The sequence below is a fragment of the Hyalella azteca genome, unplaced genomic scaffold (genome assembly GCF_000764305.2).
Source record: "Hyalella azteca isolate HAZT.00-mixed unplaced genomic scaffold, Hazt_2.0.2 contig12764, whole genome shotgun sequence".
Taxonomy (NCBI): Eukaryota; Metazoa; Arthropoda; class Malacostraca; order Amphipoda; family Hyalellidae; genus Hyalella; species Hyalella azteca.
This window is the reverse complement of record NW_025942712.1, coordinates 344,200-416,288: the sequence shown is the minus strand read 5'-3', so window position 1 is coordinate 416,288 and position 72,089 is coordinate 344,200. Positions and strand designations below refer to the sequence as shown.

General features: G+C 38.3%; 2 protein-coding genes across 2 annotated transcripts; both read right to left on the bottom strand.

Moving 5' to 3' along the window:
* Positions 1-6,105: 6,105 nt before the first annotated feature.
* LOC108682749 (ELAV-like protein 1-B) lies at positions 6,106-10,947 on the bottom strand. The gene is made up of 3 exons (XM_018171985.1): positions 10,897-10,947; positions 9,817-10,086; positions 6,106-6,279 (listed from the first exon to the last, which is right to left on the bottom strand). The coding sequence occupies exons 1-3, from the start codon at positions 10,945-10,947 to the stop codon at positions 6,106-6,108; spliced, it is 495 nt and encodes a 164-aa protein (XP_018027474.1).
* A 4,285-nt stretch (positions 10,948-15,232) lies between these two features.
* LOC108682754 (tribbles homolog 2) lies at positions 15,233-70,771 on the bottom strand. Its single transcript, XM_018171990.2, has 5 exons — positions 70,542-70,771; positions 68,749-69,182; positions 68,136-68,431; positions 17,487-17,669; positions 15,233-16,449 (listed from the first exon to the last, which is right to left on the bottom strand). The coding sequence occupies exons 2-5, from the start codon at positions 69,166-69,168 to the stop codon at positions 16,113-16,115; spliced, it is 1,236 nt and encodes a 411-aa protein (XP_018027479.1). The 5' UTR covers positions 69,169-69,182; positions 70,542-70,771; the 3' UTR covers positions 15,233-16,112.
* Positions 70,772-72,089: the final 1,318 nt, after the last annotated feature.

Sequence of the window (72,089 nt, the reverse complement as noted above, 5' to 3'; positions counted from 1 at the left end):
AAATTTCTTCTGGTGTTTGCAAAAAGTTCACAAATTTGTGGTTGTCGTCACATTGCTGCGAGGCGGGAAGCCAAGTTTTATCTCCAGCTGGGACCGGTAACAAGCATAAATTGCTGCGACAGATGGAAGTGCTGTTCCGCCAAAACATTTACTTGAAATTCTATAAAAAGTTCATATGCTTCGCCACTCAGTGATGTGGTGAATTGAAAACAAATTAAAAAGTTCAAATGCTTCGGCACTCAGTGATGTGGTGAATTGAAAACAAATTAAAAAGTTCATATGCTTCGTCACTCAGTGATGTGGTGAATTGAAAACAAATTAAAAAGTTCATATGCTTCGTCACTCAGTGATGTGGTAAATTTAAATTTTAAAACAAATTTTCGGAAGTGCATGAACTCGTATAGAAACAGGTTTAGAGCAACCGACGGGGATTTGATCGATTAAGTGTTTATTTTATTTAGCATCGAATAGACCTACATAATTAATATGTTCGCATTTTGATTAGTATTATGGGCTTTATATCGTTTCCTTTTGAGACCAAAATAAACAGAACATACGAATAAAAATGATAGCCGTGGCTGCTCAGGGAGAGGGAGACTTTCAAGTTTAATTTAACTGCCTTAATTTAATGTCTAAGTTTAATCGACCAGTTGTTCTCGAACTTGTCTTTACCACGCAGCGTTTCCATAGAAAATCAGCGTTAAAACAGCATGCGTGAAATCGCGGAATATCTGAAAAAATTATCGCGTAGTCAGTAAATAAAAGTTTCCGCTTCTATTTTTGTTTTAACTAGCAGCTAGGTTAGAATCTTAACATAGATGGCGGCCTCAAATTCCTGTACCGGAGATTACATGGGAGCTTATCACAAACATTGACGTTAGGCAGCTCCCTCGTAGCATGATTGTGTCTATATTTCTCAAAGTTTTGCTTGCTTACGAAGAAACGCCTTGAAAAAAATTTAAAAATAATAATTTTCATTTAAATACGATATGAAATGCAATAATTAATTCTACACTAACCTTAAACGAAGAAAACAACGATTTCCCTACAATCGTGAACACAAAGTTGTAGTCCATCGATGCAGAGTAATTCATTTTAGTTTCTAAGCTAATCAATTTCGATACGATAGCTTCGTAGCGCTATGCTTAGTTATTTGGCGTCTTGAAAACGTGCATTTTTCCTTATCGGATGAAGTAACAGTTGGCTGAAGATGTTCATGTTTTTGTCAGACTTTTGCTACCAGCCTTGGGCTGTGTAAAGTTAACATAACATTCAATGTGATACGAGTGTAAAGACCAGCGTCGGCCTGCAAATAAAAACCTATTAACTATATTATTTCTATTAACGTTAGAAATAAATTTTCCTGCATCTGAGTATACTGGGACGTGAAAAGAACTGAACATTTCAGTAAAAGAAGCTCTAGTTCTTCATGCGTTCATTTGCTAAATCGTGTCGGCGAATTAAGTAAATTTTTCGCGGCGTCTGGTGGTTCACCAACTTCATGCCATCAATCATGGGTTCTTAGCAATATAGTTTGATATATCACGTTGAACGCTCGCAACTCATTGACGCAGATAAATTTTCGAGGTCAAAGCCGTAGCTTGGTAATGAAATGCTGCCGTGGCCGTTAAAAATGGCATGTATCGCCTCAAACTTGCTTGTGTTGCCTCAAACTTGCTTGTATTACCTTAAACTTGCTTGTATTACCTTAAACTTGCTTGTATTACCTTAAACTTGCTTGTATTGTCTCAAACTTGCTTGTATTACCTTAAACTTGCTTGTATTACCTTAAACTTGCTTGTATTACCTTAAACTTGCTTGTGTTGTCTCAAACTTGCTTGTATTACCTTAAACTTGCTTGTATTACCTTAAACTTGCTTGTATTACCTTAAACTTGCTTGTATTACCTTAAACTTGCTTGTATTGCCTCAAACTTGCTTGTATTACCTTAAACTTGCTTGTATTACCTTAAACTTGCTTGTATTACCTTAAACTTGCTTGTATTGCCTCAAACTTGCTTGTATTGCCTCAAACTTGCTTGTATTGCCTCAAACTTGCTTGTATTGCCTCAAACTTGCTTGTATTGCCTCAAACTTGCTTGTATTGCCTCAAACTTGCTTGTATTGCCTCAAACTTGCTTGTATTGCCTCAAACTTGCTTGTATTGCCTCAAACTTGCTTGTATTGCATCAAACTTGCTTGTATTGCCTCAAACTTGCTTGTATTGCTTCAAACTAATTTGAGGCAATACAATCTTGATATTGTTTGAATAACTCAAAATTGAATTGTTTTTGAGATCATTAAATTTCTCGAATCGCAGATTTTTTTGGTTATATTGCTTCAAAATATTGCGTTCATATACTGTATGATTCAATTCAACATGTAGTTTTTAAATCCCACTGAATGCATTCGAGGCATTGCATAAATTATGTCGTGTAGCCTTTACGGTGAGATTCTGGCAGCTGAATTAAATATTTACAGAAGCGAATCACTGCTAAAAATTAAGTAAATTCATATTGAATTCGAAAGGGATGGTGTTCAAACGTCGTTCAAATATAAATTATAAGAGGAAGGAATAGTTTCGATTTATCTCATTGTTCCACCGCGTCCTCTAATTTTTCTTTGCTGTTGAAGACAGCCTGGATAACGAAATCATCTCCAACTTTATCGTTATAATATGAATAATCTAATATCCACGTTTCACAACTGCAAAAGATTGTTTAGTTTGAACTAATTTCGCTCCTCTGTCCCTGATAAAAAATTCAATATTGCTCTCAAGAATCTTCTGAATTTTCTCAAAAATTCATATTATTTTTCTCTCTCAATAGAAGGCATTGAAATTCATGTCGATGTATCGATCTTATTTTCAATTAAGGGACGATGTAATTGCCTCTGTTCGCGAGGAGGCAAATTGATATTGCCAGTCGGACTGATTGAACCATAATTGACACGAGCGTTCAGGGATCATTGCCCCACAGACAGACTATAAACATAATTATTCATAATAAAAAAGCTGTAATCATTCATTCAAGCTATTGGTATGAAATTCTAACAAGAAAGTTGTAAAAGTTTTTAATTTATTCATCCTAACAAACCTAATAGAGGACTTTCATTTAAAAATTCACTTGTTCGAAACATGATACAGAACAACATGAACATAAAAGCTAGGAGAGGTTGACTTTGACTGCATCTGTGTAGCGGTCACTTTTTGCTATATTTCACGAGAAGTTCTCTCTCTTCGACATATTATAAAAATTTCACTATCAACTATCTATTAATTTACATGTTGGAATGATATTGCCCATGAAATCTTTATCACCATAAATTTCGAACAAATTAGATTTTGCAAGCAAAGAAAAAAAGCTCCAATGAAAGTTCCCAATGCCTAATTTCTTATTCATATTTGGTTTGAAATGTATCTCTGTTAGGTACAATATAGCATATAGTATTGTGTAATGTATTTTATTTAAAAATTATCTTTAAATGATCAAAGTAGCACTTTGATGCTTTTTGTAAAGAAGAATGCTGTAAAAATTCCAGCAATGCTTGTAGTGATCAATAAAATTAATTTTTTTATCCGTGTATAATAATTGTTTCTTCCCAAATTCTCATGCGCTGGTAGATATCAACCAGAACGAGAAAGCGTATCGTTAAAATGGATTATTATTATTCATTCCTTTTAAACCACTCTAATCTGAACTATGCATCGACTTACAATATTTTGCAAATGTTTGTCGTCAAATCAGGAGAACTGTTTTAATAACAAAATATCGAAAGGCCTACAAATTTGCTTCTACCTTACATTAAGAACTGCAAAATCCATTGGATCATATTTTATCCTCGGATTTCGGTGCAAATTTGATTGTACGTTAAGTTCCATTTAAGGGTTTTTTGCATAACTACGTGGGGAAGAAGCCGCGTTCTTTCTAAGGTTAAGCAACGTTTCATTTGAAGGTAAGACTCGTTTTATCCAAAGGTTTTTCTCTTACCTACGTGGAGAAGAGGCATGCGCCATCAGAGTAATTATACACCCACGTGAACTAAAATCTCAAAACTTAGAATATTATAAAAATATGATTCCCTAATAGCTAAGTGTTCCACTCTGTGTTCTAAATTTGTAAAAAGCAAGGAAAATTTTTTACATTCGTAATTTTGATGCGTAATCAAATGTTGGAACCAAATTCCGTGGAGTTACTAAAATAAATTTGTAATTCACGACTCCAACCGTCGTAATAAATTCTACGACAATTTCATTATTTGAACTTTTGAACTTTGAACATGAGAAAAGCAATTGCATGTTCATAAGGAATCGTGTGAGTGTTGATGGCTTCAAATAATTGTTTTCTCCAGTTTAGACTGAACGATGAAGTTATTCAAAATATCAGTTCGTGCACAGTCGGCAAAAATCAATAAGCCTAACATTAGCAAATTTTCTTTCAATTGTAACACAAGTACACGATACGGATACTGTATCAAACCATTCTCAAGCGAAGACATTGAGCATCATTCGAAAATTAAAATATTCACGAGCTGCAGAGTGCGTCGAACTTCAATAACTTTAACAGAAAGCCTCATGAGATACAAGGAAATGAAAGAAATCAAGAATTATTTTAACAAAATAAGAAAAATCACCGACTTTCTCCTATGAACTTAAATATTTCTTGGAATTGTTACTCCCTTTATTGAGTAAATGTTCTGCCTAGGTGCATGAGTCACCATATGGGCATATTGATTCAGTCAGCGACTGTCGGCGGCAGGAGCGGCAAACCAACCGTTACTCACGGCATCCAGCCACACACTGAGTCTCGTGGTCTGAATGAATGTAGTAGACCTGACGCTCACTACATCAGTTATAATACGCTGGACTCTCAGGGACCGGCTTAGTTTATTTTTATGAGGGTCAAAGGGAAAAATTGAGGGTCAAAGGGAAAAAAAAGAAGTTGATTTCTGGAAATTTTTTTATATAGCTTCAGATCCAAGACTCTGATTTGAAAAAAATGTAATTTCATTTCAAAGCGCTACAACAATATATTTTTGTTATGTTACTGAGAAGCCACAAATGATTGAAATATATATATCATGCGTTTATTTTGCTGAGCTTAATCTAACTAGGCTGCGCTCATTTACGTAGTTCCTCCACTCTTTGCCTTAATGAGACACTAATTTAGTGTTTGATACACATAAATGCGGATACATGACTTTATATTGGTTTGCAATAACATATATATCACTGTATCAGCAATAAAAACATTACAATAATATAAATATATTTACAAATCTCAAGGATGAGAGGTAGTACGCACAGAAAAAAAGTACGTTAGAAAAATGACGAGTGTGCTATCGTATTTACAAAATTATTTAGCCTCTAAAACATTCATTAGTAGGACAAAAGAAAACGACCCTATCACTTATTGCTAGTCAAAACGTACAGTAATAAATGTTCAATGTGGCGTTTTTCTGGCGGTAAAAAATTTCGCTTCAGCCGTTACCTCAATTTGGAATGCAATTTTTTTGATGATCATCGATGCAAGTTTTATTTTAATCCTTCGAGTGATTGATTAGCTCATCATTGATCATTCGACGAATCCTGGAATCCGTTAACATTTCCGCGCAATTGATGGAAGTAATCGAAGCCTGAGAAAATTCTAGCCAACATTCGTGATACAATTGATTTCAATATAAGTTGATTCAAGTGAGCTTCTTGGTCAAAGACGGATGAAATTTCTCCCCCCGATTGAACTTTGCTAACTTCACATGAATTCTGACGCTGAAGTTCTTCTTGTAAACTAGCGTGACACTCTCTATGGATCGACAGAGACATCACGGACGGCCTGCGCACCGGGAAGAAGGCGAACATTTTCTAAGGGTTTGGCGAGCCTTCAGGATACGTTTTTTCGACACCTAAAAGTTTCTTGTCATCTTCATCAAGCAGAAGCCATTTACCAAACACAGCAACTTCAGAAGTAGCGCAATGAAGGATGTCTTGTTGATGACGATGCTGTTCACAGGTGTGCGGATCCTGCAGCATATCCACTGCCTGCATGAAGTCCAAGTTGCGGACAAGTTCGTCGTACTTCGGACAACCCAAAGTTTCCATGTTGATCAACTACACATCGCTACCCACGAAGCGCCGTACGACCGCCACTTCGATGATACCTCCTTTGAAGAAAACTACGTCGTATCGCTGAAGAACTTCAACTAAGTCGTCTATCATAATGGACTCTGCAGGGCCGTCTACAACCTTCTCTTCGTTAATGTCGTAAATGGAGGCTCTAGTGCACTTCAGTAAAATGGTTTCCTAATTTTTAATCGATTGAAAATTTATATCTAAGACAGCTAGTTTCATTTCTGTGAGATTTTCCTCGTCAAGAAGAACATCTAAGTCTGGGTTTGATTCCGATTCATACTTGATTTCTCTTCCCGATGAACATTTTGCTTTTGTCGCAGACATGATGAACTTGAATGGCCTGGGTGGCTGTTCATTCATGGGCTCAGCACTTGGAACGCTTGACGAGCTTAAGTTCTCATGGAGATTAGTTATCGGAAGCAGTAATATCTAAGGTCGTTTATTGAACTCTAGAATTTTTTCCTCTTGGATTGTCTCAAGATTTATGAAAGTTTCCCCGCATGTCTCGCTGTGATTTACAGGCACCGAGCCAGATGCTGGTGGACACGAAGCCTTTGTATCTGCTGTCTAGCTCATGATATCTATCTCCATTTTTTACTCTAATTAGAGTTGATGCAACTGATCTTCAAGGTCATCGCTGAGTTGACCAGAATATTTCGCCGTCATTTCAGTGGAAGTGCAGTTTTTGTCGTCAGCCTCGTCATTCGGGACAAATTCAGGACCTTGTCCCGTCATTAAGCCTGCGTGGGCGCTTGCATGATATTTCGAGCCATCGTTCCTCGTGTCTTTAATATTCGAGGCGTCGTCCTACATTCCACAGAGCAAATATTCTCTCTCTCTGATTTTTAACTTCGGCTCTAACTCTCCGTCTTACCATTATAATACCACGGTATCACATCTACAGCTTGAGCGCTCAAAATAAATACCTATATAGCCTCGCTGTTAACACGAAAGTAATGAAAACAATTTTGTCTGTGAAAATTTAACTTCAGAGGCGATTCGGGTCAGATGTGAAAAAATTTAATTTATTTTAAGTCACAATATTGTTATTTAATGACTAGAAATATATAAGAATATTAAACAAAATTCCAGCAATTGTATATTTAATTTTCCTGTTCGACGTTGCAGAATTCCCTGACATATATTGACCAAATTCTCGTACTGTAATGAACATATTTTGGAAATATGTCAAGTATGAACTACCAACAAACAATTTTTCTTATCAGGGCAAACTAAATCAGAATAGAATGACTTCTATCTGGAACTACACGTGCCTGAGTAATGATCTTCTCCCGTTTGCGGTGGCAATCCTTCTGATCTAATAAGCGTTTTCGGTCTTCTATATAAAATATATATAAAAGATAAAAGAATTCAATGCTAATTTTTGCTGGGAATAAAATGTTGGCGTAAATCAGAATTGCTGGAACAGTACTTTGACGCTTGAGAATATTGCTTTTATCCCACTTTGTCGGCATCCGGCCATGGGCCTATTTCTTCAGTGCCGACACTTCTATTCTATTCTATGTGTCCGACAATGTAGCAAAAGTGTGCATTCACGGACCAGAGTAGACGTTGCTGGAAATAAGCAGGTGAGATTAGGGAAGTCAACATGGCTTGGGGGAGTCAACATGGCTCGGGGGAGTCAACATGGCTTGGGGGAGTCAACATGGCTTGGGGGAGTCAACATGGCTTGGGGAGCCAACATGGCTTGGGGACGTCAGCACAACTTGGGGAGTCAACATGTAGTGGGGGAGTCAACATGGCTTACGGGAGTCAGCATGGCTTGGTTGAAAAGTAGATGGATGAGTTGTAAATTTTGTGACCCAAAGATTTGTCACTAATTCCCGGAATTTGGAACCAAAAACTCAGGATGCTAAAATGTGACAGATTGATAACACACTCACTGGCACTGTGCTGAAGTACAGCTGAGGACAGATGTGGCTAGAACGAGGGCCTGTATTTGAATGCTAAATTCTATTAATATCGAAATTATTCCATAGAAAAGCCCCCGTTTTCAAAGAAATTCAAGGTACTAAGTATCGTCATCACACAAAAGCGTGCTCTGAGCTACGTACTAAGTGTCGTCATCACCAAAAAATTCCACTGAAGTTGGAGATACTTATCTGCATGTGGGGTTTGGGAGAAGTTGTAACGAAAAATAGAAGGGTTACTCAATGAAGTTTTTTCTTTCAAAGATTCATCTCACACGGACTGAAATATTTCAAGGGATGACTCTGCTTTAGGATTAATTTCATATAAGAATCACACTCTTCGTCCTGTGGAGTCTACGCTTCATTTCTCACGCTGTGGAGTCTACGCTTCATTTCTCACGCTGTGGAGTCTACGCTTCATTTCTCACGCTGTGAAGTCTACGCTTCATTTATCACGCTGTGGAGTCTACGCTTCATTTATAACGCTGTGAAATCTACGCTTCGTTTATCACGCTGTGGAGTCTACTTTTCATTTATCACGCTGTGGAGTCTACGCTTCATTTATAACGCTGTGAAATCTACGCTCCGTTTATCACGCTGTGGAGTCTACGCTTCATTTATAACGCTGTGAAATCTACGCTCCGTTTATCACGCTGTGGAGTCTACGCTTCATTTATAACGCTGTGAAATCTACGCTCCGTTTATCACGCTGTGGAGTCTACGCTTCATTTATAACGCTGTGAAATCTACGCTCCGTTTATCACGCTGTGGAGTCTACGCTTCATTTATAACGCTGTGAAATCTACGCTCCGTTTATCACGCTGTGGAGTCTACGCTTCATTTATAACGCTGTGAAATCTACGCTCCGTTTATCACGCTGTGGAGTCTACGCTTCATTTATAACGCTGTGAAATCTACGCTCCGTTTATCACGCTGTGGAGTCTACGCTTCATTTATAACGCTGTGAAATCTACGCTCCGTTTATCACGCTGTGGAGTCTACGCTTCATTTATAACGCTGTGAAATCTACGCTCCGTTTATCACGCTGTGGAGTCTACGCTTCATTTATAACGCTGTGAAATCTACGCTCCGTTTATCACGCTGTGGAGTCTACGCTTCATTTATAACGCTGTGAAATCTACGCTCCGTTTATCACGCTGTGGAGTCTACGCTTCATTTATAACGCTGTGAAATCTACGCTCCGTTTATCACGCTGTGAAATCTACGCTTCGTTTATCACGCTGTGGAGTCTACGCTTCATTTCTCACGCTGTGAAGTCTACGCTTCATTTATCACGCTGTGGAGTCTACGCTTCATTTATAACGCTGTGAAATCTACGCTCCGTTTATCACGCTGTGAAATCTACGCTTCGTTTATCACGCTGTGGAGTCTACGCTTCATTTCTCACGCTATGAAGTCTACGCTTCATTTCTCACGCTGTGAAGTCTACGCTTCGTTTATCACGCTGTGGAGTCTACGCTTCATTTCTCACGCTATGAAGTCTACGCTTCATTTCTCACGCTGTGGAGTCTACGCTTCATTTCTCACGCTGTGAAGTCTACGCTTCGTTTATCACGCTGTGGAGTCTACGCTTCATTTACAACGCTGTGAAATCTACGCTTCGTTTATCACGCTGTGGAGTCTACTTTTCATTTATCACGCTGTGGAGTCTACGCTTCATTTATAACACTGTGAAGTCTACGCTTCGTTTATCACGCTGTGGAGTTTGCGCTCCATTTATCACGCTGTGAAGTCTAACATAGTGATAATTTAGGAGGAGGTCGCGACCGTTAAGCGTGGAGCCGGCAAGTGAAATGAGAGCTTCTCTGGCGGATCTCTGCTTCAAGTATTGCACAAAACCGTAGCCCAGCGACTTGTCACCCTTGCGGGCAACCACCACCGACATCACTTCTCCCGTACTGCTGAAGTGTTTTTTGATGTCTTCCTCCGTGGCGTCCAGCGGTAGGTTCTGGACGTAGAGCGTCGTGTGGGGCTCCGGCTCCAGCGTTGGTGTTTCCGACTTCTTAGTCTTCGTTTATCACGAAGACTAAGAATATCTACGCTTCATTTATAACGCTGTGAAGTCTACGCTTCATTTCTCACGCTGTGAAGTCTACGCTTCGTTTATCACGCTGTGGAGTCTACGCTTCATTTCTCACGCTGTGAAGTCTACGCTCCATTTATCACGCTGTGGAGTCTACACTTCGTTTATCACGCAGTTTAGTAGACGTTCCGCTTATCATCTTGTTCAGTCTACCTTTTGTTAATACACAGTGCAACATTCTCAGACATATTTGTTCAATATGACCACCATTATTTTTTAAGACGGCCTCCAATCTACGCGGGAAAACTTCACAAGAGGCACGCAGCATTTCTTGAGGGATCAAGTCCCATTCTCGTGTCCAATTTAGACTACAAACTATCCAAAGGATCATGAGGTCTTCTGCAGACCCTACTCTCTAAAATAGCCCACACAGAAAATTCGAGAGGGTTCAAATCAGGGCTTCTTGAGGGCTATTCATTTTTGCTAATGAACGCTGGGATGTGACCCTGAATCCAGTTTTGGGTCATGTTTGAGCCATGTGATGGGACAGAGTCTTGTTGAAAACTCCATGGTGAGCAGTTGAAGTGTTTACGGGCCCAAGGTAACAACACAGCTTCCAAAATGCCCGAAATATATCTCTGACTGTTCAATTTCACTCCTGAGGGGCAAAAAAGAGTGGGGACCTCCCAGTGACGGTTACCGCGGCCCAAACCATCACGGTCATGGGATTTTGACGTCGTGTTGCTGTTCTGGTTGCCACAGATCCATCCCGACTCCAAACTATGATCATTTAACGCTTTGTTCTCTGTCAAAATTTTTCTCGTCACTGAACACCAAGTTGGGCATCGTTCCATCCTTAATGAGATCCAGAATGTGCTGGCATCTTTCGAGCCTTATTCGTTCATGACGGTCTGTTAGTTCATGCCTTGTTTGCATCTTGTAAGGGGAGGTTTTGAGGTCATCTTCGAGGACTCTACGCATTGATGTCTGACCCTGCTTTTGCAGCCAATTTTGCAGCAGAGCGACGAGGGTTTCTCCTCAACTTCTCCCTCGTGTTTTTGACCAATTGTTTTGTTCGGACACTTCGTTTCCTTCCTTGACAAGGTCGATTGCATGTTTCACCAGTTTCCCTGATTTTTTTACCACCTTCCATACAGTTTCACGACGAATTTGGAGCTTTTTTGCAATGACTGAATTACTCTCGCCCTTTTCATGAAGGGTTACAATTACATTTCTATCTACTGCCATAAGTAATAGTAAATTTAGACACCTTAGACTTCTGCAATATGAAATAGATGAATTAATAGATGATATTAGGCTTCATTATAAAATAAAATTGTCCTAGAAAACCAATTTATTTTTATATAGCAAACATTAATTGCCATAAATATGGTGGACCCTGTACAATCATCACGTTATGAAGTACGCACCACAATTCTAATGATCATACTTTGAGGCCTGCTCTCCGTCTATTGCATTGTGGAGCCAATAAAATTTTATCAGGCTTCCTACACTTTTCTATTATCAAGATTGTTGATGGATCCCTCAAAAGTGTTGATGGATTCATATTGAGAATGGGCTATTATGTTTGAAGGCTACATTGTGTTCCTCGAACGATTCAAGAACAAGAAACAACAAGCAAGGTAAGACAACACATATTAATTTTATTTCAATTTATTAAACATGTTTATCGTATTCTGCACCTTTGTTATATACAAGAATAAAATATTTACATAGTACGAGAAATGATGTCATCACCACAACTTGTGTTCGTGCAGCTCAGTCAAAATAGAGGAAAAACATCAAACTACCGACTAAAAAATCTTGATATTATTATCGATTTTATTTATTCAAGTTACAGCCCTACATTTATCGAGCAGTTTATCTGGCAGATTAGTACAGCGCTTGCACAGAACGGAGATCTTACAGATTTGTTGGGTCTGGAGGAGTGCGCATGAATGGACCTCCACTATTGATGTAAGTAATTACCTTAGGAAAGATTGCTGCAGTAACATTCTGTACCACAACGAAGGTATGTAAATTCGAAAGTTATCGATAGAAAAGCATACAACCAATTTTGAAATTTTCAAAGAATCGGAGCATTAAGTTAAGAACCGCTAAAAATGTATATAGATTCCTGGCATGGCACAGGAAACTATATCAAACTGCTGACCATCACCGGGAAAATTTTGAAATTTTCAAAGAATCGGAGCACTGAGTTTAGAATCGTTAGAAGTGTCGATAGATCCCTGGCATGGCACAGGAAACTATATCAAACTGCTGACCATCACCGGGAAATAAATGTACATCTATAAAGCTGCTGCCATTCTTTATCAATATTTGACTAAGAAGCTGGAAAAAGGACGATAAATGATAGTTCGATGCGGTAGAAGATGAAAGACGAGAACTGACAACATCCCCTACACTATTTAGGAAGTACATTATGAAGACAGAGGAAGTTTTCGCTTGAGCAATAGATGTTTAATTGTTTGAACTGGTATCCAGGGAAGTGAAATCAATCCGGTGGTGGTTCACGATTCCACTTTATATTGTTAGGTTTGGTATTCGACACCAGTGATGTTTGTGTTTCAATGAGTTTATAAGGGAACTTGCCTCTATCTAATTACTTTGGTGGAAGTGATGCAGAATATGCACAGGGCGAACCGTACTAGAGTGATCGATAAGAATACGCGCTTATATCAATATAATAATAGTAATTAGAGTAGTGCAGTAGTAATAGTAATTTAAGAATAAGTGGAAGATTTACAGAGGGAGCCAAATACAATTAAGATATCCATTCGAAAAACAATTATTTAAAACGACTGAGACGTACTGAAAGTATATTCAATGGACATAAAAAGTTTTGCAATAATTGGCATAAAAAAAGAAAAATGATAATAATAATCAAATGAAATTATAAGACTTTGACACGGGAAATGAACGAGATGAACATCAGAGAGCGAGCTCTCGAACACTAGTTATTCGATTACAGAAAAAGCCAACATGAAATTTTGTTAGGCCTTTTCATTTATTACGATGGACCGAAGCCTAGTTTGCTGCAACGACTTCGATTGCTTTCACGGTTTAGTAAAAATTCATCATAATGATACCAATTACCGTAGTACTAGCAATATAGTCAATAAAGCATGAATTTCTAGGACCACAGGTTGCTAAACTAGATGAAAATTTTACATCCGGGAATAAATATGTGTTATGGAATATAGTGGAATAAGATAATTTTGATCCCTGGCCTCGCTGCCAGCGTTTCTCGTACATTTACTGAGGGAAAAGCACGTGTAGCTCATTTCTCACACTCTTCTTACTTGAGAAGGGATTGTCTGATGTATAATTAATTCATATGTAGTCAAATGAACGACGCTCATGGTAACTTATACGAAGTCGATGAAAATCACATGAAATTAAGATACAAACTTATCGATAACAATGCCACGAAAACCTAATATGAACAAGTTTTTGTTACGTGCATCAGTTCCTACTTAATGATGCGTTTCTCGGGTATGGCTTTAGTTTATTCACTATAACAGCAGCACAAAATATCAATATTTTCTTTCGTAACAAATATCAATATTTTCTTCCTCGAGATTGAAATATTTGCCCTAATTCTCGTGCTATTTTCAACTATTCATCGAAAAAGATACTGTATTAGAATAAACATATTATCGATGAAAATATATAATTCAAATTATTTGAAAAATACACAGTATTGTTTAGCTAAAATCTTGAAGATTAGTGACTTGCGAGTGTGATTTCAATTGATTATTTACATGTCACTTTTCAATGGGCAAACATCCATGCTCATCTATAATCATGTCCGGTGAAAGATCACAATATTTGACTGAATTGATTTTTTCAGTCAAGTACTGTGAGTGCCTTGAGTGTGAAGCACGATTTCAGTAAAGTGCTCAGGACTTCACAATATACCATGCGATCTCACTGTACTCGAAATCTACGGTCAGTTTCACGAAAAATCATAAAAACTTATGCGATATTATTTAAAATATTCTGATTGTTTTACGGAAACTTTTTTCAGTAATTAACTTATTTGAAACCCGTATAATCAGATATACCAATGTAACACGAATTGAATATATCTTCGATACAAAATACATTATTATGCAGGATCTTACTTATTAGTTGCATTTAGATACAAGTCTTTATATATATTTTGATAAACAAAAGTCGTTATAGAATTTTGTCCAAACATCTTTATCTCACTTGTACTGTTTTGATGCAAGCATGTTTAAATTTACTATTTAATTCGAGCACATCATCAGCCGTAAAAAATTCTACTTCGGAATTTGGAGTCACGATCCTAAACAAACAGGATCAATCGAAAACAAATTTGATAAATTTTACTTCAGAAACGCAGTAAAAGAACGCTTAATGTAAGCGCGTGAAACTTAGCATGGCACTTGAAATGCAACGTAGGCAACCGCAGAGTAAGTATTAGTTCTATGAATTTTTCAACAGTGATTAAAAATGTTTTTCGAGCAAGTGGGCATCAAAATATCGAGACTAATTTGTCCTGTCAAAACAAGAATCTCGCAATTGCTTTCTGTAGCTTTGAGTCGATATGCATTTATGCGAATGGCAGAACCTAATTGTGGACTAGACAAAATTTCTGTATCATGAAAAAATCTAATGAAGTCATTCGAATTCAGAAAATATTATGATTCTCTACTCAAGCTGGAAACTTATTTAAATAAACATCACAGTCAAGCAAATAAAAAATTATTCAAACGAAATAGTGTTTCGAAATTTTTACACGAAGCTGCCACGCGCGTCAAGACATTCTCTGCCGACACGCGACTCTTATAATTATGCTAACAATAGAGAAACTGACGAAGTATGTGTACGTTGAGTTTAGGCTATAGGAGCTTCCTATGTAAACACACAATTGCACGACATCATCATCATACGAAGACTAGTGAACTGCTGATGTGCAGCAGTCATCGCAAATTATATACAGAGTATTAAAGAGCTCAAAGTTTGGTGTTGGTGATCAGGGAGATCGAAAGATCAGAGACTGCAACCTAGTGAACTTTGAGGCGATGGAGGCGCCTGAGATATTATTAATAATTAATAATTAATAATTATTAATTAATAATTAATATAATAATTAATAATTAATAATTTATTATTATTAATAGTTAATATTTGCCTCGTTTTCGAGTTTCGTGTGCAGTTCATGCAGTGGTTCTCCGGAGCTCTCATGAGCTTATTGGTGATAGGGGGTATGAGGAATTTATTAAATTAAACCACTTCAAAAAACAACTACAGCTAATTGATTGGATGAGATTAAATAGACTACGAGAGCAGTTCGAGAGCGTTATGCAAATAGGAATATTTTTCCCTTTATGATATACAAATACTAGTTGTAACATCAACTACCTTAGCCTTTCCCAATCATAAGACGGTTAATTCTCGTAAATCATACAATGATGATCGATCGGAGCGTCGATCGAGTTCAATTGGAAGTAGTCGCGACACAGATGCCGTGTTGCTTATAAGGATTGTGAGGCAGGAACGATAAGGAAGGAGGCGAGGGAGTGAGAAGCTCTACTTCTTTCAGTTGTTATTCCAGACATAATTAATATTTAATGAAAATCGATCAAAAATCACAGGAGAGACTTGTTAAAAGCCAGCTTTGATGTGCCTAGGCTTTTGACGGAGAATCGTGATAAGCACCTAAAATATTTAAATATTCAGCACCGCTAACGAAAAGAGAAATTGAATGAGTTTCAGTCTGATAAACATTCGAATTTTAAGAAAAGTAATATCCAGTAAATTTTACTTGATAATTTGTAATTTTTTGTTCCATTGAAACTTTTTACCTGCCAACAAAACTGAAAAAAATACATTAAAAGAATCATATCCGATAAATAGTTGCACTGGAAAACCTTCAATTCGGTTTCAGTGTAAACCACAAATCCTCAGTGAGATGAGATTAAAATAAACACATAATTTTAACGCACTTAGGACAACAATAATTATAAGCCTAAAAACACGGGGACAGCGTAAGTCCTCGCCAGCAGCGCCGCCGTCGCTGCAGACGCTGCAGCAGCAGCAGCGCTCTGCTGCTCCTGAGGGGACATCAGACGAGGGACATAGTGGTCCATGGCGTCCCTCAAGGAGAGGTCCCTCGGAGGTCTCGTCAGCCATGGATGACTCAAAACCATGGAGGCTGTAGGCCGCATCGTCGGGTCTTTTTGGAGCAAAAGGTGGATGAGATGGCGGGCCCGCGACCCGACCCATTCCGGGACCAGGAAGTCTCCGGAACGGATCTTAAGGAACAGGGCGTTCGTGTCGCAGCCGTGAAAGGGATACCTGCAAGAAAATAATTTATTTAGCAAAGAGATCTTTGTGATAGAATATAACGATACGTGGAAGCCAGTAAATCGTAAATTTTAAAAGAATTCATAATAAGAACGGATGTTCTTCAGGAGCGTGCATTATTTAAATTCATGCATTAGATACAGACAATTGAATTTTTATTTTCTTCCTGCAAATCATACGGTAAAGTAAGTGCCGGAGACGAAAATTTATTTTAAAAATAAAAATATTAAATTTAAATCCAAAATGATGAAATTCAAACGGTAATTTGAGGACAATGAAGAATTCTATTTGTGCATCTGCGTATATGACCTCTGACCCTCTACCACGATGAATAAAATGTCGCCGAGTCCGCGTATTCAGACCAGCCAATTGCTAAGTTTGTTCAGTCATGTCGTATAGAATAGGGATTATTCTATATATAGAGAATTATTATTTTATAATAATTCTAATTATTATCTCATTATCTATATTTAATATCAATTATAATTATTATTATATAGGCTTAATTCTAATAGGGATAATCATGACAAGGTCTTTCATTAATTGTATACACTGAATGTGTATGGCACCCACCTGCCCACAATCATACCAAACTTCATTCATTAATTGTATACACTGAATGTGTATGCTCCCCACCTGTCCACAATCATACCAAACTTCATTCATTAATTGTTGTATGCTCCCCACCTGCCCACAATCATTCCAAACTTCATTCATTAATTGTATACACTGAATGTGTATGCTCCCCACCTGTCCACAATCATACCAGACTTCATTCATTAATTGTATACACTGAATGTGAATGCCTCCTACCTGCCCACAATCATTCCAGACTTCATTCATTAATTGTATACACTGAATGTGAATGCCTCCCACCTGCCCACAATCATTCCAGAAATCATCCATTCAAATAAAAATCATTCATTCATTAGAATTCCTTCGAGACCATAAACATAATTAGGGTTTGCTCTGTCTAGTTGACAGAGTTCATTCATTAATTGTATACACTGAATGTGAATGCCTCCCACCTGCCCACAATCATGGTGAATAGCATGACGCCGAGACTCCACATGTCGGCAGCTCGGCCGGAGTAGGCGGCCGCACGTAAAATTTCAGGTGCCACATAGGCGGGACAGCCGTGCTTGTCTTCCAAGATGTCTTCGGTGCCTGACACTACGCTGTCCTCCAGACTCTCCAGCGATATTGTCTGTCTGTGGACAAGAGAAGTTCTAAGTTATAAGTGAGCCTGTAATAGCAATACTAAATAGGAAAGCAGCGAGATCAAGAAGAATGGTATGAATGGAAAAATATATGCTATGAGAACACAAATCGAAAATTTGTGACAGAACAAGGGCAGTATGCATATAAAAGAAGTAGAAGTTAAAAAATGCTGCGTTGTGCTCAAATTGAAGCCTCGCTAAATCACTATCCGTGATGAGAAGATGCAAGTCGAATTTGTAGCCTTCAATATGCCTGAAATGAATGTTATTATTCAGATTCGTAATAATGAAACAATGTACAGATAAAATTACTTCAGTTAACTACATTAGTTTCGCCATTGGTGATACTTTCTTCTTACACACCGCTTTTTTTTCGCTCTACGTCTCGTACTAATTGCGCTTAATGAGGTCAAAAATCATCAAGTTTTCACAAAATATTTAGATGAATGATGCTGAAAAAATGCGGCCTCATAAGCCAGAGAACCTGTGACATTCAAACCAAACAAAATATTCTCTAGCTTCTATGAAACAACTGCATCTGATATACAAGCTTCTACACGAAAATATCTCTTGACTTCATGCAATATCATCATGGCAATAATGCTTGTACGAGCGACATTTCCCCAGCCAAATTAAAATCCACATTCCAATCTCTTGAAAATTTCCAATAGCCTCTCTATTTCAAGCACCTCGTGTATATAAGGGCCGGCAACCGAGGTCGCTTTCACCCGCGGCTTGACGTGAATCTCACAACGTTCCCTTTCGTCGGCGAGTACAACGGAGCAACGATCTGGGGATGAGGCAGTGAAAGTTTACTAGATCGCTGTAGGTTTGCTTTCACGCGCCAGCATTCTGCCCTGATGTAGAAAAATCTGGCATTATGCTGGTAACTAATTAATGAATGTCGACGCGCAGCCGGCGCAGGCCACGTTCTAATATTTCAAAGTGTGATGGCTGATTAACTGATAATACTCAAATTAAGCAAACGTTCCTCAAATAAAACGCATCAAATTATGACTTGTAAAAATAGTTGCATGGGATTTATACGATTTTGATGTTTTTCAGTCATTTTCAAAATACTGGCTTAGACATGCAACGACAGATTTGGAAGACCGAAATTGTTGATAGCAGTAAAAAAGTATCTACGAAGAAGAATTGTTTGGTTACGTTTTCAGAATGATACTCAAAATATAATTTGTATAGTACTCTACAGAGTTCCCTGCACGAAATAATAATTGTATCTTGACGTTCTCAAAATTATACTCAAAACATAATTTGTATAGTACTCCACAGAGTGCTCTGCAGGAAATAAAAATTGTTTGGCGATGCTCTCAAAATGGTACTCAAAATATAATTTGTACAATACTCTACGGAGTTCTCTGCAAGAAATGCCTCGTTGGAATAAGAAAAATAAATTCGAAGAATCTTTGGAAGCTTGATGACTGATCTCACTGTACATTATTCGTCTGGCTGCTGACGATGAAGATTAGGGCCAAGTTTTAACCGAAGAGAAAGTCTCAGAAGAAACAGGCGCCAGTTTCAACCTTAGCCTCGATTTCACTTTCGTCGGTGACCACGCACACTCATACGTATACCTTTCATTGAACGTCGGCGAAAGTGGCGTGGAAAGTGAGAGTGACTGCGCGTGTGTCGTCGAGAATGCGTGCCGCTGCTGCATGAGTTATGCGTTATAGGCCACAATAGCCTTCACTGGACCAAATTTCGAATTGAAAAACAAATGTCGGTGACATTCCTATGCAAAGAATATTCAAACAAAACTTGAGTTTATGTAAACAAAATTTGGTTCGAGGCACAGAGTTGAGCGGACATCTATGCCGTCGGATTTTCAAATAGAAAATTTTTTCAAGCAGACAATTTTCCAGAAACAATGAAGGCATTGCAAGCATTGTTTTGGAACCCTCACCGTCAGGTTTTCAAATAACATTTGAGTTCATGGACGCCTGCCGGTCGGTATCCTGTCTACCGTGGTTCATAGAGCGTGATACCGGCTACTTAAAGAACATTTGAGCCCATAATGGACCCCGGTCGTTGGCCTCACTGCCTGGTTTTAAGAAACATTTGAGCCCATGGAGGCCCCACTGTTAGGTAGCCAAACTGCTGGGTTTTTAGGAACTTTTCAAGCCATGTATGCCACCGGTCAGTAGCCTCACTACCGGGCTTTAATGAACATTTGAGCCCATATACTGGGGTCTCCATGTGGAGGCCCCGGTCGGTAGTCTCACTACCGGGTATTAAAGAACATTTGAGCACATATACTGGGAGCACATATACGGAGGCCCGCGGGCGGTAGCCTCACTACCGGGGTTTTAAAGAACATCTAAGCCCATATACCGGGGTCTCCAAATGGAGGCCTCGTTCGGTAGCCTCACTACCGGGTTTTAAAGAACATTTGAGCCCATATACTGGGGTCTCCATGTGGAGGCCCCGTTTGGTAGCCTCACTACCGGGTCTTAAAGAACATATGAGCCCATATACCGGGCCTCCATACGGAGGCCCGCGGGCGGTAGTCTCACTACCGGGTTTTTAAAGACGATCTACCGAGCTAAACTGCACCACAAGTTCGACTGGTCGGCCGCTGCCCTCTTTTGGCCGCACTGCAACCTAACGTCATGAGAGCGTTAAAGATGAGAAGTTAAGGTGAATGCAATCCTTAAAGATGCAAGACGAATTTTTTATGATTATCGATATCAGGTGTAGCACAATCAAGATAATCACCGGCTGAAGGAAGTATGAAAATATTTTTGTAAGGAAAATAATATTTATTTGAACTACACTTGGGCTAAAAAAACAGGAAACTAAAAACAAACCTCACAAGAAACTACAATGAAAGTATTGTGAATGAGAAATAATTGTTCATCTGCAATTTACTGTTTCTTAGGCAAACCCTATGTTAGTTGCGGTCCTTGTACCAGGCGGGGAATTAAAATTTCTCAGCACCTTACTACTTAAACTTTATATAATAAATAAATAAATAAATAAATTCTAGAGAGGGTATAGAGTTTGCGTGGGAGAGTCGACCAAAGAGGTCGGGTATCGTATGGGGCTGTACGACGGATGTGTAACGTGTGAACCTCCATCCCCTCACGCTCTCTAATCCCCTTACGGGCGCATCCGGCGCTCGGGCAACGCATGAAATGCGCAGCGGAAATGCGAGAATGCAGGATTAATAAATCTTTTATTTTGAGCGCATTTTCCGCAGTCCGATCCCAGAATATGAGTACCTAATTAATTGGTTTTCAAGAAGCAAACATCGTTCATAACCGAACTGAACTTCAGTCTAAAGAAACGAACGTTAAAGCATCACTGGATTAAAATATTAAACGTTGTGTAGTCTACTGACCGATTCGTGAACGTACTTTATCGCTAAACTCAAAAGCTTGGAGCAGTACTTCATTAGGAACTGTTAAACATGCAATCAATTAGTAATATTCGAAGTGGTTAAACATTAAAATAAAATGCTGTATAGACTAAAATGTATGTTCTTGCTTAAATACAAATTATGAAAAATCATCGATAATGCCTCGCAAAATAGTGGCAGCGATTAACCAAGGACAAGCCTTGGGATTAATGCTCGATAATTTTTATATTGGAACGTAATTTTTTGTCTGTGGTGACTGAAAAAAAACCTGATACTGAATAATGAGATGAAGTGCTGTCACAAATTCTTGAGCACATATTCTTTTAAAATTTTAAGATATTTTATTATTTGGTATGTTTTAGCATTTAGTTTGCTCATGCGTGCAAGTAAGTTATCTTGTAATAATTACGTAGATAAAATACAGACAACTATAATTAATATAGTCAAGACCGCTCAACACTAAGAAATGTGGCAAAGAAATTAAAATTCAGCGACTGCTCCGGTGGAACAGGATAGATTTTCATTCATAGGGTTTTTCAGAAGGATAGGCATGACGTAAGGGTAATCAAGTTTAAACTTAACCACCGAAGCGTACAGTTTATATGCACTCGATTTATAATAGAGAGTAAACTCAGAAACAGGAATACCACTGAGAACGTGACGTTGCCAATATCAGGAGGTGACATTGCAAAAGACCGTGCAGAAAAAATAAACCGAAATATAACATTGGGGTTATACCGTCTGAGCCCCAGCAGTGCCCCTGAATACATCAACTGAGCTGATGTATGAATGAAGGATGTAACGTCTATGAATGACAGTTTGCAGGGGAGCATATCTTCGTGATAGTTTAAAATTAAGACTGTCACACTGACTCACAAACTAAGATGTTTAGCAAAAAATGAGCAGTTATGAAAGAATTTGAATTAATTTCTAGCAAAAGTACTTAAATTAACCGAATAAAATTCCAAGAACAATGATATTGAACGGCGATCGAAAGTGTAATTGTTCTATCACGGAATGAGAGTCGTTCACTCTTGTTTCTTACTGATCTAATTTAATTGAAATTTATTGAAAATTGAAGCAGGTAACCAGAGACGCACGTCAAGGTAATGAACTTCTAAAAGCAAGACAACCAAGACCGATGTGCCGAGCGGCAAAAAATGAACAAGACTGCATGAGTAAAAAAAAACCTTTTGAGTGGGATTTTGCAAGACTTAAAAACTGCCCCTTGCCAAACTCGTATGCGGGAATTTACGCATCGATTTTTGCAAATATTTTTTGCGCTTGGTTTGCGGATGCAATTTGTTGATAGGAGTCGGGCTGGAAATAACTTGAAGAGCCCTAGTCATCGAGACGAGGAGGCATCTGTATCCTACGCAAATGAATATTCATAAAATGACCACCAAAATTACGTTTTACTTCAATATTTTGCTTAAGTTGAGAGGTCATGTGAAAAATATTTTATGCAGGTATATATCATATCATATTTTATTCAGGTCCATGTTGAACGTGCTTTTTTGCATTGAATTGATACGTCATTTCAATGAAGGTTAGGAAAGGTAGAAAAAAACAGGAAGGTAACACTGGATATACAAATCATATTAACGTCACATTAAAACACATCGTCAAGGGCTGTTGTGCTCGAACAGACGACAAAAAATTATTATATAAATAAAATATCACCGAAAAACAGCTGTATAAATTTTGAGAAGAAATTTTGTGCTTCAAAAGGAGGCTATACAAAAATAAAACAAATCTACGAACCGACGGCCTTGAAATCAACGAACCCATGAATAAATGCTAACGAATTGATAAATACGCACGACGAAAAAAAACTACGCACAAATGTAATAAAACCAACATAGCGAGCTGGATAAAAGTGCAGGATCATTAATCACAGGAACTTTGGAAACTACAAATGTATTTTTTGCTCGCCAAAATAGGATAGAGTCCGAAATTGCGGATCCTGTTGCGGGCACATCCTGCTAGACGGCGAGCCTTGCGCGGCCTCCGCATAACCTTGCAGCGTCCCTGGCCGCTCTGCCGAGCCTCTGTGGCTCGAATAATGGCCTCTGCTGCTCGAATGATGGCCTCTGCAGCTCTGCCGAGCCTCTGTTGCTCGAACGATGGCCTCTGCAGCTCTGCTGAGTCTCTGTTGCTTGAACGATGGCCTCTACAGCTCTGCTGAGTCTCTGTTGCTTGAACGATGGCCTCTGCAGCTCTGCCGAGCCTCTGCTGCTCGAACGATGGCCTCTACTGCTCGAATAATGGCCTCTGATACTCGAATAGTGACGGTTTTTGTCCACATAATGGCCTCTGCTTTTGAAGTTCCTCGATTTGATGCCCAATTAATGGCCTGTATTGGCAAAACGCGGCCACTTCTGCTTAAAAATAATATTTGTTGCTATAAAATGAGGATGCTTGCTGCTGAAATGGTGGCATCTGCTTTAAAATATTAGCCACAGCTGCCTGAAATAAGTTTTATATTGCCCGAACAATATCCTCTTAGTGCAGTGAAATAATAAGAAATATTGCGAATATTGCACAGGATCAAAAATCAAAATATGATCTTTAATTCCACATGGGGATACTTATAATGAATTGGATGAAAAATGTATTTATATTTTGAGGAAAGTCCGGACGAACTATTGGCAGAAGCAAATAAATGAGGTGAAGCGAACGGGTGGAATGAGAAAGAATTTAGAGGGATATTTGATGGCAGGCCGAGAAGGAGGGAGAAAAATTATGCGGGAGAGTGAATAGGTGAGAGGTGAAAAAGAGACAGAATAATGAAGTAAGGGCTTGAAAAACAGTAAATTAAACAGAAGATTAAGCAGGTATGAGAGGTGTGAAGTTAGGGCTTGAAAACAGTAAATTAAACAGAAAATTAAACAGGTATGAGAGGTGTAGGAGTGAAGGAAACAGCGGAAGTCTGAAGTGTCAGTGACCAGGGATCGGATGCGATGGAATGCAGCGCCGCAGGCTCGAAAGTCCCAGCACTAAACCGACCAAGAAGAAAATATTTCAAGAGAAAAAATGCTAAAGCATAGACACAGCGTAACACTAATAATGCGTGCATAATTCAATAAAACATTGAACAACAACGTAAGTGTTGATACTGCAGAGAATTCAACATGTTCACATTATTTTCACATAACCACATATCATGCCTGGGCTCATCTTAACAAAAGAATTTCATTGCCTTAATTGACAACAGTTTCCTCCTGTAAGTTAATGAATGAGAGGCAGAGTGGCAGCGGTAAGAATAGCGTTGCTACCGCATGACAATCAGAGCCGCACCAGAGCCGCATTAGGGCAGGCGGCCGCCGGCATATCAACGGCCACCACAACGTCGACTGAACTTCAGCAGGCTTGAGCAGCTGAAGCACCACTCATGAAAGCCATTAAAATTCTTAACCACTTCTCAGGTATGACATTCACCCGCGGTATGCGTGGCTCCAATACTGGTAAAAGTTTTTCATAAAAATGTTTTAGTGACGATTGTTTTAAATGACGATAGAATGATCACACATTATTAAAAAATTAATAAGAGTTCAATATATCATTTAAAAAGCTAAAACAAACAATATAATCAAGAATAAAAAACATATGAAGACAATACAAGTAGAAAAAAGTTTACATAAAATAAAGAAGTACGAAAAAAGTAAAAATAACTTGAATAAAATACAGAGAAATGCATAGACGTAGAAATGCAATGCTTCCTAAGTCCTGTGCAGTGTAGGAAGCTACACTGCACAGGACGTCCCGTTCAGCGCTAACCCAGCGTCCCCTGGGTCATTGTATTTATTTCTGTTATGCTTCTTCCGACGCTTTGCCTAATTAAAATTAAAGGTTATTGGCCATAAGTTGATGTGCAATGTATTTGAATAGTCGGCACACTGTTAGAAAAAACGGTGAAAAAACGGTCCCACTGGCGTTCTAGTGGCCGGTGGCCCCGTGAAAATAAACTGTTTCGCCGTTTTTATCAGATGTTTTACGGATTTTTAGTGTTAAATTAGAATAAAAACGGCGACACGGTGTTTCTTTCACGTGCTGACCGGCCACTGAAACGTCGGTATAATACCGTTAACGGTAATTTTTCTAACAGTGCATGTGCGAATCAAGGCTGGTATATTCAGCTAATATATTGATATTCCTGCGTCGTGATACACAAGCAGATAATTTTATTCGGATATTATATGTTTCTAAAATATAATTTTTAGTGGTAGCATCAAAAGAGCTTAATCAAATTTTACAAACTGTAAATAAAATTTGTTTTTATTTAGTTCGATGAAAAAAATATCTCATCCATTATTGAAAATCAGTTTGAGCTTCGCAGATGCAGCTGAAATATTCGCGGCATTAGAAATTGCTACCTAGACGACATTTTTTAGCTGAGCACGATCAAAAAAATATGATACCCCGCATTGTGAAGTTTTGATGTAAATAAAATAAAAATACATTCAATACACGCAATAAAATACATGCAAGTACACTCGATACATGTATTGTACTATAAATACTTCAACGCACAATTGAAATCCTGTTTACAAAATACCTGTTTAGCAACCACGTATCAGCCAGTGAAAAAGGTTAAGAAAATCATTGAGAGAAGACGGTAGAAATAAAATTGTGTCTTAACCCATTCTGCCATAGCAAGCGAGAGAATGAATAACGCAGTTTCTAATAAGTGCATTTCAGCCGTATGCTTTTAGAAAGTTTCTGGCATATCGAAACCAGGGTTGACTTTACTGTATTTTGATTTAGAATCTGTACAATATAGCCATAATAATTACAACACAAATACTCGAGAACTTCCGACGTGAAAAATAATTCTTAAAAGCACAGCGGAACATGGCAGGAAAAATAAAATAAAAAGAAAAAGGGAGAGTATATTTCAAATTAAAGATATTTTTTGTGTTATTTTTCTGTCGCTAGAAAACTTGGGGGAAGATGTGCAACACAAAATAGCCATATTTCGAAACGCTGTAATTTTGATCAATTGTTTACCACTAAACACTATGAGACTTCACTCGCACCCACTCACAAGCCAGCAACTAAGGAGAGTATTTATTTATCTACTTAGAATTATCAATGAGATTTATGTTGTAGGCGACGAAAGCTCTATGATACTTGGTGCTCGGCTGCAAGAGTTACTAAGGTAGTTTAAAGGGACCGAAGGTTAGCATCTCAGTTAAGCAACTCACGTGACCAGCATTGAAGAGGCAGAGGTTCTCTGGCTACGTTCATCACAACGAAATGCGGTAAAAAGAATTGCTTAGATTTGAAATTTGAAGAAGCTAAGGGAAATCAAACTCTCTTGTCAGTGAAATATATTACTATTTTTTCATAATACATGTTAATGGGACTTGCAGGTTTGATAAATTTCAGAATAAAAATTCACTGAAGTCTCACAGAATTTATTCTTATGACATTGTTCATAGTGAATCACCTGGGATGAAATGACGCTTACACATTAAGTGCATGCAGATATATAGACACTCTTGTTATTCATAAAAATACGTATGTAATGAAGGAGCATAATCAAGTTTATTATCTAAGATCATCGATCAAAGTAATATATGGCGGCAAATGGTTGTCCTTAATGAAGGTTATTATTTAACTCAACGTCACCATGAATGGCCTAGTATCCTTAGTATCCTTATAGTAGTCCTTCGCCTCCTCGGCCACGGCGACAAAGTAAACTCGTCGGCGGCCTCGTCCAAAAAGACAAATGCGGAAGCTTGAGTTATTCATTACAGCAGATTTTAACGTTCATGACGCGCAATTTTAACGCACAAAAATAAACTAGAAGACCGGAGAGTAAAGGACACAGGGAATTGATTCTGTAATTGGCGAGGCAGCGCGAATTTTTGTTAATATTGAAGTACTGTTGCGTATTGACGATATAATTAGATAATGTATGCAAATAAGAATATTCCTTGTTTCATCATGAATGCGTAACTAAAAAAGGTTCCTATAAAAAATGCGACTTTATTAAATGATTTAATATTTATACCGATGATAAAATTAAAAATTTAATTCAAGCAGTCAGTATTACCGCAACTTGTCTTAAAGCAGAACCCGTCCAGGCTCTGGATCCCCGCCACTGCAGTGACATGTGTTGTCAGAGCTTCTCAAAGTCAACACATATGATGCAAGTACACACACAAACTCACACAGTACACACACAGAGCCAAGACACCGAACGGCGGGTCATGGACACAGCTTTACACAGAGTTGGTACCCTCTTGCAAAATCGTGGCCGGTTTTACGCGGTTGATGAATGGCCGATGGTTGGCCGACCATGACCTAGGGTCAGATAATTTGGAAAACTCGGATTGCCCAATTGAATGACTGCCCAGGACTGAAATGGCTGACCGTTAAATATTTATTAGAATATTTTCGTCCGCTGGCAGACTGCTGGAAACTCGATTGAGGATTTACTGAGCCCTATGAGTTGTATTGACGTCATCAATAAGAATTAGCAAAATAAGTATTTTATCATCAATAATCCCATCAGTGAAAGTAATACATGTGAGAAGATGCAATATAATGGGAAAAATCCTTTATCAATATTAGCTGCGTTTGAATAACTAAGCAACATATATTTATTAACGAGACTTCTAGTAATTGATAGAGATATTCAGCACAGTAACAGTAGTTTTCCGACTATTATCGTAAATGTTACCCTGTTATTTTTGACGTCATATTGGTAATAGTTTCAGGAGGTTTAGTCCAGCTCAAATCTTAATCGGGGGAAGTTTTATTCTCCTACTCAATCCGAAACACCGACCTGAACTCGAAGCAGTTCCCAGAATTAGGGAGAATCACGTACGTCAAGGGAAATAGTTGAAAAGTTACCGCTCGACAGATGCAAGACGACAGAGGCTCTACGTCTGCTTTGCCGTTATTATAAAGGCATGGAAAAAGCTCGGGACTGTTACACACTTTGCGCCAGTTTTGATGCTAAAACCGGTAAATATGATCTATGTATAATCACATTGAACGAAATGTGACTAATACCGCACACTGAGCAGATTACATTAAATGTTACGCAATTCGCGGTGTATGACATCTTAATTCTTACATTGTGCACCGGGCAGTGTAACTTTTGATGACACTTTAGGCTGTAGCAACAAATCATAACTCATTCTGTTCAAGTCTCAGCAAGTATCATATCGTGCACTCTAGAGAGTATAGCGAATAGATATACCGTACACTGTATTACATCAATATAAGTGCACAATGCACTGTGCAAGATACCTCATTATTATGTGGTGCACAGTTCAGGCTCAAGCAATGCTGGCCCAATCTACCGTGTATGCGCACTCTACCGTGTATGCGCACTCTACCGTGTATGCGCAAACTACCGTGTATGCGCACTCTACCGTGTATGCGCACTCTACCGTGTATGCGCACTCTACCGTGTATGCGTAATGCGCCGTGCTAATGCCGACGCCGTATTTGTTGCCGTCAACTATAACATTTTACCCCATTTAGCTTTATTAACACTTTCATAATTAAGTCTAACGTCTCTTTATTCAGAAATGCTATTTTCGATTGAAACGAAATAACGATATGCGTGCTAATAGAAGTCATAGAATAATAGCCAAACACATAGAGTAGCTGCACATTTACAGGTAAAAAAGCTTGCACATAGACTAGAAATATTTGAAAAATCTTTTTAATAGTTGCTAATTTTTTAACCTTGACTTCTGTTTAGAATATGTACGTACTTAGAGCACGCCGGGATAGCGCAATACGTACGCAACTTAGGCATAGAGAAACTAAATAAACATATTGTTGAGGGCTTTCGCAATGCCAAGTTATCCTTGACATCTACAGAGCTGGAGCAATCGAGTGTCCGCAGCAGATATACAACAACAGCAATACAACAATAGCAAAAAATGTAGGCGAATTCGAAAATCTGCAGAAGTAGCCCAAGAGTGAGTCAGAGAAGTTAAAGATGTAAGACTAATGGCACTATTTTGACATTTGAAAATTAATACATGCTGAAATAAAATTAGAAGCACTGCAGAAGTGATAGTATGCCCATGGATCACAATTTAGTCACGAATTTAAAATCAAATGAAGTGCCGAGCAAATTCACCAACTGCATTTTTGCTTCAAAACGCTTTAAAAGTAGTAAAAGAGCATTACTCTGTCGAGATGCAAGGAGAGCAATAATAACTGCAGCGCAGTAGCACAGTAATAACTGCTTATACAAGAGCAACAGGAGCAGTAACTGCAGCACAGTAGCACAGTAATAACTGCCTATATAAAGGAGCAACAGGAGCTGTAACGGCAGCACAGTAGCGCAGCAGTAACTGCCTATATAAGCCAGAGTAACAGTACCAACATGGAGATAACAGTAACAGTACTGACAAGAGAACTGCAATGCAATATAACACGTCATCAACATCGAAGCTTCATCCATTTCTACCTTCGTGAACCACCGTTAAAAGGTTTATGCTGCTAAACAGGTTTTGCTACTCAATGGCAGACTGATTGTTACTCTAATAAAATAATAATATTTATTCTAGGCACATTCAAACTAGCAACATAGCATCTATAGCATATAGCATAGCATCGATATTGCACGAGCAAAGAATGCGACCATAAAATTGACAGTGCAATCAATTATTCGTAGTTATAACAATTATTAAATAAATATTAAACTTGCATTTACATTGCTCACAAACCCAAAAATTTGGAATTTCGCAATAAAAAGCTCTCACATCAAATGATTTCGCAATCAAACATTTAAGACCACTTACGAAGAGCTATTTTAGAACTTGATGTTGCTCCATCACATAAGATTGAGTATAGTTGAGTGTGCCATATATGGAGAAGTGTTAGAGCTGCAGGGGCTAAAAATGAACACACGTTTACAACACAGAATGCAATAGGCGGCAGTGGCAGTGCTACGAGCAATGCATGGCTACATGATTACAGTTAGGGATGTTTTGTGTATATGGGACCGTTTACGGATTTTGGTGTTGCAATCTACGTGCTAACACAGAGCAACAACGTTGCTCATCTAAACAGCTGACAAGGATGCCATTTTAGCGGCCATTTTTCCTCGATGCTTTTTGGTAGCAATAAAAAAACATTGAACAGTCAAGTTCTCCATTTTAGACTGAATTTTTTGACGATAATGAATTGAATAGTAAAGAATTGTCTACTAGGAGTTATTGCATGAAATGGAGATGAACTAATTCACTGAATATAATAAGGGGGGAAATGTCTATTGATATTCCTCTAGAATTTTGTCCAAAAGATCAAGAGTATTCGTAGAGAGTAGCTTATTAATAAATTAATTACTTCTAATTGATTGCGAACTTTCCAAAATATTTGATGATTACCACAGTCAAATATTTATACAAACATAAAATAACGCCGAAAGAGTGTTTTTCAAATTGCATTAAATGGTGCCGAAATTGTTTCAGGGAAAATATTCGACTCACTGCATTAAGCTTAAAAATATTCTGATTTTTAATCTTAATTTAAACCCTAAATACCAGCAGGCTTTGAATTTTATACCATTTCAAGACGACAAATCCTTGAGATGCATAAAGTGTCAGTAATTAACTTATGTATATTCTGAAGTGAAATGCGCGAAGCTCGAGCGCCGCGACCTTAGCGAAAGTTTTGTCAGTTGGACTTCACTCTCTCCGACCTTCGGTGTGGCGCAATGCGCTGTGGCGCAGCCTTAGCGTGGCGCAATGCGCTATGGCGCAGACTTAGCGCGGCGCAATGCGCTGTGGCGCCGCCTTAGTGTGGCACAATGCGCTGTGGCGCCGCCTTAGTGTGGCACAATGCGCTGTGGCGCAGCCTTAGCGTGGCGCAATGCGCTGTGGCGCAGCCTTAGCGCGGCGCAATGCGCTGTGGCGCAGCCTTAGCGTGGCGCAATGCGCTGTGGAGCAGCCTTAGCGTGGCGCAATGCGCTGTGGCGCGGCCGTAGTGTCGCTGAATGATCATGTGTGGCATTAAATGTCCCAGCGCGACTCCAGCGCATCGCGCACCTTGCCATAGCGCACAATATTTCACGGTTATGTAATGCCTGGTAAATAGCATCAGACTTGACTTTTAACGAAACAATGATTCATCATTAAATGAATTCGGACAATTCCCAAGAACTCTGGCCAGCGACAACAGGAAGATGAGAACACTACCAAGCGAGCTCACTTCGTCAGTGAGAACAGGGGCGAACATTCATCGCAAACATCACATCGGGAACGTATTGTTGTCATGGCAACGAGCTGATACAGACTGGACTTTTTTAGGAGAAAAGTGGCACGGGAAAATCAAATGAAGGAAAACGTCGTAACTGACGTTGCCATGGTTACGGATAAAAATGCCTAAATGCTGAAAAAATCATGAAATCCCCAATTAAGTAAATACAGAAACACAACAAACATGCAGAAAAGGAAATAAATTGCATGGGCGAGTTGGAGATAAAGAGAAAAGGAAAGAAAACACCGCCAAGATGAAACTCTCTTATCTTCAGAGGATATCTGAATATATTTTACGCAGCAATCAAGGCCATAGCTGCGTAGCTGTCTCGTGCGCAGTTACAGGCTTCGGGTGCCCGCAGCTTACGAATGTTTTCATTTGTAAGCCATCTTGATGGCTTACATTGTGAAAATAATGATCTCAATGGGAGTAAATCATGTGATGCAACTATGAAAATAAATATCACGAACCAAATTAGTCAGTTCAACCTATTGAAAAATTCATCATCACCAATGAGAACATCGTGGAATACAACAGAAACTAACGAGAACATCGGAGAACACAACACAATCTAACGAGAACATCGGAGAACACAGCACAAACTAACGAGAACATCGCAGAACACAATACAAACTAACGAGAACATCGGAGAACACAACACAATCTAACGAGAACATCGGAGAACACAGCACAAACTAACGAGAACATCGCAGAACACAACACAAACTAACGAGAACATCGTGGAACACAACACAAACTAACGAGAACATCGTGGAACACAACACAAATTAATGAGAACATCGTGGAACACAACACGAACTACTGAGAACATAGTGGAACACAACAGAAACTAATGAGAACATCGTGGAACACAACGCAAACTACTGAGAACATCGTGGAACACAACACGAACTACTGAGAACACCGTTGAACACAACACAACTTATGAAAACATCGCGGAACACAACGCAAACTAATGAGAACATCGTGGGACACAACACGAACTAATGAGAACATCGTGGAACACAACAGAAACTAATGAGAACATCGTGGAGCACAAAATAAGCTAACGAGAAAATTGTGCATCAAAATGCGACGTTAATAAATCGTTTTTTGTCCCGCTGGGCAATCGGCGCTGACGCGTGGATTGTGGCATCACAATCCAGGTAATGACGCACGTACGGGCGAGTCAAATGACGCATACAATGGACGTGGCATCGATAAGCGCGTGACGTCACAGATGACGTCACTCTGACGTCGAGGTCAACAGTCGCCATGGCAACGCCATGCCTGCTCACGAATACCTCCCTTGAGGCAAGCGCAGTATATCGTTTCTTACGAATATTTCTGTGATGATGAGTGTCAAACTTCACGAATTTTTGGACGTGAAAGTTTTTAAATCTTCAGCCATCATGATGAATATATTAAATAATGGAATGGCGTCAAATCGACGCCATTCTCGAAACTCTTCTTTTAAGGTTAACTCAGGTAATCTGGGGCCATACTTTCAAAACTCGCTAAGTGAACGTACTTACGCTCTAATTTCTTGTCTATGATTGGTGGATTTTGCTTGAAAGGCCGTCAATGATTGGCTGATGAACTTACGATGTCTTAACTTTTTTTGAAAGTGTAGGCCCTGGGAATGATGCAAGTCGAGAGTTTTTTCCCAATACAAACCTAACTACTGAGCACTGCCAGAGCATGGCTGCAGGAGGGCAAGGTATCCGCTTAGGGTAACTTAGAGTTGTGCCCTTGCACAATTTCGGATGAAATTACATTCCAACGAATAAACTTGCAAAAATGGTGCATCGGAATAAAGAAAATGATAATAAGAGTTCACACTAAAAAACACAGACCCCAAATATAATTTTAAACTGAGATACGATGAGATAAATTGTACATTTGAATTTACAAATTGAATTATTATTTACCGGTCTCCAACTATTACACATCTCCATGCGTTAAATTGCAGACAAAATTTAAATCAATAAACGTAATATACCTTCGATAGCTATTACTACACAGAAGTTCATCATAATTGTTTTCAGTCAACATAAAATTCAAGACAAATTCGTTTCTAATTTTACTGTACTAAATCACAGCAATTATGACCTTAAATTGAACACTTCGAATATAAATGATGGAAATTGAGTTAGAAATTTGAACTTTGTACATAATTGTAATCATGTCGCAATAACATTAGAAAAATTGATCAAAATCAGCTCGAGTGTTGTTTGCAATATCTATCTTTTTTTAACAGAGATTGGCTTTTTGATAATGGACAAAATTAAAGTGTGTAAATTTATAACTGATAAGAGCGCGCTGATTAAGAATGTCGTTAGTAAGAAGCTCACGTGATGCAAGCAGTTCATGATAACTCAACATGAAATATTTGACGAAAATGTTCTTACATGACGCAATGATTTGTAGCTAAAAGTGGGTCCATGTCGATTTTTAAGCCCAAAATTATAGAAAATGAGGAATTAATTGACAAATAATAGGACCAGGAATTTACTTCAATTTCTTCTTCCAGGCAAGGCACTCGAACAAATATTCTGAATGTCGGACTGTGTTGGATTTATTTAAACAACATCTTGTGCAAAAATAACAAGGAAAAAGATTCAAACTCAGCGGAAAAGTAGAACTAGTTCATTTCATAAGGAATTGATGTAAAATATGTTTGTGAGAAATTCATGATTTTATTAGGCCAATGAACAAAAGCCCAGGGAAACTTTTGTCTCCACTATTTGAATGCCTTATCAAAGATGGATAATATGATTATTATCCATCGATTACAACTGTCGATTGTGTCGATTACTATGACAACAATTTATAACCTGAATTATTGATATTATGATCAAAATATAAAGGAATAGCATGAACATAATATGAATTAAAAGAATTGAAAGCCACATGAGTTCATAAGGCTACAATAGCAATATCATCAGATGCCATGAAAGTGGAAGCTGCTGAAGCCAATGTTACAGTTCCAGTTGCTGAAAACTGCTGAAAACCTGAACAATAAGATTGGCAGCAGCTGATGTAGCAACTGATGTAGCAGCTGATGTAGGAACTCATGTCGCAGCTGATGTTGCAGCTGATGCAGGAACTGATGTAGAGTAGGAAGGGAGGTAGGAGTTGTGGCAAGAAGAGAGAGAGAGGGGCTGGAACGGAAGGAGGGGCAGAAGAGGAGTGAGGGGTTACACGAGGGGTTTCACGAGGGGAGGCAAGAGGGGCGGCAGAAGGGGAGGTGTGAGGGGAGCGTTGGTGTCAGCATAAGTAGGTGAAGGTGAGGGGAGATCAAGAGTCTGGCGACACCGCAAGGTGAAGCTTGCCAAACTCCAGGAGTGAGAGCTGCCGATCTGCTGGACCACCAAGGCTTTGAATTAACTTTTTTCTTGATCTCTGATGTTTTCTTTATTTTTATAACTTGTTTCCATCTTATCTATATGTAAATAATTTTTTGTAGGAGTTTTATTGGTATTGATGTTAACTTATTTTCTATCTCTGTGGAAGCTAAAAATTTTCACTAACATCGCAACGTCACTAACTTGAATCCCACTTAATCCAGCAAACTAGTGTGAGGTATAGGACCTGATGATGTCATGCAGAGAAGATTGGTCGAGGCTTACCGTAGAATATCGAATTGCAGTGTATAACCAAGGTTAAACCTCAACATAACTCAGAAAGGTTAAGTTTAAGCGAACGATAGTAATAGTAATAGTACTAATAGTAATAGTAGTAATAGTAATAGTAATAGTAATAGTAATAGTAATAGTAATAGTAATAGTAATAGTAATAGTAATAGTAATAGTAACAGTAATAGTAATAGTATAATAGTAATAGTAATAGTAATAGTAATAGTAATAGTAATAGTAATAGTAATAGTAATAGTAATAGTAATAGTAATAGTAATAGTAATAGTAATAGTAATAATAGTAATAGTAGTAATAGTAATAGAAGTAATAGTAATAGTAATAGTAGCGATAGTAACAGTACTGAACTACTACAACATTGCAGTGGAATAAACCGTTTCAGAACTCGACATAATTGGAGGTCAACTCAAAACTTTTACAACAAACTGGTAACTAAAAAGTGGATGTGACTGGTGCCTGATAAACAATCGGTGCTCTGTTTTGTTTAAACACAAGCATTAGTCTTATAAATTATTCAGTAAATGCTCGAACGTTCCATAACTGATGCCTTTTCACGTATTTTAAGCAATTTCGTGTGCTAAAGCAATTGATTTTGAAGTCGACCGTTTCAGTAGTCGACTCTATCCCTTCGGATGGATTAACGCCGACTTCTGATGAAAAAAAAGAACATTCTAGTGTACAAATCTAGGAAAGCGGAAATCTAGAGAATTTTCATACAACGTATATAAGAGCTTGAAAATAAGAGCTAATCCCAAAAGACCATCTATTTACTTAGGGGCAGAATGAACTAATTCTAACATCAGGTTTACTTTATATAGTGCATTATATACCTCTTTGACTCGTACTTTTTTATTGTTGTACGGGAAAAACTCAGCTTCTGTAAGACCAGAGCAACAAATTCAATGCATCAATGTTCATCAGTTGCTTTGAAACTGAAATATACACAAAATATGAACTCATTCATCCTAAAATCATTAGAACCTGACTAATGATTAAACGCAACTTGAGTGTCACAGAGAAGAAATGCTACAGTAGGGCAAAATTATTCCAATTAAATCTTCAATACGCAGCTCCATCTCAATGAAACTCACCTCCGATACAGTACCAAAGTTCATGAAAAACAGCTCGGCAAATATTTAAACGATTTTGAACGGCCTTGTGTCGAAAATGAGTGATCACGTAGACACTGCCTATAGGTAAAGGTGCGATCCTTTTTTGCTTTTTTTTACTGCCTATAGGTAAAGGTGCGATTTAGTAAAGGTGCGATCCTTTTTTTCTGTGAGCAAGGCTTCACCAATTGCTAATTGTATTTTTTGTATCCCTTGGGCGATTTGTTTCGTTTTCTAATACCTTCTCAGCATGAATATGTTGTTTACATTGTTATTTTTTGGGAAAAATGGATTCAAAAGACTGATGAAAAAGAGCATAGTTATTAATTCTATCTGAGATCAAAATGAGCATTCTTGTTACGCGATAATAAGTTTGACTCGGCTTCCACAAAATTCTTTTATGGCATTCCATGAGTGTTTTCACTATTAACACAAATAGGTTCTTTGCTACATATTATTGATAGTTAGAATAGGCTGCCATCCACAGTACGAGTTCCCATCAAAGGCAATTATCTGATAAGGGTTCGATAGATGCGACGGTCGATAGCGTCATAGAAACGATGGCATCGATCGGTCCAACGTGAGCACTAGCCAACGGCTAGCAAAAGCGTTACGATAAAAAAGCAGTAGCCGTTTTCATAAACAGCGATCAGTTATCTCATCAGGAGTAACTTTTGTTATTGATATAACCATTCGGAGGCTGTTATCTCGAGCAATGTACCCTACTTACATCAACAAGAGTAGCGTTTGTCATAAAATGACCAAAAGAAAGGATGTTTCCTAGAGGAATGCTCCTTCACCTTATCAATAGCAATTTTAGTGATTAACGTAGCAAGAAAGAGGCTGTTCTCTCGAGCAATGAACGTTCTCATCAGGAGTAACAAGGCGGTGAAACGCAGCACCAAGAAACCCACGTCTATTGCAGGCTTGGCCAGCACTTGCGGTTGAGGCCAGTTCGAGTTTTCCGTTATATGGCCTTAGGCAGAAAATTCCAAACGATATTCAGTAAAAAAGCATATTTTTTTCATACCACTAGGCGCAGGCCTGTAAACAGTGATGTCAGGCTCTATAGTAAGTACCACATGAGAACTGGGTTGGTTGACTATGTTCGTGAGGGATAAGTAAGACAACATCTGTCCAGAGAACTTATCTTGATACGGGGTGGCTATATGTGGGAGATACGATACAGGTAAAAGGCTAAGACGTCGACCGTTAAGTCGGAGTAGCTTTAACGCTAGTTACATTGTTACACGGCGTATGGACTTGTGAGGGGATCTTACTAATGTTCCCAGCCTTTTTATAGGATCACGGATTCCGCCCACTGCTAAGGTCCTGATCGCGGGATCCGTCACGTGATGTTGTCCATGCTCACTCAGGTCTAGTACTTTTCCATCAATCTTTATCACCTCTAGTGAATATTATGTCTCAGTTATATTTAATAGAATGAAACGCCTGATTGACACTGGACAGTGACGAAGTGAGATACAATGTTGTGGTGCTACTTAAATCAGAGTTAGATTTGAATTACGTTGATGTTCCCTGAAAACATGTTTGTGACTTGTTAAGGAATATTAAAAATCACGTGAAGATGAATAGTGAGTAGATAGGATATAATTAATGAAAGGGGCGTTTAAAACACAGTCATTGGGGGACAAAAACAAAACAAGGTCTATTGAATGAGAAAGGATTTCCGAATAACCATTGCGTATACACATGAAGTTCACGAAATAATCGTAAACAAGAGACCTTATTGGCCTCTAAAGGTGTGATGGGATACTATCTTGTGCAAAATATTTCATGCACCCCGTCTTCAAATCCCTTAATAAATATATAATAGTTATTTGTTTGCAATTCATGTATTCATACATTTTTAATTGAAATTTATATTAAGACAGAACTCGTTGCGCACCACAAAGTCGTGTGATATTATAATTTATGAAAACACTTAGTAGTGTTGTACTATTGGATTTTATTGAAATACTGCTCAGCGTTTCGATTATGAGAAATAATTTTTTGGCATGAGTAATTCTCAGCGCTGGCTTATTGGTTGACCATGAAAGTTGCTCAAGAAACCAAACATAGTCCTGACATGAGCGAGTCTTGCTAGCAATGCTAAAGGTCGTGTCATGACTCACGCCTGCAGTGTGATTGGGGAAACAATCGTGTCGCGGGGAGAGATATGATAAAACTACATGAAAGCTTATAGAACGCTGTACCTAAGCTATATACATGTGGCCTGAATGGACACAACAATGGCACGCACTTCTTAGGGCCACAGTCAGGCGTCTGTGCGTATTTCAGCTATTGCCCGCCTCACTCTCCCTCAATACGTGAAATTACGGCCGGCTTATGGACGGCCGGCTGTAGACCGCTGGTAAAACGACTGTAAATATCAATAAGACTTAGCCTCATGACCTAAAATTACGCCCCCGTACGTAAGGCCTAAATCTCAGGGCTAAACGCACACCAAGCTGCGTAGGCGTCTAGCTTGCACAGAACAATGAATAAGCGACTTGTTCTATTTCCAGGACGCCATTACGAACTTTGACCCAATTGTTGTGATGCTGGAGGCCTCATTCCAGCGCCAGCACTCAATGGGAAAGTTACAGCCACGTTAGAAAAGCAGCCACTGCAAGGACATGCATTTTATGATCCAGAAAATAATGCTTAGGCTCACAATTTTTTTTAATTTAACAATGACACTAAAATAGGTGTGACTAGCATGTCGTATCACTCCATATTATGTGAAACATCGTAATTCATTGGGATTAAAATGTGAAAGTATTGATAACTTACAAAATATTTCAACACGTTTTGCAAACACACCCAGGAGAATGTTATATTCCTTTATAGAAATCTGTTATCTTGGATTCCTTGCATTGGTCGAGACACCTTCACAAGCCACAAATAATTCGAGATAGAAGTCTTCACACAGTCTACATTACACAGAGCCCACATCTGGTATTCAGTGCACAAATAAATGTACGAGTGTCCACAGATTTATGTATAGGACTGACAATGTTCATCTTAGAATTTAATTATTCTGAATTTTGGCGACAACCTTTCGCGTAGGCGAGGTAGTTGAGCGTATGCACAATACAAGCGTTCGATAAGGCGGCGAATAGAGTATAAGTTTGAATGGCAAAGCTGAACCATACACGCTTATACACAGAGAAAGTGCAGCCTGCTTCACGACATGCGCTTATGCACTGATATACCGCGGTCATTAAAATACAAAAGGATTCAGTATTAACATTATTAACCATTCCATATACATATTATTATTAACATATTAGCATATTAACCATTCCAACGCGAGACGTTTGTTTCATTATTTAATTATTTATCCACTAACATTCATTGCTGTAATTTAGCGCAAATTGACATGATTAATATTTATCTAATTAAATGGGTGTGAAGTGGTAGCCTAATACCCAACAAGGGCACGTCTATTGGATGTGAGAGTTGATTGTTTAGAGTTACGGAGCTCTAGGGAATTGTTCTAACGCAACGGGCGGCTTGACGCATCGCGATGACATCGAACAGAAATTTTCGGCTACCGTTTTGCCAACTGAATGAAGAGAGTTGAAAGAATGAGAAAGAAAACTCTTTCTTATTCTCAGAAAGAAAAGAAGAGAATGAGAAAGAAAAGAGTAACTGCAGACCCTTTTACGAACACTTTTTACAGTTTGTAATCAAAATTGATTTGGAGATTCGTTGTGGATTATTATTCTGTCAATTAATTCGCAAAGTAGTTCATCATTCCATTGATGTACGTTTCATCGTAAAGTTCCGTAAAAATGACTAGAATGCCATTGGGAAGTTCTTAATAAGAGAAACAATGATTTTGAAGCAATGATTTTTTGATTTTGAAAATATTAATTCAAATTGCTCTTGATGAAGGAGTAAATTAAGATGGGGAAACTGCGCATGACCTCGTCCCGAGTGTATCTTGCTGCGGTTGCGAGGTCGGCTAAGGAACGAAGTGTTCACGGTTGTACGAATTCCAATTAACGCTACAAATTGAGTGGTGGCTTCCGGCAGGCTTTACGTCCGGATCGAGAGCGCTTGATGTCAGACAGTTTCATCATACTATTCTGGCTTCATGTTTCATTCAGTAAAATTCTGAGCAGCAAGCCGGGAATGTCTAAAGCGTAAACATAAAAACATCGGAATATTATTGGTTCATAAGATGGCACGAAAGTTAATATGGAACTAAACTAGCACCAATTTGTGCTCTGAGACAAACACATGAAAAGTTCGAAATAAAAATTCCACGAACTGTCGAGCAAGTCAATAACTGTCGACTTAAAATAAAGTGATAAGCGGAGAAGATTGACAAAGATCACAAGAGTCGCAAAACCCTAAGTTCGTCTCGGCTTTCTGCTCAATTGTAAGTCAGGGACGAAATGATCCCTCGACCTCTTCCATGGCCGCCACTAAACCGTTCGTGGTTTTTTTAAAGGTGCGTAAAAAATTCTCTTCCGCGTAACGCCCACCTGGAGGGAAGGACAGCTTTTTCCTTTCCCGGCTTCACGAGGCTACGATTTCACTCGCTACGTAAAATTTTCCGCCGTTCAAGACTTTCACGGTTCAGAGAAAAAAAATTCTTAGATATAAAGGCGGAAATAAATTCCTTTCATGGAAAGTGTTCTCATGCGGCAAAAGATGTTAAAACTATTAATACCTTAGGATAATTTGAAGAACTATTTAAATATGTAGGCACAATAAAATTGTGCGATGAACACAACACGCTGGGTTCACTTGTTACCTGATAGCGCTGATTTAAATAATAGGTGTTTTAGGGGTGTTCTATTTACTTACCATTAAGGTATTAAGCATATCATTGTGTAATATATAGTCTTATTTGGTTGACAGACACAATTGCAAACGGCGATCAGTAGGGAATTTGTTACCTTCAAATTGTACAGTCAAAATATGATAACAATTGAATCTAATAATTTTTGGGTTGTGAAAGATCTATTTTTAGGCTCATAAACAGAGGATCTGAAAACTTGACTGACCATTGTAATTGCTCGATTTTTTTAATAAATTATTTTTGAACTTATGAACTTATTCCATATATTATCGAATGATTTCACCATAGGAGAAGACCCGTCGGGGTTTGTTACACGCGTAGTTACTGCAATGTCTGGCAGTTGCAGTTGCAACAACTGCTTGCTTGTATATAGTTGCTACAACTACTTGCAGGTGCAGCAGTTGCTGCAACACGCAATGTAGTAAGACGTGTGCAGAAAATCCGACACAGCAACACCAACCCTTGCAAGCTGCCGCCATCATACCTGAAATCTGCTGTGTGGCAACAAGTATGCTTCTTGACTACATATTATCTGGAGTTATTTATTATTTTTGCCTTCGCAATCTAGATTCCAAGTATTTAATAATTGTTTTTTTAGTTCCTTCATGAAGTTCAAGGTTCAGGAGAATATTTAGCATAATTCATCATAAAATATTTTAACATAATTTATCATAAAATATTTCATAAGTTGCAATATGATCTCAAGGCCGAGACACAACGGGATGCGGTGCAGTGACGGAATGTATAAGAACTTCGCCTGTCTTAGCACCGCGAGTTCTACGTACATAAGAACTGCATGGAGACGCGTGCTGCGCTATATGGCGGCCACTCGGCGACCTTCGTCAGAACTAACGGATAACGGCTATAGGATAACGGCTACAGGATAACGGCTACAGGATAACGGCTACAGGATAACGGCTACAGGATAACGGTTGCAGGATAACGGCTACAGGATAACGGCTATAGGATAACCTACGCGGTGTTGCAGTAGTAACTGGAAGATAATTCTTAGTAACGGGAAACTGCAAGAGGAAGAAATATAACTCAGGACTCACTGCAGTGAGTGACAGAGAGCGCATTTTCTCGTCGACGAAAACTTGAGGTCACGGACGGACGGACAGACGGACAGACAGACATGGCGAGCACAATAGTGCATTTTTTCCATACATAAGAAAATGCGCTAAAAATCCCCGTTATTACATAGTGAGAGCTGGGACGGAGTTCTTGGCATCGGGCAGCTGCGCCAGGACAACATACGATATATTTACGATATATTTTAGTGGAAAATTAAGCAGTTTTTTTTCAACGCGCATCGAAAGTGAAGAGTTATCGAATGATGAGTGATACACACGTAACACATAACGAAACACTCGCCGTAACACATAGCAAGACACTCGCGGTAACACTCAACGAAACACTCGCGGTAACACATAACAAAACACTCGCGGTAACAAATAAGGAAATACATGCGGTAAATCATGATTGAATTTCAGCGTTTAATCGAAAAAGTCATTTAATATCAATCATTTGTTACAAGCAAATGCCTTTCATGATGCCATACGGAGAAATAGCTATCTCAACTTGAACAATAATGAAATTTAAAGCAAACTAAAGCTACGTATCGGGAAGTTGTAACAGTGACCGTGACATGGTGGCCTTATTGCTGCGCCGTTTGCAGTGTTACGTGGGTAACGGGTGTGGTGCACGCACACGAACACGCACATGTACGTTCATTCTGCCACGCACACGGCTATTGTCGGTATCACGTGTACGTGCAGACACGGTAGACTAACGGCCATGAACGTGCACGCGCCAGACACCGCAACGCACATGTGATGCACCGAGGTTGAACAAACGTACATGACGTAAATAGACTCTACGAGCGTACACAGACCAGTCGTGTATACACGTACATGTCTAAACTATGTACACGAATACAGCTTAACGTAACAGTGATGACTAAATAATTACATCAAATTCTACTGCTCAACGTAACAGGGATGACTAAATAATTACATCAAATTCTATTGCTTAACGTAACAATGAGGACAATGTAAAAAGTTCAAAGACGATACTGATCAAGTTTTTATAAGATAAATATTCTTCCAGCTCGTAAATTTTTCAAAAATGAAAGAAAAACTATGGAATTAATTGTTTAATGTGTGAACGCAGTTACAAGTTTAAACTTTTATCTTTGCTCCTTCAATCTTGGCGTTTTCGGATGTCGCAACTGCTAATAATATATTATGGACTATTTAATGAAGGTAGTTATAGCTGCTTTGTAATTGTTAATATAATATAATAATATTATAATAACATTATTATTAATAAAATATACGTATATATTAAAGAATTTAATATATACGAAGAATTTAATATATAATATAATATTTAATATATACAAAATTATTTTTTCTAACAGCGTACAATTATTTAATTTATTAATAATTTTGTACGTTTGTGTTTGTGTGAACTATAGAATTTAATATATACGTTGACATGAAAAAAATGGCCTCCAAATCTTTGCCTCGAATTTCTTACAAGTAAACGACTTCAATAATGAACTGGAGAAATCATTTTCAAACTCCAGGGAACTCAGCTGTGAACGCCGGTCCCATCCAGTCTGGTATTGACCGAATAGGGCAACGGTTTTCCTTTCACGACTTCACCCTTGTTGCCCTTCCCACCCTTCCCTCCTCCCTGGCTCCCTTCCCACCCTTCCCCCTTCCCAGGCTCCCTTCCAACGATCCAGAGATTCCCAAGCCAGGCTCTTTAAAAATGCAGTGGGAGCCCCAAATTTTTGCCTAATGTTATAAACTCGCCGGAACAAATCATTCAGAAGCTAGAAATTGATTTGGATTACGTAAAATGAGGGAATATTTTCTATTGTATAGGAGCTGTGTTTTTTAACTCGTAGAAACAAGCAATACTTCATTTGTTATTTTAACTTTCAAGTCTAAATTTCAATACATTTTGAACATTTAGAGAAAGAATTAAATATGGCGGTTAAGTGATTAGAGAATAAAAAAAACGTGCGAGTATTGACGTCGAAAAAATATCATATGTCTTCATAAATAAAGAAAAAATAAATTTTTTAATAAACGCAAATTGTATTTACCCATTAACTCAGTAGTATTAAAGTTAATGTATCGCTGCTGTATCCGCTTTCAAAACATACACATACCAGCGATGTAAATGGAATTATTGCAATATTGCTAGCGCATAAAGGGCCACGCTTGCAACAGCCCCTGCAAGAGCAGCCGCTCTACAAGACAAGCAACGACGATGTTGCAGCACATACAAGGGGTCACCCGCTAACTGATGCAACACAGAGAGTGTTGCTCTGTGTTACTTGTCTTGTATGAGCAAATAATGTAATGGGTGAGTGTTGCTCTGTGTTGTTTGTCTTGTATGAGTAAATAGTGTAATGGGAGAGTGCTGCTCTGTGTTGCGTAAATAATGTAATGGGTGAGTGTTGCTCTGTGTTGCTTGTCTTGTATGAGTAAATGGTGTAGTTAGTGTTGCGTATACAATATGTAGTAGGAGTGTTACATTGTGTGCATACTCTGTACATCAAGTGTGTTGTATTGGGCGGTTGAGAGCGCAATATGTGTGAGCAGAACTAGTGCTTGTGAACAATTTTTTTGTTTAATAAGTTAGCAGGCAAAACACTCGTACAATGAAAGTATAAAACAATGCGCCGGCGTCACGAAATAATGAGACTAAATTTAATTCAAATTTATTAAGCATCACACTCATACTTTATCGTTTGCGCTCGTGTATTCTAGATAAACTTATTCAAAATTTTAAATTAATTTAAAGTACTTACGGACTCAATTTAAGTTATTTCAAAGATAAATCAAGTCTGGGACTTGCGAGACAACCAACCTGGAAAGAACGAACAATGATTAGAACATTTCGGGATATGTTTGGACGCCCTCTAACAATCGTTTTCCTTTTAAATAAAACTGAGCGTCTGTTCCTGAGTTGCATCAGAATGAGACGGAGAACATTCACAAACAGTACATTATAAACTTTAGATATATTACAATGAAATCTATTCATAACCGAAATTTCCGGCTTTTTACTACCAGCTCAGGATAAATATAGAAGAATTACCCTAAACAGCAAAACCTGAGCCAAAATATCTATTGGTGAGAACGGCAGCGCCCGCACCGTTACATGGCTAGTATTTCCGCTGCCGCTGCGTCGATGGCGAGAGATGCAGCAGCTGCGGTATATTTGCCGCAATTTCCTGTATCGTGCTATGATAAATATGCAGTTGTCAGCAGCGCCTCATTGGTCAATAATTTGAAAGTCTTTCAGAGAAAGAATTTCTCCCGATCTTCCTGCCACTCTCTTGTTGTCATTTGGTCTCGATCGACAGAATGACTGCGTTTCAGGGCAGCACGTAAAATCTCGTGAAAGTTTAATGATTGGAGCGATTATTATTTCCAACAGCGTACAGTTATATAATGTATTAATTACTTTGAAAGTTTGTGTTTGTGTGAACTATAGAGCGCGTACCTATGGTGTCGGGGTATGACCTGAGCCTGAAATTTATTCATACATGGGATGGAGGTTAATTGTGGTGTGATTTATAGTTCTTAAATATTGCAAGTTACAAATTTTGATAAATAATAATAAATAATGGATAATTTCTCCAAGCTTCGTGAAGGGTTTAATCTAAAATTTTATCGACCATGTGATCCTCACCGTCGATTTTCTAACGTGTCATTTACATTACTTCAGTTTACAAATTATCAACGTAATCTTCGGAATTTACAGATCATCTATCCCGAAAAAATACGGGTGGAGCAACTACTTGAATATAATTTAAAAATAATTTTCATTTCGATGCACACAGCAATACAAAGACACATCATCCAACTTGCATCGCCATTTAATTGTCGAATTGTAGGCAAAAAATTGTCAAAATCGGGCAGACATTGCGTTTTGGATTGGAGCGGCGGAAGGCCAAGCCGAAGTCCCTTCTTGCAGCAACAGTTGCTTGGGCAACCGAGGGTAGCGTCATGAGTTAAACTAACTCAAGGATCACCAGTAAAGAATGTTGTGTGCAACATCGGAAACGAATAACAGGTTTCAGAAACATTTTTGGTAGGTTTCACTAATTTTTTGCAGAAGAGGTTGGGAAGTACATACGGAATAATCATGTCTGGAAATTTTGTCAACTTTCTTTTAGAAAATATATTTTTAAAAAAAAAATTAGATATTTTTAGAATAATTCACTTTAAAGATGGCAAACCTTACTTTTAGTTGGCATCATTGGATGGAATTGAACATTGACATCGGAACAATACGATTATTTCATTGAATTCATAATGTTATTTTCGTGTCAGAATACCCAGAACAGATAAAGGAAATAGAGAATTTCACGATTGACATGAAATAAGAATGCCTTGATTATCGTCTACACTGAAAAAAAAGTTTATTTCTGACCGGGGAGGAAACGCGTCGAAAATATCGCAGCGTGGGCTCGTCAGGACCGTGCTACGGAAGAAGCGGCCAAAATAAGAGAGGGGGCGTTGACAAGCGTCTCGAAATAGACGATATCAGAAACCGCGGATATCGCTCAACCGCGAACACTAGGAAAAAATCTGTGGCGTTGAGACGCGCAGAAATAGGTTGCAACCTGCATACGCAGACAGCAATGTTTGGACAGAAATTAGTACAAATTGTCGATACTTTGTTTCTAGAAATTAGGCACCCCTTCAAATTGTAGAGAAGACTTCATTACTAGAAAGGTATGCGGCAGAAATAGGTTGCAGTTTGCATACGCAGCAGACAGTAATTTTGGGACAGAAATTAGCGCAAATTGTCGAGACTTTGGACAATTTGGAGAGGCTCCCCTTCCTATTTTTTAAAAAGACTTCATTATGAAAAAGGTGACATCTCTTCATGTTTTGGAGACTTCTCTACTAGAAACATGGCACCCCTTCCTATTCTTGTGAAAGATTCACGCCCAAGTGACGACGTTGGTCTTTCAATGTAAACATTATCACGAGGTAAAGTACGCAACATAAAACCAAAAATTAATTCCTCTGTTTGAGTTTTAGCTCAGATTTGCTTGGAACTCATCTGCTGCGCCCAAAGAAACTTTATATACAACGCTGGGTAATTATTCTGACAGCACTTCCTCGGATAAGGTAATATTTGCGCAAAAATTTGTTTATAGATTTACCATTAACGTTGGAATGGTTTGAATAACGTATTATTCAAAACATCCAATGGTCTTTGTGGGGTCAACCACCGCAAAATGACGTTCATTAATGCATGAATTGCTGTGCTAAGTTCACGTTGCCATAGCGCTGCAGTGCCCAAGCAAGCACTGAAGAAGATGACGTGTATCAAGGCTATTTTAACGCGAGGTCAACTACCGCGCCATGCCTGACTAAAGTTAGTAACGCGGGACAACTATAACGAATAATTGCTTGGCCGGAAGTAAGTATTGAAACTGCATCACCGGGGTCATACTTTCAAAACTGGCTAAGTGAACGTAAGTACTTACGCTCTATTTTCTTGTCTATGATTGGTGGATTTTGCTTGAAAGGCCGTCAATGATTGGCTGATAAGCTTACGATCTCTTAACTTTTTTTGAAAGTATGGGCCCTGGTTGCTTAGTAACGAAACGTAAACAACGAGAAGAACTGCAGTAGAAATTATCGCTAGAATGGATTAGATGAGACAGATGCAAAAAATGTAGCTTGCACCGTCCACATTGTTTCTTCGTGAATGAAGCAAAGTGGTCGGTAAAATTATGTGTTTTTGTCTGTGTCACTTTATCTATTCGAGCGTTAATTACTACTGCTGATGATGAAATAATTCTCGTGTTTCTTGTAGAGCTGAGGCATATGGCTATAAAATAAATAAGAACATTAGGTATTGTAAAAAAGTAATAAATTCAAGAAGGTAATGAATGAAAATTGCTTTAGACGAATTATCAGACCATGACCCAGTGACATATTTTTAAGTGGTAGTCGATGAAGCAGGCTGAGGTTATGACAAACTCTTGAAATAAATCATTCTATTTGATCGTTTCTATAAATTATTAATACTGTCGTTATACTTTATGGCATATGCACCAACCAACAGCGCGTTAATTAACCGTGAACACCAGCAGTACAAAAAGCTCCCCAAAAAGGGTCAGGAATGTAGGCGGTTTAGTGATGAGTCTCAGTGCCTGGAAAGGGCCTCGTTTTCCTCAGAATTGTGCGATATAGCAAACATGGTTTAATTTACTTCATTTAATCAAATACCAGCAAGGAAATATCGAGTTTGGTATTGTGTATTTAATCAATTTATAAATCGCTGGAAATAAATCTAAACTAAAAATTAAACATTTTTTGTGCTTCCACTAAAATTGCATTGAACATGGTTAAAGTTTTCCAAAATAAAATAGGGAAAGATTAAAAATTTTATAGATTTATCTCAACTACGTTCAAATAAATCTAGTTATTCTACTTAATCGCATAATTATAAGATAGCATTTTATGATTAATCAAGCATTTATAATAATTATAAATGCTTGATTTATTATAATAGCATTTTATAATAAATCAAGCGCTTTAGCAGATCACGTACATGGTCTGCTACAACACACCTTCCTCATTCAGCATAAAATTAGGCCACCTGCCCTGATAGGTAGGATGGATGGCGGCTTTATAAAAAATATTGGTAAACCCATCTGTTGCTTTTTCTTAAGGCAGATGGTCGGCCGCCGATGTTACTGCTATAAATAAGAGTCGAGTCAACGATGACAGTCTGAGAGGTATGAATGACATAGGATGAATGGTTTGAATACCATCGCATGAATGGCATGATAAAGACTGGCGTAAATGCCATCCATTGAGGACTGCATTGACGTCTGTCCTATACACTAGGATTGCAGTAACTGTATCCTTTTATGTAGCCATGCAAAACAAGATGCCTATACAGGATGAGTCATCAACAGCATTAAGTGGACGCTTAGGCATAAATAAGTCCACCCACTATTCAATCGCGAATGTCGTGTCGCAGATATGAGCTTAAATATATTATTCGGGATATAAGTATTTTGAATGTCTCCTCGGTAATATTAAACAGCAATAGCATTAAACAGCAGAAAAAAACATTAAGCTTAGTTGAAGAGAGTCCAAAATTTTGTTGAGCTCTGAACTTTTCAGATATTGCTATTTATTTTCTTCTGGGTTTCGTAATCAGAGGATGAAGGCTTGGCTTAATTAAATTGAAAAAGAATAATGAATTTGCAGATGAATTAATTATTTAATAAAAGAAAAATGGAAAGACTTAAAAATGAAACGACGTAATGTGGAATAGATAATAAATGATAAATTACAGCAAACAGCTTGAATAATAATTGCAATATAATAATAAGGAGCCTTCACTCTTTGCGCGATAAACGATTTAATATTTATAAAATATTTATCGCGCATACCATACAAGAATTGAAGGCTCCTGCGTACGCTCGCCAGGAGCCGTGCGCCATAGACGCGCATTTCGGGAAGCCAAACACGGAAAAAATTCCGCGGCAGATCCACGATCACAGTGGCATCGCTACGAGAATCAATTAATCCAGCCTATGGATTTATTTATTCATGTATCAGTACCCTTTGAAATTAGTTTCCGAATCCATGTATTGAAATCATGATTATTTCAAAACGAAAAAGTTTACTTAAAGCTCTGAAATGTAAGCCGCCTTGAAATGCAATGGATCTGCTGCAGTCGACAACGAGGATGCTTACTTAAAAACCTTTTTATGCTATACAATTCTGCACATTACACAAACATTTTGCACAAATCCGTGCGTAGAGGGAGGATATTCCAAATTAAATACCTTTTCATGATATACAATTCTGCACATTACACAAACATTCTACAAAAATCCACGCACAGAGGGAGGATATTCCAAATTAAATACCTTTTCATGATAAATAATTCTGCACATTACACAAACATTTTGCACAAATCCGTGCGTAGAGGGAGGATATTCCAAATTAAATACCTTTTCGTGATATACAAATCTGCACATTACACAAACATTCTGCACAAATCCACGTGCAGAGGCAAGATATTCCAAAGATGATTATCTCTCAGCAAAACCTCAAATGCAGGTAATTCCCAGCCAATAAAAAGGTTATATCCTACGTTCTCCCAGCAAAACCTCAAATGCAGGTAATTCCCAGCCAATAAAAAGGTTATATCCTGCGCTCTCAGAGCCTCTTCGGCCGATCTCCAGCCCCGGCAAAAGCCCACGCGTGGAGAGAGCGCAGCTCTGGCACGGTGACGTCACACAGGAAATTCCAAGCCTTGTCGCAATCTTTATTCCCGTTTTTTTACGTGGCGGCGGTGGCCGGGACTTGCGTTAGAATGAAGAACAGCTGCGCTGGTGCCGGCCGCGCGGCTCTCAATGAACGAGAGATGTGACCGCAAGACTGTCGAGCTGGCGTGCTTACGCCCGCATCGTAATGGATGATTCTTATTATTTAGAAATATTATATTTTATATTATTTTTGTATATATTATATAATTATAATAGAATTCTTTCAATTCAATTCAATTTTCAATTCTTATTCAACCTTTTATTTAAAATTTAAGTTATGAAATATCTATACATTAAAACATTTTTGTCTAATTGCATTGATATGTGCTTCACTATTGCCGCTGTAGTTGAATTATGGACAAACAATTTAGAACAAACTTTGTATTTAGAGAAATTGAAGCATTTCAATTACAGGAGCATTTAATTTAATTAGCATTCCAGATAGGCTTTTGATTTCTCTAATTGGCAGGACAGACTACAGTTGTAGTCACCGAGAGTAGCAAGCCGATCGAGGCGGCTATTCTAATATTATGTCTTGGCCGATGGGAAATGAAATGAGTTTTGCCAGTTCAAGTCGGACTTCGAACTCTGAAATTTATAACATATCATGGAAGTTTGAAATCATGGAAGTATTGTACTTCAAAAACGCACAAGCGATTAATGAATTCTTGGTGCAATTTTATCTCATCAAAGATCAATTATGCATCAATTAATGTAAAATTGGTAATTGTAAGATACATTAACATGAAATAGTATACTGTGTATACGAGTAATGTAGTATCAAGAGTACACCAGCGAGGTTGAGGTTACGTCAGAGTGCCTGAAGTGTTCAGTGCGTACAAGGTTACATGCGAGTCAGGGCCGACTACGTAACCCCAGCAAGGTTAATTGCTATTAACCAATTCGTTACGACTATCGTGTGTTCTGGTCGGTCCAATAATTAATAATTTTATCTAATTCTAGAGTTAAATGAATGATGGGTATAGTTCTCAGGACAACTTATATGCATCTGAGTTGTGAGCTAAGACATTGTTAACTTCGACGTTGTGATGTCGCAACGCGTCAAGACGACTGTAGTCGGTATAGCTCACTAGAATTGTAATTAGAGCTTCCGAACATAATGTAAATTCACTGCAAGTTCCTAACATTGTTCACATAATAACATTGATTAGTGACTGTGTAAATATGAAAAAAAAATTTCAGGTAATATTAGAGTGATTTTTTTTTGCAACATTACATGATAACGGTTTATATTACAGAAATATACGATTCGTTATCATAGAATTTTGATAGCAGTCTCTTCATGGTCTCATGGTCCGGTTAAGGTCTAATGGTTTATTTCGGTAGTTTCTCAAGGACTCAAGGCAATTAGTTGACAGCGGAAAACATGCCCGGTAACGCATTCATTGCATGGCCCGTTGGCACCTGCCATACATTGAAGCATGTTGACGCTGCAACGCATTTCATATAAGCGTTTTAAAAATTTTAATCCTTCTGTAATTCACGAAAACTTCCCGATTTGAAAGCTCAATAGAAAAGAACTAGTAAAGATATAATTACAATAAAAAACTTATTGTAAAAGACATTGATTGAATTTTTGTATCATTTAGTTTTAAAAATGACATTTTACAAATGACGGCCCCCAATAGTAACTGCGTTTAGTTAGTCGATGAAGGCGATGGATTGGCGTATGTTGTTCTTCAGATGAGGTAGGGTCACGTGACAGGCATGGTAAACAATTGATTGATGATAAACCCATAAAAAATCACACAGAGCCAAATCGGGGGATCGGGCTGGCCAAAAAAGGTCACCTCTCACAGAGATGACGAGGCGCTATGCAAAATGTTGTCTCAGACGAAGACAGATCTGCAAAACGGCCATTAGAAAAGTACGCCTCGACTGTAAACGCACCCTGCTCACTTGTCCAAGAGAACATATTTTACTTGAAGATATATTTTACAAGGCAATACACAAAGTTATGGTCCGTGTGATATCATGATTGTATAACGAGGCTAGCTCAGGTGGGGCCAGACTGTGGGAAACTCTTGCTGTTAAAACAAACATCTGCTACACAACAGACAAGGAAAATTCCTATGCCACACTTTGGGCTAGATAAACATATTTTGTGCTAGGAATAATCTTGCATTTTTCCTCCTACCAAAATATTTTCAGTTCTTGATCGTTCCTGAGAACAAGATACTAATTCGTCATCATCATACTCGTTCAAATATTCTCTGGATTTTGTACAATAATACTAATGGAAACGTTCGGAACAATTTCATTGTAATTAAGACTCTCTAAGAAACTTGCTCATACATTAAGTGGCCAAAGGACAAACTATTTTATTTATTCTTGTGTCGATAATCGCAATTACGAGTCAGAAATTATATTTTTAATGACATAGCGCTGATGAAATTTTTTGTTGCATGGTGAGTGAATCACGGTAAAAAATTTTAAATTTTCCTCACGCCCGAGGACAAAAGTTGCGGATATTCAACTAAATATTAAACACTTCTCCCCGTTCTTTAACATTGAAACCTTGTTTGTAGGTGTGATTGTTATGAGATCTCTAAATTCGTACGTTATTTTTGTGTACCGTAAGCTTGATATTAGCAAATATTTGGCAAAGGAATCAACAATATCGTGTATAATTTAAATAAAGCCTTATGTCTCTTATTAAAATTTTTATCAGATTTGGTTCTTCACAAGCTCGTACGACAGACGAGTACCTAGCTGGGACGATGACGGCGTGATATGCACCAGCCGTTATGTCTCACGTAATTTATCGCGATTACAAACCATGTTATCATTACAAGGAAAAAACGAGAAGTTATAGCTTAGAATTTCACTAAGCCCCAATTTGTATTTTATTGCATCATAGCGACATCTGTTAACTGTTCTGCAGCGCCCGTACATTTGAATTGCCGATTTCTTAAAAATGTCGCTATTCACATTTAGAAATAATTAATTTACAGCCACGATTCTTTTTACTGTCAAAACTCGAATAATTTCCATCATTTATTCTATTAATGACCATTAAAATTTCATCACGATCCTTATAAGTTAGCATTGCGCTCAAAGCAAGAACCGTTCAGAGATCAGGCCCAATGCGAGTAAGATCAAGTGACCGGGAAGAACCAATTGCTCAATAAAGAATAAATCAAAGTTAATTTCACTTGGTCAATTCCCGTCACAAAGAAGTTCAAAACAACACAAACACGCAACACGTTCTTCATGAAATAAGTAAATTTCTTTAGAATATAGAGAAGTGGTTTCGAGATCATGCATGAAGCAACGTTCTCTCCCGTACGAGGCCGTTTTCCACACGCAATGTATTCCAGGGCCTATATACTTTCAAAAAAAAGTTAAGAGATCGTAAGTTCATCAGCCAATCATTGACGGCCTTTCAAGCAAAATCCACCAATCATGGAAAAGAAATTAGAGAGTAAGTACTTACGTTCACTTAGCCAGTTTTGAAAGTATGGCCCTAGCAGGTAGACAAGACGAACTGCGTAAATAATTCCCGTATAATGACTTTGCTGCTTCGAGATCTTCCTAAAATGACCGGCCTATTGCAATTGAATTTACAGATGTGACAATACGCTATGGAAAGTGGACTACTTCCGTGAAGTGACAAATGTAAGAAAATCAAGCGGCAGAAGAAAAAATCATTATCAGTTTTAGGATGAGCAAGAAAAAATCAATTAATCGTGGACAAACATTCCTATAAAATCCTGGTCAATGTTTCAATGCCATTTTTCAAAATACATCATAGAAATTTAGTAATAAGTAAGTGACTCAGAAGCCAGAAAACCACGAATTCGTCAGTTTAATAGTAAAACGGATCAGCGGTGAATATTTTTCACAATCGTAAATTAGCGTCGGTGTTATAAATATCACGAAGCCTGCTGGAAAAGTAATGAACACGATCATTACATGAACTAAAAAAATTGATTTCATATTAAACAGAAGCTTATAAACGAAAACTGTATTATGATGAACATGAGAACATGGCTCATCAATGTTCGTCAGATGCTGTGTCAGCCGAACAATACATCTAGTAAGTTTCTCATCAAGTTGCCGTTGATATAAGATGAACATGAGAACATGGCTCATCAATGTCCGTGAGATGCTGTGTCAGCCGAACAATACATTAAGTAAGTTTCTCATCAAGTTGCCGCTGAAATAAGATGAACATGAGAACATGGTTCATCAATGTTCGTAAGATGCTGCCGTCAGCTGATCAATACATTAAGGGAAGTTGGGCGCTGTAGAGCCGCTGCCCCCGGTTGGCATGGCCTAAAGGGTGCATGCGTCGGCTAGCCTTCATGTCGCTTAAAGGGTTGCTTACACCGTGTCCTTTGATGTCAGCATGTGGCCTTCACAACAAGTTTTATCGTATATAACTACTTATATTATTATTATGTTGAAAGCACAAGTTCACCAAGAAATTAAAAACAAAGAGAACGCCGAATAACTTTACCATATTTTCAAGGCGCACTAGTCTGCTAAACGTTTTCCTGAAAGATTTGGTGAACTTGTGCTTTTAAGTTCTTGGTAAATAATTTTCATTTTACGCATAGAAAGTTTCCATAAACTATAAATATTTTGAATTTAACAATTTTGAATTCGAGATGAATGATGGCTATTCAATGTAACAGGAGAAGCTAATACCTCGCATTATTTTGATGTAACTAGTGATACCACCAGCCCTTCCGGTCACGATTGCACATTAAGCAGCAGATGCTCACTGCTGAACTTGCTGCTGAACATGCTGCTGAACTTAGAGAAATAATATACGTTTGAAAACTACTTTTTAAAGACAACACTTCTAAAGAATCCAGTGTCTCCAATCTTAAAGATGTACAATGAATTTCTCATTTTATTTTCGAATATTAAAAAAATTAATTTTTCAATTTTTTTATATATACAAATTTTCGCCAGCGGTCACGTTAAATCAGCCAATATTTTCAGTAGGGATCCGTTTATAACACATCGTTATCAATCGATGTATGGGCAAATCGGGAACTGTGAATTGCGCTAGAGATCAATGCGCAATCAATATTTCATTATTTCAAAGGGAATTCACAACCTGAAATTTCTTGTCACACTTTGTAGCTATTAAAAAAATTACTCGTGACGTTAGATTTGTGTGGGGAAATTTTGGTTCTAATACAGTTAATATGACTTCTACAATCCCAAACCAACACTTAACACCATTTCAATCACGGCGGTTAGTTAATGACTGTTTAAAATATTATTTACTATTTATTCATACATTATTTGTCCAACGCTACAAGCATTTGAATGACTACTACCGGTAACATTTCTATGTTATTCCGAACCTGACAAGAAATTAAAAAAAGTTTCTAAAATGCTTTGAACAGCTCATCAAATATTTCTAAATTGTGATTTATATGCGTACTGAAAAAATGATTACTATTAAAAAAATTATCTCACTCTGCATCCGCGCTTCTCACTCTGCATCCGCGCTTCTCAGTCTGCATCTGCGCTTCTCACTCTGCATTCGCGCTTCTCACTCTGCATCCGTGCTTCTCACTCTGCATCCGCGCTTCTCACTCTGCATCCGCGCTTCTCACTCTGCATCCGCGCTTCTCACTCTGCATCCGCACTGCTCAGTTAGCATACGCACTTCTCGCCTAGTGTCTCACAAACAACTACAAGAGAAATGATCACAAACTCAAAATATTCAATCAATTCAATCAAAGTAAGATCACTGCAATCATTCTAAAAGACCCAAACAATCAGTACTTTAACGAGCCGGCTAATCATTCTCTGAACGAGCGAACCAATCATTATTCCAACGAGCCAGCCAATCATCCTCTGAACGAGTGGGCCAATCATTCAGTCTTCGTTATCACCAAACAAATAACAGGACAATACGCCGGCGCATGTGTTATACATTAAATGTTTTATTGACGTGAGGCGTCGGCCGCATGAAATTCTTGCACGGCGACTGCGCAGGCATTGAGTGGTTGCTTGTGAAGACTTTGACTTGACCGCGACATGAGATTGATGGACGGAGTATCACATGACAAGAGTGTTATGAATGTCAAGGCATGTACATGACAAGAGTGTTATGAGTGTCTAGGTATTGACATAACACGAGCGTGTCAAGGCATGTATATGACAAGAGGGTTGTGAGTGTCAAGACATGTACATGCCAAGAGTGTTATGAGTGTAAAGGCATTGACATGCCAAGAGTGTTATGAGTGTCAAGTCATTGACATGCCAAGAGTGTTATGAGTGTCAAGGCATAGATATGCCAAGAGTGTTATGAGTGTCAAGGCATAGATATGACAGGAGTGTTATGAGTGTCGAGGCGTTGACATGACAAGAGTGTTATGAGTGTCAAGACATGTATAATGACAACAGTTTTATGAGTGTCAATGCATCGACGTGACAAGAGTGTTATGAGTGTCAAGGCGTTGACAAGACAGGAGTGTTATGAGTGTCAAGACATGTACATGACAAGAGTTTTATGAGTGTCAAGGCATCGACGTGACAAGAGTGTTATGAGTGTCAAGACATGAACATGACAAGAGTTTTATGAGTGTCAAGGCATTGACATGACAAGAGTGTTTTAATTTTCTTCATTGACTCAGGATTGAAGGCTCGTGTTTAAAAAAAAACAAGTAAAAAGTTAAGTTTATTTCCAGTGGCAATTCGCTCGTGAGACAACTGAAGTTCCATGGCGTTGCGTCGTCATCGAGTTCAACAACCAGACCTTAATATGTGCACAGCGAATTAGTACTTCGTGGTGAGTGCGCATCACATGACCAAATCCCCTGGCTCATGCATCACCTCCTGACCAGATAAGCCAGTGAGTGCATCACATGACCAAATCCCCTGGCTCATGCATCACCTCCTGACCAGATGACCAGTATGTGCATCATCTGAACAAATCCCCTGGCTCATGCATCACCTCCTGACCAGATGACCAGTATGTGCATCATCTGACCAAATCCCCTGGCTCATGCATCACCTCCTGACCAGATGACCAGTGCATCACCTGACCAAATCACCGAGCGTGCCCAACAGGGAGGCTGCTTGGCCAGTCTGACGCTTGTCTTCATCTCAGCTTTTGCAAGACGCTGGGAGAAAGGCGTCGTGCGCCTCGCGGTGTCGTCACTCTAAACGCATTTTCATCACAAGGAAATGCTTCCTTAAAAAGGCTAGCCTAGCGAGAGAACGCATGTGTGGCAGGGAAGGGCATGTTCTCAGGTTCTTGCAAATAAAATTATTTGATTGCCTACAACATTTTGCCGGTGAAACGCTCCCAGCAAACAGGTACACTGCATTTTTTACAAGTCTGTTAATTTAGTTAAAGACGATTTGAGGTATTATAGAGAAACAAGGGAATTTATTCGCAGAGATTAGTCGAAGTTTGAACTTAGTCGCATTATTCTACGTACTGGCGACCCAAAATTCTCTCTCATGATTATTCGCGAACTCTTGCAAATGTAGTAATAACCTGTAGCGTGGTTGTGATCTAGCCTCGTAAAGCCCAACCTTGAGACCGAAGACTTAAATCGCAAAACTGATTTTCATGGCGAATGTAAAAAAAGTCCTAGGACTTACCATCACATTTGTGAATCTCAACACATTCGATGTTAGTTTACCGCGAACTAATTAAATATCAGTCTAAGCTCGATTATATTCCTCCATATCATATTACATTCTACCTACAGTGATATTCTCTGAGCAGATGCTGTTGGCAGAACAAGTGGGGTTGTTGAGCAACGATGTCTGAAGTGAGGCAGCAGTTGCACCAGCGGTGCAGTATAAGGCGGTCAGCGGTTCAGGGGCGGCTTAAATACACGATTATGACATAACGAAAAGTTCATGCAAGGGGACAAAATAACTGAAGCGAAACACACCTTCACGTAAATTTACGTTGGATTTTGTCAGCGAGTTCAGGCTTTTCGTGTTAACGTGGGGCAACATTGCATACTTTTTCGCGTGAATTGAAAATAATTTTGTGGTCCTTTTGTTAATTATGACCCATGAAGTGTCATAATTAAGTTTAATTAAGTTTATTAAATTTAAGTTTAATCTGAACATATATTGACATTTATCTATTCTAATTAAAATCATTACGAGTATCTGAATAGATTGATCGTCGGTAAAATTTTTTTCATTTGTTTGTAATGTTTATCACAAACTAGGAACTTTTACTGCCACAAATACTTAAGTATTGCTATTAATACATAACCGAGGAGAACTTTCACCCATTAAGTCTGCAGGTTAAGACCAGCAGTAAATAATTGAATAATTGTCATTTAACCCCCGATCGCGGCCCGGGATTCCTACCCCTTATCCATCACGTGGCTGTGCCGTCCGGGTAGTCGAATTTGATGCCGCTGAATCCAGCGTAAAGTACGCATCTTCACTCAGCGCAGGACGATAACTCATGATAAGTTAACTGTTGCTCACAATGAATGCTATCGACTCATTAAAGAATTAATGTATAATAATGATTGACATTGTTGATGGATCATCATCTGGCGATCAATATCTCACTGTGAGCCCACTGGTCGATAGAGAACAGAGCGACGAGTGTGACAACAACATGCCGATGTGACGGTGGACCTGAGGCTGTGTTTCATCTCTTCATTTGTAGCGGGTTTTGAAACTGAGAGGGCATGCGTGCAGGCTGAAAATTCGCTACCAATAGTTGTTTGTGATGTTGACGCGGGAGAGCTGCAACATATGTTATGAATGAATATATGACTGTTGATAGCAGAGAAGTAGTTTTGCACTTGCTGATGGTGGAGTCGAAAGACGAATACTTTTGGTGCGAAATTTTTATTTCGGTCAGTTGGTTCAGGGTGGAACTTTACAGACAAATTTAGACGTCTAGTAAAGCTACCTGCAGGACCAGTCTTTCCCACCCTCCTAAGAGAAACCAAATAAACATTTATATCTATACAATATTTTACATTATGAAAAGCAAACAAATCTTAAATAATTAGGTCAAACGCAATGATAAAAATATCATACCAGCCGATGTTGGAACAAGCGTGTTGCAACGGGAAAATAATATTACTCGCGAGAGATATTAAGAGGATGTGAATAAATTGACAGTAAAATTTCAATCTTAAATGGATCAGAAGCACTCGCCCCTTCAACATGATCCTGTGATCATATGTTAGATGAACGTTAAATTAGTGAATGGAAATATGCACGAACCATACAACACGTCACCAATGGGATCCGCAAAATCCTGATCCTGTAAAATACGGATCCGGTAAAATGAATTGTGAGCTTCGTGCTCTGCTGCAGTGTTATTTGTCAGTTACAGTGTTATAGCACTGATGGATTTATTACTTTTCAAGGTTGAATTGTTTTTTTCATAATTAATAACAACCATCACACACACTTTTCAATAAATCGATGAAAATTCTAGGGCGATATGATCCAATGTTTTGCAACGAAATATAAAAAGACGTGTGGGATTTTTTCCCGACCTCGACCAACGCACTGACGAACTGAGGACTTCAACCGTTGATCAAAATAATTAACTTTTAAGTTTATTAAAATTTGTATATTTTTTCGTTAAATAAATTTTTTATACATATGGAAGCCGAATAATTTAATAGTAACCGCAGTTGAGATCTTTAGCGCTATCTTTCATAAAATTATCTAATTCCATCGTATTGCCTACCCCACTAGGGATTGCGGCATCTTTAGCGTTTTTTCATAAAATTATTAAATTCCACCATATTGCCTACCCCCACAAGGATATGCAGCATTTTTAGCTTATTTTCCATAAAATTATTATTTAATTCCATCATATTGCTTACCTTACCAAGGATTGCGGCATCTTTAGCGCTACTTTCCATAAAATTATTTAATTCCAATGTATTGCCTACCCCACTAGGGATTGCGGAATCTTTAGCGTTATTTTCCATAAAATTATTATTTAATTCCATTATATTGCTTACTTCATGACCTCCGCTACCACATAAAAGGAATGCCATGCTACATATATGCGTTGATGGCAGTGTACGCAGTGCGGCAGTCGAAGCCATAAAGTTTTGCACATATGCGTTTATGGCAGCGTACGCAGTGCGGCAGTCGAAGCCATAAAGTTCGGCACAGATTTAGCAATAATGCGTGGGCCAAATCAGCAACGTTTGCGCAACTAAAACGCATAATTAACTGTTGGTCTAGGCCATTGGGGATAGCAAAAACTCCTATTGCTAAACAGCGGGTAAGGACAAACTACTCGAATATACATGCTCTGGGTTCTGATAATAAAATTTTTAAAATCCTGGGAGCGTAGAGTGTGTTGAGACAATTTCGACGCTTCCAGTTTTTCAAGGAAAATATAAAAATTCACAGTCAACACTTCTATTGTATTCATTTAGCACTTCTGGTTTAATACCATTGTACTTATAATTTATTCATGAGTTACCGAACAACATAATGTGATGTTGAATCGATATACCTGGTATCAGTGATGCAAGGTTATGTCCATGCAAAATCCATTGACCATTTGTCAGCGTGCAAGGCAAATTGTGAACAGCGGGATAGTAATGTCGCTGTAACTATGGTAAAATTCGAGTGAATAAATTCAAATGAACGGTCATGGACATATCGATACAATAAATCAATCACATTTACTTTTAAGTATTGTAGAATTTTCTTGGAGAAACTCTAAGAATTTTCTTTAACACTTATTATTTTGTGAGTGACACATGTCAGCATGATTAAACGTTATGCGCATTAGTAGTCAATTGCTCCCGTACCAACATCGGTCGTTGAACTGATGGCGTGCCAGACAAACGTAATTTTTAATTGGGCAGGTTACAAGTGGACAACTGATCGATTGACCTGCAACTGTACAGCCATGTCAGGTGCATTGAGGCTTTGATGTACAGCAGTATAGATGGATGATGCAAGGCATCCAGGCATCCAGGCAACCCATGCTACATCAGCAGAGCTGGATGATGCAAGGCATCCAGACAACCCATGCTACAGCAGTAGAGCTGGATGGTGCAAGGCATCCAGACAACCCATGCTACAGCAGTAGAGCTGNACTGTACAGCCATGTCAGGTGAAGAGAGGTTTTGATGTACAGCAGCAGAGCTGGATGATGCAAGGCATCCAGGCAACCCATGCTACAGCAGCAGAGCTGGATGATGCAAGGCATCCAGGCAACCCATGCTACAGCAGCAGAGCTGGATGATGCAAGGCATCCAGGCAACCCATGCTACATCAGAGCTAAAGCCTTGCGTCATGCAGGCGCAGCGAGCTCGCCTGCCTAAAGTAGTAACCTTGCCCCAGATTGCCTTTAACAGGTAATTGTTTGCGACACATAATGGCCCTGCAAATCGACTTGTGACCTTACCATTTTATTGTATTAATCTAAGAGTGATATTAAAGCTAGCACGCGCTTAACGTGGCTTATCACAAGAGCGTAAAAAAATCATCTGACATTCTGCTCCATGCGTAAAAGAAATTTCGCACTTGTTAAACTCACATTTTGTTGCGAATTGTTTCATAATTTACTTATTCTTTAAACCTTCAAAACATGCAATAGTTTTCAATTCAATAACCCATTACTTTTACAGTCCAGTATGAAAGTTCATTTCTAAAATCTAGTCCTTGATAAATTCAAGTACTCATCTCCAAGGAAGTTCTTAATATACATGGCCAAATTCTGTATCATAAAGTACGAGCTTGATTGACTAGGCAGGAACTTAAAAGCATTCATGATAATAGGATTCTTATTGTTCAACTCGGCAATTAATTATTTAAAATCATATCCAACTGTTGAGTTCTTGCATCAATCGAAAGAAAGTCACGGAAGCACCGCCATGAAATATTACGACACGCTAAACTTTTAAGATAATTTCACTATGTAGTTTACGCTGGAAGAAGAATTGGCATAAGCTCGCGAATTTAGATACAAAACTCTTTGCTTCTTGTATAGGTTAACTCATCAAAAGTCATGCCACGCAAGCCGATAAATAAAGCCAGTATCTAAGCCAGTGTTTTGAGGAGCCAATTGAACGCTGAATTTAATGAACGACGGTCAATTTTGATGATCATTCATCGATATTTTTAGGGCCAGTAGTGCAGGCCTTATACGACTCAAATCTTGTTGCCAAGCTGGAGTCAGTGACAAGTGTAGTTTTTTTAGGTTCAAATGGCATCTTGAAAAGGTAGACAAGAGCATCGCGGTGCTAGTAGAATGTCAATATTGGAAAAAGTCAAATTTTTCTGTCTAATTTCAAATTACCAACATCATATATGTGCCCTATTGACTGAGTTTTAGCGAGCCATCCTATGATATTCCTTGTGTCTTCTTAGGCGGATTTATACCTGACTTTATGTAGGATACACGATTCGCTGGTGCATGAGCACCTATAGTTTATTACCTTGAGCGTCTCTTATGAAAAATGCATTATCATTTTCGCTCAACTTTTCTCATGATGATCACTTCTATTTAAGTTAAATTCATGCATCGAGATGAACAATAAATATTTATATATCTATATAAATGAGTAAGCAAGTGCTTTCTTATATTTTGCATTAAATCAAAATAAAGAATCAAATTCTACTACATTTAGAGGTCTTGTATATTTTTCATGAGAACTGGGTTATTTAGATCTTCTATAGTCTCATTTTAAAAGCCGATTTGACGCGCGTGTTGACTCAAGTAGACGCATCTCCAAGCTGCTAAAAGCTTCCGCTTATTTACAGCCGCGGGACGACCAACCTCAGACCGACTGGAACACTGGGGTAACTAAAAAAAAGCAGGTTCCTATTTCCTCGGTGGCCGCTGACAGGTCTCTGGTTCCTAGGTGGCCGCTGACAGGTCTCTGGTTCCTCGGTGGCTGCTGACAGGTCTCTGGTTCCTAGGTGGCCGCTGACAGGTCTCTGGTTCCTAGGTGGCCGCTGACAGGTCTCTGGTTCCTAGGTGGCCGCTGGCAGTTCCCTGGTTCCTAGGTGGCCGCTGACAAGTCTCTGGTTCCTAGCTGGCCGCTGACAATTCTATTTCGAGTTTTGCGACTTAGCGCAACTGTGGTGAAGCAATCGTGTCCATACAGTGCCAGCTTCGGTCTGCTGCTGCAACAATATGAAGGACCAGCGAATTTCACAAGACTTCATAGGCACGGACACGGCTAGGCGCTCACATTGGAGCCTGTTGCTCGCAACGAGCAGGTGCCCAGGCTTTATTATGCATGCGAGTTTTGGCGAACGGGTCAGGCTAGTTCATTTAGCAGGTATATGCCGAGCGTTGCTGACCTCTGGTGGTGTTATTGTGTGGATAGTTAGTAGTTGGGTTGAGATGAACCAAGGTAGTAGTGAAGACAAATTATAATGGAGAGTTAAATAACGATAGTAATCAAGAAAAGTACCATAGCGAACAAAACCTCTCAATATTCTCAATTGATAAAATCACATAAATTGGAACTGAGTAGCAACGGAAAATACTTCCATACAAATGTTTTAGGAACGGCAATCAGCACCTCATTCAAAACCTTGCCTAAGTAAAAAATTTGTCTTGATTGTCGCTAAGACAGCAAGCCTTGCAAACCCATACAGAATGAGATTCAAGATAATTGAATAGAAGAGAAAGATTATCAAGTGACAACAACAACTCAGCAAATCAGTTTCACTATTGACGTGTACAAGAAATCGTTTCGCCATATACACGGGATTGGAGAGCTCAAGCCGTACACCTGTAAGCTGCGGGAAAGCTGCAGGGCGGCGTATCTGGGGCCATACTTTCGAAACTTGCTAAGTAAACGTAAGTACTTACGCTCTATTTTCTTGTCTATGATTGGTGGATTTGGCTTGAAAGGCCGTCAATGATTGGCTGATGAACTTACGATCTCTTAACTTTTTTTTAAAGTATAGGCCCTGGTCTACCCAATTGAAATTCATAGCGGGATTTTCATCGTATCCTCTCTGACTCGGCCGTTGAGAGACAAAAGAAATTGCCTATTAACATTTAAAAATCAGTTTGTCAAGCTCACCTCTCGCCAAATTTTTATATCATCATTCGCATTTGACTAGTACAATAAGTCATTAATTAAATGTGTAATCAATTTGCTTACATTTAAAAATCGGTTTGTCAAGATCACCTCTCGCCAAATTTTTATATTATCATTCATATATGACTAGTACAATAAGTCATTAATTAAATGTGTAATCAATTTGCTGACATTTAAAAATCAGTTTGTCAAGCTCACATCTCGCCAAATTTTTATGTCATCATTCACATTTGACTTGTACAATAAGTCATTAATTAAATGTGTAATCATTTTGCTGACAAAACAACATAGGAATTACGAACAACCATGTCAATCGAATGTCATAGAACATAATTGCCCTCAGGTTGGCTGAATAGCTGTCAATAGGATGCTTTGAACTACCATACAATAACTACTATGCGATAGGATTACTACAGTTATTCATTGAAGGTGAGGCAATATTCAGGATTAGAAATTACACTGATACCATGCAAGATAAGAACAAATAAGCCATGAAGTAATTTATAGACTACATTGAAGATAGGCCAGGTAGCCGAAATTTAATTGCCTAGGTAATTAGCAGTAAACAAATACCATTTTATGTACCTACACAAGTAGATATAATTATGTACAGACGAAATTTTTGTGAATAAACAACACTAAAAATTAAAAAATGTGAATAAACAACACTGCACTCCGCAGCTGAAGTCGTAATTGAAATTCTCGGGCCTATTACGATTTGTAGTTGAAAGCGCATATTCAAAATATTCTAATAGAAATCGGAGGATAGATTCTTTCTTATTTAAACATACTACATATTTAAATACAACACAGACATGTGGTCGTTTGATTAAGTATCGGTTTATCGACCAGCTAACATACGTTATTCTAGCGCGTGCTCCGTCTCCCTGGAGACACACTGAATAAATCAAGTGAGCGATCATTACTTCTGGCTGACTTTAAGACATATAGTCACGAGGTAATATTAAGAATAAAATAGTAACAGAAATATATCAGTAGATAAAATTTATACATCAAGGAACGAGAAATAATTTAGCTGCCATTCAAAGAATATGAAAATTTCATTCCAGGTTGTTCGAAATGAAACCGTTTTTATTTATGGTGAGAATTCGATGCGTGTTAATTTAAACGATATATGCATCGCGCGGCACGCTCGACGCTCCTAAAAATAATGCGATCGTTCAAATGTGCTACATCCCGCGCAAAAATGAATACGTGGAAAAAACACACATAGATGGTGTCACAGTCTAGTCATTATCTTATATTTTTAATGTCAGACGGGGCATTGGAATAGGCGTTGACACTCGATGGATTTTCTATCGCGCTCAATTATCGTGAGATCAACGAAACTCCGTCACGAGAAAACGAAAATTTTTGGCAACTACAAACAGATATTATTATATTAACTTACACTAAATGAGAAATTTAAACCCAAGTTGCCCTTGAACCGATACAGATAACGTCCTCTGACTTGATACTGCAGGACATGTAATGGGCGCTAATTATCACGGCTGAAATGATTTTCAAGTCTTAAACTTCATTCGTGAAGTCCATTTTCAGGAATAAACCAAGAACAAAGTTTGTAAGAGAAAATTTTAAGCTTTGAACCATCCAGGTGATCAAGACGATTTTGGAGAGCGCCAGGCAGAGATCGAGACACCGCACACAGCTGAAAGTCGCGAGCCTTTCTCTCGATGCAAGTTCTGCCAACACGCATTCGTATGTTGAAGCTCAATTCACTTTCAACTGAATAGCGAGTATGGGTGGAAAGGTGTTACTTTCAACTGCAGCGCTGACACAGCTCATCACCATGAGCTTTAGCACGCCTACACTTAATTAATAATATTCAGCTATTATGTAAGACTTTTCGCAGAGTTTTGTGATAGTACACCTGTAACATGAAATGACTTGTATAGGATCAGTTTTTTTCATCGGCAGGATTTGCCGTTGTCAGTGGGAGACAAATTTGCAAATTGGTTACAAAGCTTCAAATAAATTCTTTACATATAAATGAAATATACATTCAGAAGCTGGTTAATGTAAAAATATTCTTTAAATTAAGGTCATCCTCCTTAAAACATTCCGTCCGCGACAAATGAAGATTAATGACGCGAATGAAATGCAAGTTTAGAAACTGTGGTGGGACACGAATAAATTACTTCTACTCCACAGTCATTTCTCAAGATAAAAATAATGCAAACAAAAATGCACTTTCTCTCCACATTTGTTTATTACAACACTAATAGAAGTTCAGAAAATCTGCAATGCAGTGAATGGAATGATATGTAATTCTTGAGTGAACGATAAGCCTCGCAACGGCAATGCATAGAACAGCACCACTGCATTCTTATCAAGATAATGAAGTCTGCTTCGAGCACAGCTGATAACACAACACTCATAAGTGGAGCATAAAAATACTATAATTACACCTCACCACCTAACACTTAGAAAAATTCTGTTAGAAATTATTGCTAGATCACATTTGAATTTTTACAAGTCACTAAATGCCATACTCCTCTGATATAATTTCAAAACCATTCCCTCCACGCCATCCAGCACACAATTGAATCAGTAGCTTGAACCATCTGGAGCAAAGGCCAGCAAGAAATGGTAGTTGACGAGGACTAATAATTTCAAGGAACGGTGCACTGGAACAGCGGAAATCTAGGAAACAATTACGTTAACACGTCTTCCTGTCCCGTCGAATTGCGACACGAAAATTCCCGCGAGTCTTGGAAAGACGCTGAAAATTTGGTGGAAAAATAATAGGAGGCAGCTGGCTTCATTTTAAAAGGGTTGACAATATGTGGAATTTTTTGACCATGTGAGAACTGAATCTTTAATTTTTGTTTCTAAATTTTGATAAATCAAGCGAGATTGGCTACATATGGTGGAAATCGAATACCGGTATTTTAGCAATTACATTTTAAATTAAATTACATTAATGGGCTTTTAAATCTGAACTGTCGATTTTATCGAAAACGAAATAAATTGTCTAATAATTTTTTCATTTTTATTAATATAAACATTTAGAGAACTTACATGGCCGACTCTCTCAGATGCGAACAATGCTAATTGGTTCTGGCATCTGAAAATGATCCGATATCTTTCACCAAACACCGGCCTCTGACATAATTGTTATCAAAGAACGCTTCATTATCTAACATTTATTCAAAGCAACTTTGAAACGTTATAATAATTAGCTACCTAATAGGTTTCGTTTGATTAAGCAAGCCAGATTTCCAGCAACAAAGGATGAGGCAATCAGACAGCAACTCCAAGTGACGTTCACTTTCTAGGATGGCCACCGAATTCATTCTCTGATGCGTCCGGGTTTAGTAGATGCGGCGGCGCTACCAATTACCATGAGTTTGTTCGATACTTTGGCAATCAAAAGATGAATTTTCAGAGAGGACTTCTCAAATAGGTTCGAAATAATTTTATAAGATCTTGTACTCTGTAAGAAAAATTTCTGACAGTGATCGTACAAATTAAGATTATGACGGCTATTAAGGTACTAATCAAGTCTGTCATTCTAACTTTCGAGGAGAGAACGAAATTAATATCAAGAAAAAAGTTAAATTTAATGGAGTTCAGTAACGAGCAGTAATAATTTTCGCTTGCTGACATGCTTTCGCTAAGAAATACTCAAAGGAGTACAAAATTATGAACACCTGTGGCAACAACCTAAATGCCAAAAATCTCCTTAAAAATTAAGACAACTAAAAAGATAATAAACTTTAAAACACTCAATTTCTAATTTACCTGTTAGCATCAGTAAAGACAAATTTTTTATGACATAAATAAAAAGACAAAATAAAGACAAAAATTAATGACAACTAAAATGATAATAAACTGTAAAATACTTAATTTCTAACTTACCTGTTAGCATCAGTAAAGACGAATTTCCGTAGTTTAAGGTCGCGTAGCACCAGTCCGGCGCGGTGACATTGTTCTACTACGCGGGCAACTTGACTGAAGAGTCTCTGAGCTTCTACTTCTCTTATTCTTTTCCTGCTACGCACGTAGGAATGAAGATCACCGAAATGTGGTGCGATCACGAGCCACGACCTGCCTTCATTGCCTTCAATTAATTCTAAGGGAGGACGAATGCCCTCAGCCTCGCCCAAGATTGCGTGTTGACTACACACCTCCATGGCTGTGCGTGTTGGTAAGCACTGCAACAAAAAAAAAAAAAACAAATATTCCATTTAATACTTGAATGCTTTAGAATGAACATGAATATTTAATTTGTTTGTGATATTTGTTAAATAAAACAATTATAAATACTGAAGTTATCACATTTCAAGAGGCTGTTGTCATCCGTAAATGGTATTTCAGCTTGGCCAGAGATGATTTCACACAACTATTCCATTTCTGCACAAAATATTTCAACCATAACAACGAAGGAAAATTTGTTGCGGAACCAAAATGCGTCGTATTTCTAAAAAATACCAATAAAAACTAAATAAACCAAGTAAAGCATTGAACTGACCTTAACAATAAGAGAAGTACGTGAAGGTAAATGCACAGCCTCTGAAGTGGCCGAGTCTAGGGCGCGCGTGACGAGGTAGCGGCTGGCGAGCAGGTAAGGCTGGGTCGAGCCCTGCGCTCTACCGCCTCCTGCGTTCACGAGATTAACTGGCACGTCGGGTGACGTGGGTGTCGAGGGAGTAGAAGCTCCATTATTATTATTATTGTTTATTATCAATGTATTAAAAATAGCAGCGTTAGGAACAGCTTGAACTACGTCATCTTTGTCAGCGCCGCCGCGCACGGCCGTGGTTGCCTGCGGCGTGAGGTCCAAGGTTGGTTTGAGTCTTGGGGGAGGGGGTAGCCCTTGGGGGACATCCGTGGTGGGGGAGAGAGGGAGGGAGGGGAGCGAAGATGGTGCGTACTGCTGCACTTGATTCATTTTTTTTCAGATGACTGCACAATGAAAACAAATATATTTTAACAGGGATAACCTGAAAAATTAAACTTTTTGACATATTTTAAATTCTATTCATTATAGCTTATATTACACAATGCAAAGTTTGATAAATTAATGCTTAAACCAGTATTCATTATTTTATATATAAAATAAATTAAACAACATCGTTTAAAAGAGGTTTTGAGCGCGTGCATTAGTTCGCGTGCGTTCTATTATTATAAGACGCGTGTGCAGGAAATATCAATACGTACGAATATCAATGAGCTGAATTAAAGTTAAAATTTGGTCTAAATTTTGTACGAATTTTTCGTTCAGAATCTTGCTAAAAACCGATGCGACTAAGTTAGAAAAGTACAACTTAGTGACGAGTTGATAAATCTCATTCAAAGACATCTATTGCATTTTTGGTTGACATTTTGAATGGGATAATATAGCGGAAAAACTTGTCAATATCTATAGGATCTAGGCAATAGGGACACGCGTCCAGCACATGTCTTCGACTGCGCTCTCCTTAAACTTCAGTGAGCAGTTTACGTACTAATCTTATTATCTTTAAAGTGTATGGCTTGGTCCTACCTTTTTGCTCTGCGCAATTATTTAAAAATTTATGGCACCAGGAAAAAAACTTTTTCGGTCGAATTATAAGCCATTGTAAGAGAAAATTCGTTAATAATGGCCATTTAACTGAAACAAAATATTATACTGCATTTAATCTCTATAATCTTTAATAAACTGCAACAATTTCTTCTACTGCTGAAACTAATAATTCAGGAAACACGTCTTATACTTCAGATTACAGTCTGCTCCCATTAATTGCAGGATTAACGTCAGGATTAGAATAAACATGATTTTCCTCGATCGAGAACATGACGCACGTGGTGCTAATCTTGCTTCTCGCTTGACTAATTAAACATGAAGAATAATAATAATGTTACTGATGCACTGTATGCTGTACTTATGGGTCACCAGATCACCATAGATTGTAATAAGATGGTGAGCCAGTAACTAGATCACTATAGAATATAATAAGATGGTGAGCCAGTAACTAGATCACTATAGAATATAATAAGATGGTGAGCCAGTAACTAGATCACTATAGATTATAATAAGATAGTGAGCCAGTAACTGGATCACTATAGAATATAATAAGATAGTGAGCCAATAATTGATTGGTTGACAGTATGGCATGATAGCTTATCCCTCAAAATAGCGTTCGAGACATTCGCCAAATTTCATTTTACTGAACAAGTTGGAAGGATGATGATTACTTTGATGATGAACACTTTACTTTTATAATAAATAGTAAAGCGATAATGTGGAATTATTATAATCAAAACATTCGTAAAAATACTCACTAAGGAAAGGGAAGAAGTGACAGAAATAGACCGTAGTAAACACCGTAGAATATAATTATAAAAAGACACAGGCTTTTCCACAAGGTTCAATGAATGAACTTATAGCGACACAACTTATATCGCTTCACTAGCACCACAATCCAGTCGACACGCTTGCTAAAATGCACCACTCACAACACCACAAGCTATGTGGCCTCAGGACCCGGGAGGCACAACCTATCACCACCACAGCTGAGGCTTGACTGACTGACGGAGTCGGACCGACCAAGCAGCAAATGCGGACTGGGCAGACAGATCCGCGCGCCCGGTGTGTATTTCACTGATATCAGAGATTAATAATTAGAGGCTATTACGGGGGTAAACGTGCGAGTAAAAATTCATTTTAATCTATTAACACTGAAACTATCAAAAAAATAGGGTCATTCTTCACTTGGTTATGCATTTAATTGAATATATAATGTTTTGTCAACTCCCTGAAAAATCGTACCAAAATATATCGACTTTTTTGTAAATAAAATACAGCAAGTTGTACTAATTGAATTACCTAACACAGAGGAAATATTATAACGAAACAATACGTCCGAGTTAGAAAAAAAACTTAGATAATATGTTAAAAAATATTACTCAGTACTCACTGCAGTGAGTGACAGAGAGCGCATTTTCTCGTCGACGAAAACATGAAATCACGGACGGACAGACAGACAGACAGACAGACGGACAGACAGATGGACAGACAGACGGACAGACGGACGGACAGACGGACATGGCGAGCACAATAGTGCATTTTTTCATAAATGAGAAAATGTGCTAAAAAGAAAAGCGCTTATGGCCTCTGGGCAGGGTAAATTTTATTTTAAAATTAAATTTTAATTTAAAAAGAAAATTTTCAATTTAAATTTTTTTTTAAATTTCTTTCGGTAAATTTTCCCCCCAAGACGTGAGGTGCCGAGGCCTGGCGTCACTGAAATTTTCCTTGAAATATTTCTTGGCGCATTCAAAAATTTTTCCTGTTCGTATGAATTCCCCAAGGCCTGGACTCACCAAAACAGTAGTAATTTTTTCACTGCATACAATGAGGAATTGACTTTTGGTGAGAAATAAGTTAGTCGTATGATTCGATGTTTTGCAATTGTTTTGTATATCTATTGTTAGAGTTTACTTGCTTAAGCAACAGCCATTAATAAGATCTATTGCATTTACAAGTGAATGTAATAGATTTTTACATGAATGACTAGTCATACAAATCATTCAATTTGGAAGCATATTATCAGTTTTGGTATATAAAAATATAATTTTAATACGATCACTAATGCTAGGCTTCGTGTTACAGTAACTTAGTTGTGAGTTTTACAGTTACAGTTACTTAGTTGTAAGTGCTACACATTCAATGGAAAATGCCATTTTCGAGAACTTGAATGCAACGTAAAATGACATTTAGAAATCTTCTTAAACAACCGAATATAGCGGAGTTACCTACAACTAGCGGTTATATTAATAACTAATCTTAATAAGCGACTCAAATATCCAATACATTTAAATTTATTACAA

Bases quoted from the DNA above. Each gene is read 5' to 3' on its own strand.
- LOC108682749 (XM_018171985.1), bottom strand. From the start codon at position 10,947: ATGCCCAACTTGGTGTTCAGTGACGAGAAAAATTTTGACAGAGAACAA. The intron at 10,087-10,896 runs GTTAAATGATCA...TGATAAACGAAG, and splicing joins ATTTTGACAGAGAACAAAGC to ACTAAGAAGTCGGAAACACC. The intron at 6,280-9,816 runs GTTAGACTTCAC...ATTTTACTGAAG, and splicing joins TCCTCCTAAATTATCACTAT to TGCACTAGAGCCTCCATTTA.
- LOC108682754 (XM_018171990.2), bottom strand. From the start codon at position 69,168: ATGAATCAAGTGCAGCAGTACGCACCATCTTCGCTCCCCTCCCTCCCT. The intron at 68,432-68,748 runs GTCAGTTCAATG...TTTTTGTTGCAG, and splicing joins GTACTTCTCTTATTGTTAAG to TGCTTACCAACACGCACAGC. The intron at 16,450-17,486 runs GTGGGAGGCATT...ATTTTCTTGCAG, and splicing joins TTCACCATGATTGTGGGCAG to GTATCCCTTTCACGGCTGCG.